Source organism: Euphorbia lathyris, chromosome 4, assembly GCF_963576675.1.
Source record: "Euphorbia lathyris chromosome 4, ddEupLath1.1, whole genome shotgun sequence".
Lineage (NCBI taxonomy): Eukaryota > Viridiplantae > Streptophyta > Magnoliopsida > Malpighiales > Euphorbiaceae > Euphorbia > Euphorbia lathyris.
Window position 1 is genome coordinate 97,328,146 of NC_088913.1, and position 72,089 is coordinate 97,400,234.

Here is a 72,089-nt window from a genome sequence, read left to right on the forward strand (position 1 = left end):
ATCTCTCTCCTCCATTTTCTTTTTATAATCATCACTTCTCTCTCTAACTCTTCCATCTCTCTCTAATTCTCCATTTCTCTCTCTAACTCTTCCATCTCTCTAATTCTCCATTTCTCCCAAAATTGCTCCACATTTGAAGTAGTAGCTGCTACATTTTGGAGAAACCGAACCATATCAATAAACTTAACACACGACACAGAAATCAATGACAACTATTTCTTCCATGACAACTGTTACCAAAAAATATTACCATATTTTGTTTCTACGTAATCTTCTTCCCTGGTATCTTCTTTGCGGTAATAAAACAAACACGTAGTCGACAGACTTGAACCCTAAACCCACCATTAACCTGGATTATCTTCCTCTCTCTTACTTTTCTTCCACTTTGCTTTTATTCTCAGTTTTAAAAAAGATGGGTGATTAATTAATTAATTAATTAATTAATTATTGTATGAATGATCTGAATTTGTGAATTGCAGGTGGGTTCAAATTAATGACATAAAGAACTTTTGGAAATTTAGTTTGAAGAAGAAACTTATGAAACAAAACTATGAACCTTTTGTCCTACTTCGAATTTCCATCCAGTGCAGCAAAATTCAACTGCAACTTGTAGGCCTGGGAGCAATTTCCCATGGCTTCCCATCAATCAAGGCTCTTTTTTTGCAGCTTTTGATCATCTCTATATAAAAAATAACAAAACATTATCTGAACCTTAAGAGGTGAGCAGAAAATCTCCCAAAGTGTTTTAGAGAGAGAGAGCAAGAGCAGATTAGAGATAAGCTAGAGAAATAGAGGAGAGAGAGAGAGGTTTTAGAGAGAGAGAATGGATTTAAAAAAAATTTAGAAAGAGAAAATATGAAAAAATTAGAAAGATAGAATTAGGGAATTCTTTTTATTAAGGGTATAAAAGTAATTTAATAATATGTGGAGACCACTTTTAATTTGTAAGGATTGAAAATTGATGAGGTGTCACGTTGACCAAGTCGTTAACAGAGTTGACCGGTCATTTTTACCTGTTGTACACTTTAGTGAGAGGTCACTATAAGGTTCTACACTTTAGTGTGTAAAATTGAAGGTTGTACACCAAAGTGTGAAAATAAGTAAAGATTGTACACCACGTATGTAATTTACCCTAATAAAAGATATTGAAGTTTAGAAGAAACCGTAATGACGATTGTCGAACGAACTTCTTCAGTAACTTAAAACTTACTTTTATTGGATGAACACTTGCACAAACAAAACTTTAAGAACAATAACAACAATTACAACAATACAAACAACTGATTCTTAAAGAGAAGAGTCAGCAAAATAACATTATAGAGGGAGGAATTTAGCCGAAGCTTGATGTGTCTTCAAATGGCTCCCAAGGTTTCTTTTTTATAGTAAAATGGCACACATAATTCCAAAGACCGAGTCTCCATATGGCCTTCCACTCCCTAATCTTCTGAATTCAGCTTTTAAAAAAGGTGGTGGAAGACTTTGACAATTTAGGAGTTGAAATGTGTAAAGGTGGGAAAGGAATCATATGCTTCAACATGTTCATCAACTTAGGAATTTTTTTTGAGCCTCTCACACTTCGAATTTGGAGATGATTATTATTATCCAGTTGTACATCTTTCTCTTATCTTTCCAACGCATTTTGAATCACCTCAATCTGAGTTTGTATGAGCGAGATACGATGAAAATACGAAAACGTGTCAAATCTGTCCTAGTGTGAACAATTGGACTTCTACCTTACAGCACCCACCTCGATGAGGTGCTATTTTACCTCAACGAGGTGCTTGCTGGATGTCACTAAAACTCCTTTTTTTATCCCTTTTACTTCCAAGTTTTCGCCTTAAGTCCCAGCTTGGTTATTTGTACCGAAAACCTTGTGAAAGTGCCCGAAAAACACACGAAAGTGACTTAGATACAAAAATTGATGAAAATACAAGAAACTATCATTAAAATTTATTAAAATGGTGCAAAATAATTAGTAATTAAATACGAAAAATGCTTAAATTACGACGATACCAATAGATAAATCAACTTCAAACGTTCAAATGAGACCAAATTATAATACTCAGTTCAATGAATTCTTCAAGCGTCATCGGCAGATCGAAGATAAAAAAGCACATTTCGAACTTCATAATGCACTAATAGAGCATCTTTGGGAGGAACATTCTAATTCAGCCAATTAGGTAAAAATTGGCTTAACTTTGTGAACGATGATCCATGTCTTATTTTTATGTTGGTTTGTATTTTTATTTCCGTTAATGTGATTATTTTGATTTTAAGATATTTACAACCGTAGGGACGAATTCCCTAATGATGGCCTTGGGATTGGGCTTGAATTTAATCTAATTAAAATCAACATTTTAACCTGAGTCCAACAACACCATTTAATTTGGAATATATATAATCATTATGTTTATCTCCAAATACTATTTATATATTTATTCTAGCTAAAACATTATTTGCGTGTGAACTTGTAGGTCCATCTAACGCCGATAATGGGCCTTCTGAAGGCACCATAAGGCCCATAGATTATAAACAGACTCTAACAAGTCTTTATAACCATTTAGACTTATAGATGGGTATTTTGTATGAAAGAACAATAATCTAATGGTAACATTATACGACCCATTGTTGTGATATCAGTGCTTAACATGAGGAATGGATTCGTCATCCTCATATGATGTTAAGTCTTTCTTTGATCTTCTAGTGAACTAATTAGTTTCAAATGATCAATAGTATCTATTGCATCATCTGGGTAGGTCGTATAGTTCTTAGTCTCACTAATCAAATGACCGGTGATATCCTCTATCCTATAAGAGAGTAGCAATCTCCTCACTCTGTTCATGGTTTATAATCATAATTTAGAGTAACACCTAACTAAACCTATTGAATTGCCACCGAGTCACGGGCATGTTAGGTAGATAATCAAAGTGCACCTTTTCTGATCTAGGCCCTATAGTAAACTTGGTCTAAGATGCCAATATAAATGATACTAAGTCACACCCATGCCATATGAGACCATGTGGTTATCTCATAAGCGCATCGATCCGGTGTCTACTATTTCATAAGCCATATGTCCCTAGTCTAACATGCAATACATATGACCAGTGAAACACCATCACAACTAAGACATACAATATTTTTTAGTTCGTTAACGTTTCCACGATAAGAAGAAACCATGGATGCTTTAGTATAGTATCTTGTTGCCTTATTGCTTCACCTACTCAAGTCCTCAACCCGAAAAACATAAGAAGATCATTATATGTGGATATTGTATTTTAAAGTTTTACTTGCACAAGATAAATAAACTGAAATAGATTAATGACTTTTCTTTATTAATTGATATCCCACTTGCACTAGTTCCAACTAGGCATGGGTCTAATCCATATGGATCTAACATGCCTATCATGCGACTGATGTGCTAAAGGGTTTGTCAAAGGATCCACACCATTTGACTCTAATGCAACCCAAATGATGTTCACATCTCCTCTCTCAATGATCTCTCGAATGAAATGGTACTTCTTGAGTATGTGTTTGGTCTTTTGATGTGACCGAGGCTTAATTGCTTATGCCATAGTCTCTTAGTTGTCGAGAACATGTCAACTGGGTCTAAATGGATGGAATGACTCCTAACTTAGTTACAAACTTCTTGGGCAAACATCTTCATTTGTTCTACCGAGTAAGCCATTTATATCTTTTATGAGTTCTTTTATGGTTTTGATAATTTTGTTTTCATATCGCGTTTTAATTTCTTTTATTTTCATCAATAAAAGATGAGATTTTTTGTTAATTTCTACCAACAATTTGTCAACATTAATATTGAAATTATTAACTGCAATATATTTTACTCTTTACTCTGTTTTATCCTGTTTCTCTTTCTTACTTTACCTTTGCTTTGCAACTGCTAGCTTCTATATAAAGCATCCTTGTTGTTCTTTTCAGTTAATGATAAATTATCCAATTCTCCCAAACACTCTCGAAATGCATTGTGTTCTTATCATAGTATCAGAGCTTCACAGTGTTGATCGTTTTGTGTTTGCTTGATGGTCAAAGCGTCTTATAAGCATGCATTATAGAAACACATTGAGAGTGCGAGATTAGAAGAGGAAGGATTTTCTCAATCTGATTATTTTGAATCGGATTCAGATCAGGAATTAACAAAAACATCGCATTATACACCAATTAAATATTTAATAATGAATCAAAACTCAAAAGCGTATGTATTTGTTCAACATAGCAACTAATTGGGATACACGGAACAGTGATCCGAGGTCTCTTCGGGGGATGCTTGAGTTCCTCGAGGGTCGTCTCTGTGCGGGGAACGGTCCCTGGGAACACTCCGACGATCAAGATAGTTAGTTGCTCGAGAGTATTGATAATCTATTCAAAATGAGTTAGAGAGTATGTTACCCGATCCCCTTGCCTTGGTTGCCTCCTTCCTCTTTATAGTGAGTTCTCTTGGTCCTTTGAGGCCTCTCGCCCTTTAGCCTTTGGGCCCGCTGGGCCCATGGGCCTATTGGGCCCCAAAAGAGATTCCGAATCAGGTAGTACCCCCCATGGTCATGCATACCGAGTATTGCATGCGAGGTTTAGTTGGGAATCTGGGAGCCTTCTGTCCGCCTAGTGAGTGGGGGGTAAGTTTTGAAAACGCTTCTCGCTTCGTGAGAGAGAAAAAGACCCTTCCAATTTTAGCATGCGCTTCTAGTTTTTAACGCAGAATTAATTTCTTGTACATTAATGCTTCTGCACGCCCCGTAAAGTATCATTGGATACCGTGTTCTGCCGGCGCCCCCGTTTGAGATATAAATATAGAAAAGAAGGCATTATTTCCTTTTACAAATTCTCACTTGGTGTGTGTTCTTAGTCTACTTCTTTCTTTGGATTCCTTGCTTCCTTGCCGGCATTGCGGTCTGCGTTCCGTTGCTTGTCGGAATTTGCTGAGTACCGGGTTTGTCTGCGTGCGGCGGTCGTTTGAGGGCAGTTTCTCCTTATTGTCGTGACGTCGTTTGAGGTCAGTCGTGCCTCTTTTTCATGTTTTCTCTTTCGTTGTTATTTCGTTTGTTTATCTTAGGAGGGAGAGTATGTCAGAGGGTTCTTCGCGGGGAGCCTTAAAACGACTGCCGCTAGTGACACCGGGTGACTTTACGCTTTATGACGCTTCTCGAACGCGATCCGCGAAACGAAAAAGGCGAGTAGGGATGGAAGAGGAGAGTGTTGTCGCTGTTGGAAAGAAAAAGAAAACCGTCGTAGTGCGTGCGGCGCCTAGCGTTGAGCGGCCGTTAAGAGGAGTTACCGCCGACGTTCTTGAAGTGACTGTGGTTGTACCGGAGGGTGTGATTACCGAAGATCGACCCTTAGCCTTGATTTACGAAGAGATGCGTGAGAGAGTGTGGACGCGGTCATCGGGTGTAACTAGTGTTGATGGTAAACGTTATGAGGGGAGGCAACGTCCAAAGAGACCAGAGTCCTTTTCGGTGGATGATGCGTATAGTATCATAGTGGCCGCAGACTTAGTCGCCATCTCTGCAGTGTACCGATTAGGGCAGCCATATGAGTTGGTTGCGCTTGAAGAAGATGATCGTGCTTATTATACGGGTGGAGCGAATGAGCTAGTGGTGTACGAGGAGCAGTTGGAGTCAGGGATGCGGCTACCTCTTCTTCCCTTTTTTGTGGAGGTATTGAAGGAGTACGACTTGTGTCCTGGTCAGATCCATCCAAACGGGTGGAGGATGATGGTGGCGTTCTACTCGCTATGCCGATCGGCTGGATATCGAGCTATTGGGCTGGTGTTTCGTGAGTTATTTCGTCCGAACAAGGGACCCCGATCACAACATGTAACCTTCTCGCACCAAAAGTTCAAGGTTCTTGGCGGGTTGAAGGATAAGGTTCCCGAGTATAGGCATCGCTACTTCCTGGTGCGGAAGCTGGATGGCGATTTCCCTTTTCGGGTGTCATGGAATGGGGATCCCATGGATTCTGTGGCTAAAACCGCGCCAGATGTTGCCATCTGAGGAGCATCTCGTGAAGTACTTAAAGGGACTGCCTTCGGATAAAGAACGTAAGAAGGATGTGGATGAGCTCGTTGGTCATTTTCTTCCCGCAGGGTATTACATCTGGAACCAGTGGCGAATGGCTCAGCTATCTGGCTGGTCGCCAGCAGATTTCGAGAAGTGGAAACGTGGGTACAACTTTTCAGCCGGAGAGCTAGCGGAGCTGGAGGCGATAACCGTGAATATCGCTGTCGTAGGTGAGGGGTCCAGGTTGTGGGTTTTATTTTGCATATGTTTCGTGTGTTTGCTTGAAATATACTGATCGTGTTGTTCCTTATGTAGGTCCAGGTGATCCTCGTGTGAGTATGGATTTTGACCCGAATGAGTTTGGTGTTGGCCTGGAGACTGCGGAGGAAGCATTTACTGGTGCATCAGGTTCCTTGGCCTTTTTTTCTTCGCTTGAGGATGCGAACCAAGTGGTTCAGAGCATGGGCGGGGTGCTTGCTACACACGAGGATACTGATGTGACTGGTAACATACCGCAAGGTATGCCCATGCTGGAAAGTGAGGCAAAGGAAACTGCGGAGGTGACAGCTGCTGAACCGGAAAAGGTCGAGAACCAGATTCAGGGGGTGCTTATTCGGAAGCTTAAGAAAGAGAAAGGCAAGTCAGTTGCTGGAATTGAAGGTGAAAAAATTTGCGCTGGGGATGATACTGTTGGGGCAAGCGATGGCTCTAAGCAAGCGTGTACTGATGGCGGGGCCGAGCTTTCAATGGATATAATGGATCGGGTAGGTGATCACCCATAGATGGTGAAAAGAATGGACACAAAGATTGCCAAGTTTCGGGAATACGTTATGGGTTTGTCGGTGCACTCTGATATGGCAACGTCGGACCTTGCGCGGACGATGGCTCATGTTGCTAAGGTGTCCGGAGAAGTTCACCGAATGGACGGCGTGTCCAAAATGAACCTTGGTGTGGAAACTTTGTCGACGCTCGGTGTGGTAAGTTCTCTTGATATGCTCGTTCAGATTTGTTTCTAATGACCGTATCCTGACTTGTGCAACTTTATGCAGGCCATCCAAAATGCTAACACGGTATTTGACATGTGTGTGAATGATAAGAATTTGTTTCGGGATATGGAGCAAAGTTTACGGAATGCTGTGAAGGAACTGGAAGCGGCGAATGAGAAGTTAGCTACCGCTGGAGAGTTGTTGGAGCGCCGTGAGGGAGAGATCGCAGTGTTGACCGAGTAGCTTAAAGTGGAGACAGGAGGCCGAGTGGAGCTCTCGAAGAGGTTGGCACATGATGCTGAGGAGCTCCGCTCCTACAAGGTTTTGCTTAAGGTGGCCATTTTATGGACTCGTCGAGTGAAGGAGAAGGTCGAGGAGAGAGCTAGGCGAGCCGTTTCGTTGTTCGATGAGAATGAGAGACTCAAGCGAGAACTTGAGGTGGCTCAGAAAGAGGCCAATGATCTGCGTGCCTTCACGGGACAGCGCGAGGGGAAGCTGGTCAAAATGGATCGAATGATGCTTATTGCCGCTGCTCACTCTGCCGGGTATGAGGTTCCTCCGGAGGTCATATTCTCGCTGAATGTGTATGATAAAGCTACCCAGGTGAAAGCCGTAGAGTTTTGTGGCCGTTTTAAGAAGAAATAGTGGTAGATGAAGACAACCTGCTCCTTTTGTTTCTTTGATTCAAAGATGTAATAATTTTTCGTACGGGTTGAATCTTTTGTGATCTTTTGGCAGCTAAGTTTAAACATCATCTTGCATGTTGATTTGATTTGAGGTTTTGTGATGTGTTTGTCATGTCTTGTCCACTTTTGCTATAAATAGGAGTTGGTTTTTGTTTGTGTTCTTCGTTCATGGGGTGTCCTTCTTGCTTCGTTCGTTTGTATTCTTAGGCGTTTGTTTATCCCTATTTTCGTGCGATGTCACTTCGGGATATTGTGGATTCCGCTAAGGTGCTTGAGGTGCAGAAAGCGATCTCGGCGATGCCTCACCCTTACGTGTATTGTCCGCCAAGGGATGATCATGATCTGGACAGAAAAAGTGCGATATGCCTCCCCGGTGTGGATGAGGCGGAGTGCAAGTTCTCAAAAAAGGACTATGGAAAGTGAGAGTTCCATGCCGTATACTGGGTCGGTGACGGATTCCTGTGAGGTGCCGATAAGTGCGTTTTCTTCAACTGAGAAGAAAATCTGGTCGCAGGAAGGGTTCGGCTACCTTAACCCTAATGAGGCGATTTCTCCTATTTTGAATCCTCATCCGTCCTGGATTAAGAGGCTGCTTGCCGACGAGCTGGAGAGGGTAACTAATCTTCCTTATGAAACAGAGTATCGTCGAGTGGAGCGTCATGCTTCACCGACTCGCCCATATGGTCCGACGTTTGTCGATCCTTTGAAGCCTCGGAGCGTGCTGTTTCTCGAGTTTGCTAGGGAAGGCTGTCTTGGACCGGTTCCAATGAACCCTAACCACCGCGTGACCCATGTTGGGAAGGCGTGTTTGTATCATAGGCAGAACGGGCTTAAAATTCTGAGTGTGTTGACTGGCGAGCGATGTATCAAGACTTGATGGATAACGAAGCTATCCCTAATCCAGACCGTGCAAACGTGCAACTCGCATGAATGTTTTAAATTTCTGAATTTATGCTTTTGATATGTTGTATCTACTTATGACGAATTAAATGATGCTTCTTGCCTGTGTGTCCCAATGTGTATTCCTTTATCAAGTCTTATTTGGAAAGAACATCGGGTTGACCCCGTGTTTTCATGGGGCGGTCGAGATGCTTGTGAAAATTTGAAATAATGTTTTGGGTTATTGGTAGCGAGGACCTCATTGGGTGGCTCGCGCTCTGGTTAATCGGTAACAACATGGGGTTGTCTACGCGATTTGTAAAGAGGCGTTTCGAGATGATCGAGAAGCCTAGGAATAACTTTTTGAGTTATTCGTGGCGAGGACCTCATTGGGTGACTCGCGTTTTGGTTAATCGGTAACAACATGGGGTTGTCTACACGATTTGCGAAGAGGCGTTTCGAGATGATCGAGAAGCCTAGGAATAACTTTTTGAGTTATTCGTGGCGAGGACCTCATTGGGTGGCTCGCGTTTTGGTTAATCGGTAACAACATGGGGTTGTCTACGCGATTTGCGAAGAGGCGTTTTGAGATGATCGAGAAGCCTAGGAATAACTTTTTGAGTTATTCGTGGCGAGGACCTCATTGGGTGGCTCGCGTTTTGGTTAATCGGTAACAACATGGGGTTGTCTACGCGATTTGCGAAGAGGCGTTTCGAGATGATCGAGAAGCCTAGGAATAACTTTTTGGCGCAATCGGAGAGACGTTCGTAATCTGGGAATAACGCAGTGTTTTGTAAACATGTACTTTCATTCATGATTCAGGTTACAGGAGTTTATTGATAATATTTCTTTAGTGTCTGGATGTTCCAGCTATTGTCAAAGATCGTCCCATCTAATGAGGCGATTCTATAGGCCCCGTTGTGTAGGACCGTGTCGATTGTGTAGGGCCCTTCCCATGTCTGCCCTAGCTTTCCTTTGGCGAGTGGGGATTGAGCGGCAGCCGCATCTCGGAGCACTAGGTCCCCTACTTGGAAAGTGCAGGGTCACACTCGCTTGTTGTGATATCGTGCTAAGTTTTGCTTGTGTTTCGTGATGTGGAGTAGTGCGTTAAGGCGCTCTTCCTCCAATCGCTCTCCGGCCTCCGCAAGCTCTGCGTCGTTGCTAGTTTGTTCGAAAGTTATTTGTCGAGGAGATCGAAGGATGACCTCGGATGGTGCCATTGCCTCCGCTCCATAGGTTAAGAAAAAAGGGGTTCGCCCTGTGCCGGAGTGCGGGGTTGTGCGATATGACCATAGTACTGCTAAGATGTGGTCGGGCCATGATTGCCCTTTGTCGAAAAGGTGTGCTTTTATACCGCGCAGGATCGTGCGGTTGCTTACTTCAGTGAGCCCGTTGCTTTGAGGATGCGCGACTGAGGTGTATCGACCTCTTATGCCCCACTCGTCGTAGAAATTGCGAAACTGGGTGCAGTCAAATTGTCACCCGTTGTCTGTGATGAATGAATGAGGGACTCCGAATCGGTATATTATTATTCGTTTTAGGAAGCTTATAACATTGTCGGCGGTTATCTTGGCGATAGCCTCCGCCTCAATCCATTTTGTGAAATGATCGACCGCGACCACTATAAAGCGTTTTTGTGCCAAGGCAATTGGAAAAGGGCCAAGTAGATCAACTCCCCATACTGCGAAGGGCCAGGGTGTGATGATGCCCTTGAGGGAAGCCGCCGGCGCATGATGAGTATTAGCGTGGACTTGACATGCTTGGCAGCTGCGCACTAGACTGATTGCATCGGAGTCCATGGTCTGCCAGTAAAGTCCTTGTAGTTGGGCCTTCTTTGCAATGGATCGAGCGCCCTGATGCGAGCTGCAGACGCCCTGGTGTATCTCTTTTAGACAGTGATCTCCTTCCTCCTCGGATATGCAGCGCAACTAAGGTTGTTTGGAGGACTTCCGATAGAGTAGGCCGTCATGCATCGTATACCGCCAGGAACGCCGAACCACGAGGGATGCCTGTGTCCGATCCTCCGGTAGTGTTCCATCTTCTAGATATCTGATTATCGGGCTCCTCCAGCCGCTTATTACTGCATCTGTTGTGTCGATCTGCAATGAACATTTTATGCTAATGGCTGGGGCCATAACGGTTTCTATGAGGGTATGCGGGTCACAAGACTGCTCGCCTGCTGCGAGAGCGGCAATGGCATCTGCCTCTTCATTCTCTTCTCGCGGTACGAGTGTAAGGATAAAGGTTACTCCTTTGTTCTTGAGATCCTCGAGCAGGGATTTGGCGAGCGCCAGATATTGATAGATCGTTGGGTCTTTTGCTCTATAAGTGTCACTGATGTGGCTGACGACGAGTTTGGAGTCTGAGTACATTGTCAGGTGCCCGGTTACCATTGTTTTGGCTAATCGAAGAGCTGCGATCACGGCCTTATACTCTGCCTGATTGTTCGTGGTTGGAAAGTCGAGTCGGACGGCGTACTGTAGCCGGAGGTTGTTAGGTCCCTGAATGGCAATGCCTGCACCTGCCCATCCTGGGTCGCAGGATCCGTCCACACTCATGGTCCAGAGGTCACTATTGTGAGCTTTTTCCAGCATGAGGTCGCTAGTCCATGACCCGATGAATTCGACAATGAAATCGGATAGCACTTGAGCTTTGATTGCCGTGCGGGGTTCAAAACGTATGTCAAACTGCGACAGTCGAACCGACCAGTTGGTGATCCGTTCGGAGACTTCTGGTTTCTAAACCGCCTTCTTGAGAGGATAACTAGTCTTGACCATAACCGTATGCGCTTGGAAGTATGGTCGGAGATGCTCAGATGCCTGCGTTATGGCAAACAGAGTCTTCTCAACCTCCGAGTATCGCGCTTCCGCACCCTTCAGGACCCTGCTCAAAAAGTAAATCGGATAGAGCTCCGTACCCTCTTTCTAAGTCAAGACCACTGCCACAGTTTCATCGCCAATAGTGAAGTATAGTTGGATGTCCCGTCCTTACTTTGGTACTGATAGTAGTGGCGGTGTGGCGAGGAAAGTTTTAATGGCGTTGAATGCCGCCTGGAAGTCCGTTGACCATTTGAAGGGATGCTCCTTCTTGATTGCTTTGTAAAAAGGCAAGCAACGTTGTGTCGAGCAGGAGATGAATCGTCCTAAGGCGATAATCCTCCCGTTGAGCCTCTAAACTCCCTGTAAGTTGTGTGGTGCTTCCATTTCTAAGATTGCCTCGATCTTTGTGGGATTAGGCTCGATACCCTTTTCCGAAACCACACAACCAAGGAACTTACCGCTTCGAATACCGAAGAAACATTTCTCCGGGTTTAGTTTGAGGTTGTAATCCCTGAAAATTTTAAACACCTCCGCCAAGTCCCGTGGGTGGTCGCTCTCTTCAGTGCTTAGGACGACCATGTCGTCGATGTATACTTGTACCGTCTTGCCGATGAGGTGAGTGAACATCTTGTCTATTAGTCGCTGGTATATGGCTCCCGCATTCTTCAAACCGAAAGGCATCACGTTGTAGCAATATATGCCTTCATGTGTTATGAAGGAGGTCTTCTCGGCATCGGCCGGGTCCAGAGGGATTTGCTGAAAACCAGTGATGGCATCAAACTGGGATAAGATTTTGCGACCAGCTGTCTGGTCGAGAAGCTGATCTATATTAGGCAGCGGGTAGGAATCCTTGGGGCATGCTTTATTAACATTCGTAAAATCTACACACATGCGGTACTTTCCGCTGGCTTTCTTTACAAGTACAACGTTAGAAAGCCAATCCGGATAGTGGACCTCGCGAATAAATTTTACAGCTAATAGCTTTTCGATCTCTGCCTTGACTGCAGCTTGCTTGTCCTTCACCTGCACCCGCTTCTTCTGCTTTAGGGGTTCAACGGAGGGTTCGATGTTCAATCTGTGAGTTGCTTATTCGGGTGAGACTCCTATGATGTCTTTGGTGCACCATGCGAATACGTCCGAATGCTCCATTAGGACGGCCTTTATCTCACTGGCCAGAGGAGGCGGGAGCTTGGTCCCGATCTTTAGTGTCTTGTTCTCCCCGATGGCACAGTCGCTGACCGGCTCAATCGGCGTGGGATTGTACCCCCTCATATCCATCAGACCGTCCTCCAGGTAAAGCGCTGTCTGAGGTTGAGTCGCCTCCCATTGCAGCTTCTTGGCCAGGATGCGATCTCCTTGGATGGTGATTTTGTCGTGTCGAAGCGGTAAAGTCAAGCATAAGTCGGAGATATCAATTGTAGCTTTGAGGCTAGCCAGCAGAGGTCTCCCGATAATGGCGTTGTAGGCCAAGGGGATATCCACTACCACCCATTCTGCGGTGTCCTCTACTTCTTGGTCGCTTTCGGCAAAGATTGTTGATAGAGAGATGACTCCCTTCACGGGGACTTCAATTTCTGATAGGCCAACTAGGGGAAAAGTTCCGGCATGGAGGGCCGTGTGAGTATTTTTCATAGCGCGGAGCGCTCTCCAGGTGAGCAAGTTCACCGAGCTTCCTGTGTCCACCATCACCCGATGCGTTTTAAAGCCGGCGATGTTGATGGTGACTACGAGGGCCTCCGAATGGTTGGTCCGGAGTGGTGGCTGCAACGTCAGGGTCTGATCAGTTGATTTTCTATTTCGGGAGCTCTCCGGATGCGGACAGAGTGCCGGCGCTCCCTCCCTTATGACATGGATTTCTCCATGGTACCTTGGTCGCTTCGCTTCATCTGCTCGGCCGGTGTCTCGTTGCTTCGGGCTCTGCTCCCTTTGTCTAATGGTTTTCGGTGGCACACCTTGCTCCGTGATCCGCTGAATTTCTTTCTGCAGTTGATAGCAGTTCTCCGTGGAGTGTCCGGAGGATTTGTGGTACTTATAGTACTCCTTCTCGACACGGGTCTTGCCTTTGTCTGCCGACGGAGTCAGGTGTGCGAATCGGCGGGCTGGCTCTGAGCAGCATAATGTACCTCCTTTCCACGGGATCGATCCCTCTTGCGTTCAAGGTTTGCTCGCTCGATCCGCGCTGGAAAGGGCATTGGGGCCTCCTTGCGTGCCCGGCCTTCGTCTCGTGTGTCTGCGGTTGGTCTGCTCTTCTCCTGTTTGCGCGCATCTCCTCTGGCCTTGTCCCTTTCTGTTTCCTCGTACCCTGCCGGTCGGTCGCAGTCATCATACCGGACGAAGGTCTGTGCCATGGTCATGAGCTCCTCGAAGGATCGTGACATCTTTCTGAAGCACTTCTGCTTTAGGGGCTCATACGAGGTTCCTTTTGCTAGGGCATCATGAGCTACCTCTAGGTTGAGGCCCTTGACCTGAGAGGCCATGTGGTGGAACCTGGAAAGAAAGTTGCGCAGTGGCTCGGTCGCTCGCTGCTTGAGCCCGTTGAGGTCCGAGCTGATCTTCCTCACCTTCGCTGCCGTGGCGAAACGGGAGAGGAAAAGGTCCTTTAGTAGATCGAATGAGTCAATTGATTCAGGAGCTAGTCCTCGATACCACTCTTGGGCACTGGATGAGAGTGTGGTGGGAAAAACTTTGCACATGATGTCCTCGTCTTTTGAATATAAGTTGATAGTGCTCATGAAGGAGGCCACATGGTCGTTTGGGTCTTCGGTTCCCGAATATTGCGATAGGCGAGGAGCCTTCTAATCTCGTTGGAACCTTGTCTCGATGATTCTTTGTACTAGTGGCGTCTTACTGGAGGTGATACTTCCTCCCATGATGCCTCCGAGGGCTCTCTTGTCTAAAAAACGCTGGATTTTCAGTTCCAATGTGTCTTCACTGCTCGCGGCCGCCGTCTCTTCTCGTGGTGTACCGCTTCCTCCGGCCGTGGCGGCACCAGTTCCTCTCCCTACGGGTATCCCGGGTCCTAAGGACTGCCCGGGGACACGCCTTCTCTTTGTATCTCCGCTGCTCCTTTGAGGTATTGCCAGATTTTGGCATTTTCCTCCTGCAAGCTTCTCTATTGTTCTATGATCTTCATCTGAGCCGTCGTATGAACAGCTTGAGTGGTCTGAAAACCTTGTATCGCACTGAGGAGCTATGTGGTATTGTAAGTTTCTTCTTCTTCCGGGCTCACCTCCTCTATTAGTGGCCCCAGGTTTCTAGGGGAAATAGGAATGACCGGTGCGGACCGTTCGATGTTCATCATGGAGCTAGTTGCTCCTACTTCCGGCGCTTCCGTTGGAGCGAACTCAGTAGGCGTTTACATCTTGCTGGAAGCTCCGAAGTCACTTGTAGTCCACGTTCACCGCACCAAATAATTGGGATACGCGGAACAGTGATCCGAGGTCTCTTCGGGGGATGCTTGAGTTCCTCGAGGGTCGTCTCTGTGCGGGGAGCGGTCCCTGGAAACACTCCGACGATCAAGATAGTTAGTTGCTCGAGAGTATTGATAATCTATTCAAAATGAGTTAGAGAGTATGTTACCCGATCCCCTTGCCTTGGTTGCCTCCTTCCTCTTTATAGTGAGTTCTCTTGGTCCTTTGAGACCTCTCGCCCTTTAGCATTTGGGCCTGCTAGGCCCATGGGCCTATTGGGCCCTAAAAGAGATTCTGAATCAGCAACAATCCAGGTTTGGTTCTTGTTTTAGTGTTATTGAATAGGAATAACTTCTTATCGTGGAGTCATGCCATGATTCGAGCATTGTGTGCAAAGCACATGCTTGATTATATTTTTAAAGAAGATTTGGAACTAGAGAAAACAACGGAAGGATATGCTCGCTGGGAGGAGGTGGACATCTAGTGTTCTTCAACGATACAATTCGATTCGGTTCTAAAGAAAAAAGTCAACTGTTTAATTCAATTATAATTTTTTTTATTTGGGTATTTGGCCCTCAAGCATAGAAAGAATTACTGCCTTCATCGGAACATTATCATCCGGATTCAATCTTGTCACCAACAATGTCAAACACATATTTTTCTTTAATAAAATAAGTACTAGTATATTTCTTTACATGTAAATACATAAAAATCACATCATTTTTGTTATAATTTGACTCCTTAAATCAACAGTTTTTAATAAATTAATTTAAAATAAACTTCTAAATATAAATTGAACAACTTTACAACTCAAATCAATATCTTTAAAAGCCTTCAAACTTTAGCAAATCCTATCTAACGAATGCTGACGTGGAAAATAACCACATAGGCCGTCCACCTATTGTCCGTCCTTTACCTGTATCTGGTTGCAGGCGTGACCACCACCTGAAATAACAGAAATCTAAACAATTCAGTATATGCAGAAAACGACATCGTCTTTGGACCGACAAAAACGACACCGTTTCTGACATTGTCGTCCTCTTTTCGCCTCTGTGAATTTCCTTCCCCACTCTCAAACTCGAATTCTCAGCTGAAGAACACTTCGAAGCTCAATTCATCGAAATTAGGGTTCCAATTTCATGTAATTTCACCTCTAAAATCATGTCTGCAGAAGAAATATCCATAGTTCCTCCCCAAAATGGCCTCAATTCACAGCTTGTCTTCCAAGACGACTCCTTACGCTTCAACTGTGGCCCTCCCCAGCGCCGTGTCGGAGGCGATCCACCTTCCAAAATCACTACTCGGGAACTCACTGGTTTCATCGACGAAAAGCTTTTCTCCTCTTCTTCCAATTCTGCCGCCAACGACCGTTTCTTCTCCCCTCACCAGGCCGCCCCTCAATTCTCGCGCAATATGTACCGGGATAATCGTAATTGGAACGTCAACGGAAACGGAAACGGTTCCAGCGATGATGAATCTGACGGCGATGACGACGACGACGAAGATGTCGATGATGATGATGTGGATTGTGGCAATGGTGACCATGATGTACAGACACTGGTCGGTGTTGATAATACTACAAGTAAAAGTAACAATAACGGCAAAATCAATACAAATAACAGTACCACTTGTACTGGTACTGGTACTTCCATGGACGCAAGGAATTCGGGTAATATAGATAAATTAGGAAACGGAAAGCTCAAACAACATTCTTCTTTTGGTAAGTATAATTCATGTAGTCAATTTCTTTCCATTTCTGAATTTCTATTTTCTCTTGCTTTTCGGGCATTAAAAGTTTTGATTCGTAGGGAGCAGTAGAGAGGCGATGGTACTAAAAGATGGAGGTGGGAATAATGGAGTGACCATAGCCGTACCAGATGGTGATGTGTATTATTCTCAGTATTTGCAGGCGACTGATGGGTCTGGTAGTGGGGGAAAGGATATTAGTTTGGATAATAGTTGTGGTTTTAGCGGAAGAAAAGAAGGTTCTTCACTTTCAAGTGAATCTGGAGAATCTTTGAGAGCTATTCTATCAGATCCTGCAACGTAAGTGTTATTGATTTTATGTTCAGATTTCATTTCTTTGTCAAACTATGTAATGTGCATGAAACTAAGACGTATTCTTTACATTCATAGGGAGTGTTGTTACTGAAATTTTGCTTAAGGGTGCGCCATAGTTGTCAAATCGACTCGTGAATCAAAAGTTCAAATTCATGATAAAAAATAAAATATTATCGAATATTAGTCTGGAAATGCAATTTTAATGTGAAAAGGGTAATCATATGAAGCAAGTACTCAGAATTCAAATCTAATGCAAATGTAATCCTAATAAAACTAATTCACAAATCGGACTCTGTTTATAACTTAGTGGAGATGGACAGTTTGAGTTTCCGACTCTTTTGTTTTTGCCTTGTTGCCAACTTGATAATGGAACTAGTTTGAGTTGATAACTTGATAAATAACAATCGGACTAGAGGAGAGTGAGTTTAGTAGTTAGTGTTGTTGAAGTTTTTGATGAACGTTGATGAAGATCCGGCTTGAAATAGAGCTGAATTGAATCGAATTGTATGATTCGAATCCCGAATTATAAGATTCTGTTGTAATTTAGATTTGCCCTATAGATCCGGCTCGAAATCGAGCCGAATCGAATCGTATGATTGGCTGTGAATTGTAAGATTCTAATAACAGTGCATATGAGCGTTGTTACTGAAGTTTTGCTTGAGTTAAGGGTGCGTTGTCTTTGCCTTGTTTAGGTTTTCTATGTCGTTCTGTTGCTCTCATTTCGGATATCCTACTTGCTAGTGTTTTTACTTCTGTTACATATTTATGTTAGCTTTTGGATTCAGGGGAGCTCTAATGGATGATGCAATGATATTGCCTTGTGGACATTCATTTGGAGCAGGTGGAATACAACATATTATCAGAATGGTTAGTTCTTAGTTGTTTTAGAAATTATTCTCTTTCTATTAACTGTTGTGTGGAAAAAGTTAATGTAGTACCTGTGTTATGAACACGGGTTTGGAATCTGGTTATGGTACCCTGTACCCTAAAATCCTCTAGGAAAGAATGCTTAAAAGTCTTCCTTCTCGTACCTATCTTGTTGAAAACTAAGAGAGAACCCCACGATCTCAAAATTGTTAGGAGCTCGTTAAGAGAGAACTCCGCGATCTCTTAAGGTTTTAATTGGATTTTCAACTGATGACTATTTTATTAATTATCTTCCCTTTAAATAGAAGAGACACAGTTACAACCTAACAAGGACCGCGTCGGCAGCAGCAACAAAATAGGAAAGCTTAGAAAATCAGCAACTAATTAGGAATAGAAAATGACCACTAATTGCGGAAATCAAGACCTATCCTAAATGGTAACTATTAAAGAGATAAACTAAAATAATAGACTAGTAATTAGGACTCTAAAACATAATACTAATTAGGACTCTAAATCAGTAACAGCTCGTTCATAACAATCTGGTAGCGGTTAAATTTTTGGTTTGTGCCACTGCATCCATTAGGAGAAGCAGCTTATTGGGCCACAAGTATCCTATTTTTTGTGCCACTGCATCCATTAGGAGAAGCAGCTTATTGGATTCAGTATCATTTTCTCACGACCCGTAATGAATTTTTAGCAAATAGTCTATATAAATGTCCATATTAAGCGTCGAATATGTTTATAAGCTATTCCTTTAACTGTTTTTCTTTTAATGTATCAGAAATTAAGTGGCTTTTTCTTCCCCTTATCAACCCCGTTATTCACTATATGATTTTCACCGACATCTTTAATTTAAGGATGAGGTGTATGAGATGTGCTTTCATGTTAGCCTTCTGTCCAGTTTCTTGGCAGTATGCTCCTTTCGAAATTCTGCTCAATATCTATGCATATTTTTGTGTCTATCATTTTACGAACATGATTTTTATTTTAGTTTCTGCTACCTTTTTTCAGAAAGCTTGCTACACGTGTTCACAATCGGTATCTGAGGACTCAATTGCTCCTAATCTCTGTAAGTAGTGATTTCTTGGCATAGTTGTTCCACTTCAAATATAATGTCGTCCTCAGAACAAAAAGGTTGTTGCCTATTGAGAGATAAAAAGGGCGGCCCGGTGCACTACGCATCCTCGCTAAGCGAGGGTCCGGGAAAGGGTCCCACCACAAGAGTGTATTCCCCTGCCAATATTTTTAGCAAGAGGCTGCTCCTAAGACTCGAACCCGTGACCTCTTGGTCACACGACAACAATGTTTACCGTTGCTTCAAGGCTTGCCCTCTTGCCTATTGAGAGATATGGCTAAAAAAATAAAAGAGGGCGAGGGACTATGATAAGTCAAGTATAAAAGACGACTTGGTGTATCATGTCATAATTCTCATTTGTCTTATCTGTCGTCTTTTCTCATTGTACCCTGTATAGCTCTCCGAGCTGCAGTTCAGGCGTTTCGCAGGGAAGAAGAGTTACAATTTTATCGGGTTTCCAAAAGGAGGAGAGAGAGGTTTGACCAGGTTTGTCTTTTTCATACCTCGGACTTTTTAAGCATATGACTCGGTAAATAGTATAATATACAGAAAAGAACAATTGAGCTGCCTATTTATGAGAGCTGAGGTGTTTCTCATTTTTCTTCGTTTTTCAGCATTCTCACTTGGCATATATTGCTATTTTGGTTCCTAAGTTCGCTACCACTTCATTTTGTTTATTTCGGCTCATGTTGTCCGTAGAGTACATAAATATTCCAGCTACAACTGCCCTTATTAATGTTTTCAGCAGTTTATCTAAGTGTGTTATTGTTTTTCTGTCGTGTAGGACAAGGGTAGTTTTGGTGATTCAAACGGAATGGGGAGTCGAGGTGTGCAGTTCCCGTTTTCTGTAGCAGACCGTGTAATTATAAAGGTTTGTTTTCAACAGAAAAATTCCTAGTTTTGTTCTCTCTATTAGTAGTTAATTGAAACTGATCTTAAGCGATTAAATGAATCAGGGAAACAAGAGAACACCACAGCGGTTTGTTGGACGCGAGGCTATCGTGACAACACAATGTTTAAATGGATGGTTCGTCACTTTCTTTTTTTCTCTGCTAGAATTTCACCTTCGCATAGTTTAAAGGTTTAATATATACTCAGAAATAATAGAGCACTGATATGAATTTTGTTCAATATATTTACCTTAGCTGTTCAATGTTAGGACAGCTTATAGATAAGAAATCTGCTGCTTTTTTTTTTTTGTCGAATTGATTTCCTCGTAATACAGTTTGATTTGAAGATGAAATAACTTAATAAGTAGTACATAAAGCTCAATGACGTGTTAGGATCCACGTCCGATCCCTCTATTAGTTCTAATTAAAACTTTGACAATTGAGATATCCGCTATGTTGCACAGAAACGGAATCCGGAAACGTTATTTCTAAAAAAACATAGCTAGAAATGGAAACAAACTGAAAAACAGATATGAAATGAGTAAATGCTACTGAAACGGAGTTTCGATTTCATTATGTTTTTGTCTTGAAAGATTGCCTTTGCTCTTCAATTTTATAGGAAATATGAGCTTTCAAGCTTAAAAACATACTAAATGGACTCCGTTTCTGAAAAAAACATAGCTAGATACGGAAACAAACTGAAAAACGGATATGAAATGCGTAAAGGCTACCAAAGAGGAGTTTCCGTGCAACATAGTTCATTATGTTCTTGTCTTGAAAAATTGCCTTTGCTCTTCAATTTTATTGGAAGTATGAGCTTTCAAGCTTAAAAACGTAGCTAAACCGACTCCGGAAACGGTATTTCTAAACAAACATAGCTAGACATGGAAACAAACTGAAAAACGGATATGAAATGCGTAAACGCTAATGAAAAGGAGTTTTGCAACATAGTTCATTATATTTTTGTCTTGAAAGATTGCCTTTGCTCTTCAATTTTATCGGAAGTATGAGCTTTCAAGCTTAAAAACATAGCTAAACGGACTCCAGAAACGTTATTTCTGAAAAAACACGCTAGAAATGGAAACAAACTGAAAAACGGATATGAAATGCGTTACCGAACAGGAGTTATTGTGCAACATAGTTCATTATGTTTTTGTTTTGAAAGATTGCCTTTGCTCTTCAATTTTATAGGAAGTATGAGCTTTCAAGCTTTAGCTAAACAGACTCCGGAAACGTTATTTCTAAAAAGAACATAAACAAACTGAAAAGCGGATATGAAATGCATAAACGCTACTAAAGAGGAGTTTCCTTGTAACATAGTATATCCGACCTTAGTTTGATAAACTAAAATTGTTCTTATTTACAGGTACGTCGTGAAGACATTAGACAACGCGGAAAGTGTAAAATTGCAGTACCGATCGTTGGCGAAAGTTTCCGATGACCCGTCATCTAAGGTGATGTCAAGCAAAATGGCACCAAATTGGCTCTGAAGATGATTTTATACACAAAATGAGGAAGCAATATTATTAGGGAAGTGTATATTCACAGACTTAAACTAACTTACAGGTTTTCTTGCTTGCACTCTTTTTGTTTAAGTGTATTCCTTAAAATAGGCAAAATATCAAAGGCTTTTTGTAAATTATAGTAAGCCCTGTTACAGTGTCATCTAAGGAACTCTGAAATGGTGATTTGAGATTTTGCCTATATTGTTGCCACTGTGTTTATATTCAAGTGATGTTTATGTCCCTCAAAATTTGGGCTAGGCGTGAGTACGGTTCGGTATAATTCGGAAAATCTCCAAAATTTTATATGTCAGGTATATATTAGGAAACTATTTGAATTAAAAGTGTAAGCTGATAGTTAAAGCCAGTAATATTTTTTATATTAATCTTTGACTATACAATTCAGTTCGGTCCTAATGAAAAAATTAACGGTTTAATCCGGTTCTGGATCTTTTCGGATATTCGGTCCAGCTTCAGAATCTCCAACATTTTTATTCAGTAATATTAGGAATTCGAAAATTTCCAGAATTGTACTAATTTAAGTCAATGATATGATTCGGTTTGATTCGATTCTAAAGTCAATCCAATTTTAGATTTTTTTTACTTGAGTATTCGGTTCGGTTCATGGATCTCCAAGATCCATGCTTAGCCCAAATTAGGATTGTAAATGAGTCGAGTCGTTCATGATGTTTGACTCGATAAAAGCTCGGCCGTGTTCGACTCAATTTACAAATGAGCCGAGTTTGAGCATGATGAAACCCGGCTCGAAAGCTCACGAGCAAGCTCGGTTACAGGTTCATGAAAAAGCTTGATTATAATGTTCGTAAACACGTTTGTGAGCAACTTTGGTTTGATAAAGGAGGAAATTTAAAACAATATAATTGTGTAAATTTTAGTTTTGTAGGTTTCAAAACTTATATAATTTTGTATTATAAAAAATTAAATAAATATAATTAATGAGTTGTTCGCAAGCGAAGTTCATGAATAGAATTAACGAGATCGGGAGCAGCTCAAGAATAAGATGTTGAGCTCAAGCTTGTCAATTTTTTTAATGAGCCGAGCATAAGCAGGTCAAAGTTAGGCCCGACTTGATTTGAGTAGAACGTAATTAATTAACGAGCTCATGAGCAGCTCAGGAATAAGATGTTGAACTCGAGTTTGTTAACTTTTTAACGAACCAAGCATTAGTAAGTCAAAGATTGGTTTCTGATCCGCTCTATTAGAGTCATACTCAAAATAATTGTTATGCTGCATATAAAAAACAAACACCTGAGAAACAATATTTTCTAATAAATATTAAATTTTAAGAAACAGAGATGTGTTAAAGAATATTTTCTAAATAATATAAGAGCTTAATACATCATTTGCCTCTTGAACTTGTTCAAAAAATTGATTAGTCCCTTGAACTTTTAAAGTGTCCTGATAGGCCCTCAATTTACATAAAATGTTCAGCTAGTCCCATGAATTTGCACAAAATGTAATCAATTAATCACTTAGTTGCAAAAAAGTAAGTTAAATGCGGAAAATGTATTGCACGCGTCTTAAAAAAAGTAAAACGACCAAGATCGGGAGTATACGGTTTTAATATCAGCAAAGATAAGTTTTATAGTTGAACAATTAATAACTCCCTTTTTAATCTATTTTTGAATTATGTAATAACATTCTAAGATGCGTGGAATACATCTTCCGTATTTATTTATTTTTTTTGCAACCGAGTAGTCAATTGATTACATTTTATATAAGTTTAAGGGATTAGCTGAATATTTTATGCAAATTGATGAAGCTATTAGGAACTTTGAAAATTCAGAGGGTCAATCAAGCTTTTTGGACAAGTTAAACATTGTATTAAGCCTTAATTATATCTTTATATTTTCTAAAAAAATATAAAAAACGGATTAATTTTATCCTTATAATATAAAAATAGTCTAATTTTAAAGGCTTAATACATCAATTGCCTTCTGAACTTGTCCAAAAAATTTATTTGCTTCTTGGATTTACATAGTGTCTCATTAGCTTCTTAAACTTGTTTAAAATATCATGATTAAGTCCTTAAATCTGTAAAAACGTCATAAAGATGTACAAAACCGAAAGTTAATTTGTTTTAAAAACTTAGAATCACAAATTAGGCTTTTATTTTTTAAGTTTTGATTTTTTTTACAGATTTAGACAAATTGAAATGTTTTATCACTTTAAACAAGTTCAGTGGACAAATGGATCACTATAATCAAGTTCAGATGGCTAATAGGTCACTTTAAATAAATCAATGTGACCATAAGTTATTCTAAGCAAGTTGAGGGGGTTAACGAGACATTTTATAAGTTTAAGAGGTCAATCAAGTTTTTGGGACAAGTTCAAGAGACTCTCGATGTATTGAGCCAATTTTAAATTACTTAGAACTTGGGTAAATTACATCCATGGTTCCCAAATTTTGCACTTATTTTAATTATGATATTTGAACTTCAAAACAGAATATTAAGACTCCTTTTAATGTTAGATCAATATTATACATCCAATAGTATCACTCTCCATTATAGAACTCGTACAAATGTTATTTTGGACTAGACCAGTTGATGGGTTGGGCTCGGGCCGGGTCCAACGAGCTTTTGTTTAAAAATGCTCAGTTCAAGCACAACTCAGTCCGCTGTTAATTCAAACGGGCTCAGACCGGGCTAGACTCGAGTTCAAAAATCAAATCGCAAGCTCAGCCCATATAAGCCCACCTAAATATATATGTATAGATTTTAGTAATAAAAAATTAAATTTATACTTAAAAGTAAATATTTATATATAAATTTATTAATTAATATTAATATCGGCTCGTGCTATTTTTATAAATCCCTAACCCGTCCAAGAAAGAGACAGGCTTTAGTGAACCTAGGCCGGATTGGGCCTAGAGATAAATTTTCATGTCCAAGTCAAGCCCAGATGACACGGGTCTGGGCGGGTACCTAGGCCCGTGAACATGTCTATTTTGGATGACTTTAATTCTTGAATTTTGGAGTTTTCAAACCATTTACGCGTTGTTTGATTAGGGGAGAAAAAATGATTATTTAGATCATTTAAAAATTATGATTTGAAAAATTAAAAATTATGGTTCTATGGAGAAATATGATTCTAAACAATTTTAGATTTTAGATTTTTTTTTTTCAAAATTTTGAGATCATTTCAATTTGACGTGGTCAAAATTAAAATGAGTCATTACGTTGGTAAAAGGTAAAATTCAAAGCCACAATGTTCAATTTTTGAAGTTCAATAGCACAATTAAAGTTAGTGCAAAGTTTAGAGACTATGAATGTAATATACCCTAAAAACTTCAGGGTAACTTTTTACTCTAAGAAAATATAGTTTAATTTTAGGCTTAATACATTTTGCGCCCCTGAATTTGTCTCAAAATATCAACTGACCCTTAAACTTTAAAAATATTCTATTAACTCCTATATTTATCTAAAATGAACAGTTAACTCCTTAAAATCCATGTAAGGAGAGATTTTGAAAACGTTGAAATGTGTAAACTTTAAACAAGTTTATGAGGGTAATAGATCACTTTAAAAAAGTTCAGGAGGTTAATAAGTATTTTTTTAAAGAGTTAATTGATCATTTTAAACAAGTTTAAGGAGTTAATAGAGCTTTTTCAAAGCATAAGGGAGCAATTGATTTTTTTACAAGTACAAAAATATGTATTAAGCTTTAATTTTACCTAAGTAAATGATGACTTTTACAATGACAGCAAAATTGAAGTGTTTTGTATGAAGATAGCAAAATTGATTTTTTTAATAATTTTAGAATCAAAATTCGCCATTATCCCTTTTATTTATAGTAGACTTGTTCGCAGGTTTGGGTACCTACCTGATCCGCCCAGACCTGTGTCCCGTGGATCGGACTTGGACATGATAATTTGCTCTAGATCCAGTTTGGTCTAGGTCCGCTAAAGCCCACCTCTTTTTTGGACAGATTTGGAATTTATAAAAATAGTACGGACCGGTCCAGCGATATTAATTAATAAATTTTATATATTTATATATTACTATTTATTTTTAAGTATAAATTTAATTTTTCATTATTAAAAGCTATACATATATATTTAGACGGACTTCTATGGACTGGTATTGAGATTTGATTTTTGAAATTATAACAATACTTATAATATCGTCAGTTAAGAGCAATTTTATCTCTTAAACGTAATATCTGCTTTTTCTTATTTTGAGGTTATTAATGTTTAAATTGACAATGTCAACCTAAAAGTCCTTGATTTTACAAACATCCAAGAACCTCAATCATTTTTCACAAAAAAAAAAAAAAGAGACTCTTGTAAATCAGCGAAAATACAAGGGTTATTTTTGAAATTATCCCTAATAAATATCAGCAACAGTAACTAGGACTAAGTGTAGATCTTGGAGATCTTGAACCAAACCGAATAAGAAGATCTAGAATTATATTGCACCATTGACTTTTTCTTTACGACCAAACCAAATTATATCATTAATTTAAATTAAGTACAATTTTGGAGATTTTCAAATTCCTAATATTATTAGAATTGGACCAAATATTTGGGAAAAAAAATTCCAAAACTAAATTGAACCGTTGACAATTTCTTTAAGACCGAATTGTATCATTGACTTATTATATACAATTTTAGAGATTTTCAAATCACCATATTTTACCGAACCGTACCCACCCCTAGTAGCAACCTGATTTGACACTTTTACAGTGAACTCTGGACATAAATACTATAAAGTCCGACAAAGCTGGCAGATTTTGCTTGTTATCTGTTAAAAGCTTTGACTTGGATTCTGCATCAGAAAGATCTATGTTTCACGGAAACGGAAATGGATATCACACTAGTTTCCAGATGTTTCCGTTGCCAAACGTTATTGAAGATGAGTTTCTGTGCAACATAACCAAATACCCATCTCCAAAATCAAAGAAGGAAAGATCATGATCAAACAACAAAAATAATCGAAAACGAATCTGCATTCCGAGCAAACCACAGAACGAAAAAATACATCGGAAAAACCGAGCAAGTCATCAGTCAATGTGTCATTATGCAACTAAGAGTTCAAATAATCAGATTCTATGACTATTCTGATATAGCTAAATCAGAAGAGAAACAATGTTGAAATGTAAATTTCTAATGTTGTAGCATTCTAATCACGAGTTTGGTAAATGGAAAAGCCGAAAAGGGGCAGTTTCCATGTCCGAAATCAGGTAAAAAACATCAGCAGCACGACACATTCTCCTTCGACATCAAAAAACTGCAGGTTGAATAGATAGAAGCTGCAGCCGCTCTAACTGCTAAGTCCCTCTCCGAGCTATCTGGTTGTCGGATTCTGCACCACAGAAAAAGCGTAAATGAAAAACATGTTTATAGAATGTTCCTTTCACGATTGGATTGTTCGTGAGCAGGGTGTCAAATTGGTGAAAAGATAATCGAATCTTCAATTAAACATTCTCAGTGATGAATGTTCGTATTATGAAGTAAAGAAGCATAGTTTAACTCATTTAAACCAAGCTATGTTGCACGGACACTCCTCTTTAGTAGAGTTTCTGCATTTCGTGTTCATGTCCATGTTTTGAAGGCTATTTTACAAAGGTTATGTTTTAGAATTAAGTTTTCCGAGTCCGTGCAACATAGAAACCAAGCATTAGTATAATTAGCAAATCTTTCCTGCTATATTTACGTGTTCTTTACGGCCCTACAAGAGACATAAAACACGCAATCGTTGTTTGGCATGAACATGATTTCTTAATGTCAAATTGGCGAAAAGATAATCGAATCTTCGCTTAATTATTCTCGGGGATGAATGTTCCGCATTATGAAGTAAAGAAGCATAGTTTGACATTATGAATGCAGAAATCCGCCCAACCAATGGCCAGGCGGAGGATGCTGCATCCACCTGGCCATTGGCTGGGTGGATGCTGCATCCTCCTGGCCATTGGCTGGGCGGATCCGGCATCCGTCTAGGCCAAAATTTGGCCGATTCTCCCAAAAATCCAAATTTTCAGTTTTCAATTTTTTTATGAAAAGGGTAAAATTGTCCACATGGAGGCGGTAAATAGCAATACCATTTCTTAATGTAGTAACTCATTTAAACCAAGCTATGTTGCACGGACACTTCTCTTTAGTAAAGTTTCTGCATTTCGTGTCATGTCCGCTTTTGTTTGAAGGCTATTTTATGAAGGTTATGTTTTAGAAATAACTTTTTCCGTATCCGTGCAACATAGAAACCAAACATTAGTTTAATTAGCAATTCTTTCCTGCTATATTTACGTGTTCTTTACGCCCCTACAAATAAAGCTACAGAGCACATAAAACACGGCATTCACTGTTTACGGCAACGCAGATGATTCAAAATAAGAGTCGCATATGCCATTAATAGATAGTGAACACCAGCAGCAAGCAAAAAAAGAATTTTCGGTACATAAAAACTTCACCTGGTGCAATTTTCCGACGTTTGTTGCTGTAGGAAACTGAAACCCGTGCTCCATTGCAGACTTTGCAGCCCCTGATCACAGTGCAGTTGCATTTCTTTTACTTTGCTGAACCAACTTTCCTGCAATTTAGACCGAAAATATCAAAATACGATTTTCTCAGTTCATATGAAACTGAATAATCTTCTCATTCTTACAAGTTGTTTCTCTTCATCAGAAAGCGCTTTATCCATCTGATCGAACAACGTTCTCCATCTCGTTTGATGCATAGCAGCTACCGTATTACTAGACTGTCCGTCGGACAAATTTTTCAATACGCAAGGATCATTCTCTTGATTGGAAGTGAATTCTTTCGATATTAAGAAAGGTAACTCGGTAGAAATTACAGCTCGGACTCTCTTCTTACTACGCCGCAATGCTGCAAAACAAAACGCACATTTCATTCACAGAATATTCTACGATCTAGTGCATACGCTACAAACGTTACCTGAAAGGCGTCCTTTGATGTCTTGATGAAGAAGCTCAAGCCATTGCGAAGCAACGCTTGCAGCTGAAAAGTTCAGAAAGAGCGTTAAAATAGGCTGATCCGAAACTACTGTTAAGTGAATGAACATATTAAATTACAGATTCTCTTCACCTCGTACGGAAAGCGAAGAAACGCTATTGGCATTTATCGATTCCTCGTTCGAGCAAGTCCTTGAATCGTCTCTCATTGACGAAAGTCTCAAGCCTAATGCTGCTTCGTTGCCTAAAACTGCAGTAGAGTGCGAGACCAAATTCTTGTCGGAACCATAGTCGATGGTGCTGCATAGATTCCCTCTACTAAGCACATTGCATCCTCCGATTTCCTTGTACCCCGAAACCATAAGCGAAACTCCACTCGGTTGAGAACAACTGAATTGATGAGCACCTGAATGAGTAACATTACAGGTTTGTTTAGTTTCGGTTATTTGATGCTTATCTTGATCGGGTTTTTCAGACCGGACTAAAGCTTCTATAATGGAATGAACTTGTTTTTTGTTCCTCACATGATTGATAATACCCGGGTTTAGTCCGTTTAATAGTCCACTCGGAGCAGCAATCTTCGTGAACCTATCGACTTGTTCCTTCTTCGCAAGCTCCATGTTTTTCTTAAGAACTTCACTCTTGCTTTTTCGACCACGTTGTTTCGGCATTGGAATCCCTCCGTGTATAGATGAGATTAGACTCGTTTGAGCAGAACCGCCGCTGCCTACTAGAGAAGAAGATGAGAGAAAACCATTTTCCTTCATCTCTTTCCAAAGTCTCAATGAATCTTTCTGCTCTACCGGACCAGAAGTACTACCGCACTCAGAAGCATCCCTTCTCGACTTCAAATGATCATCGGTTTTTGATGAATAGAACGAATCATGATGCTCGGAGCTAGTATCATCTTCTGCATTTAGATCCAACCCAATCCCTGCGGCGGATACACACTTATCACCATAATGTTCTGTGTCATACTTCTTTGCACATCCCGAGCCGCTAGCAGAAAAAGTAACGCGAACATCGGTGTTGAGATCGAGCGGTCTATTGAGTTCAATTGCACTTCCGTCTCTTCGCATTTGGGAAATTTCTCCACCCAACTGAAGTTTATCAGTAGCTTCTCCGATTTTGAAATCACCCGTGCTGTTTTCTGTGGCATTAAACAATAAAAACATAAGTTAGAATTTACGCATTTCATATCCGTTTTTCAGTTTCTTTCCGTTTCTAGCTAGGTTCTTTTAGAAATAATGTTTCCGGAGTCCGTTTAGCTATGTTTTTAAGCTCATAAAATTGAAGAGCAAAGGCAATCTTTCAAGACAAAAACATGATGAAATATGTTGCATGAAAACTCCTCTTTAGTAGGAGTTTAAGCAATTCATATCCGTTTTTCAGTTCGTTTCCATTTCTAGCTATGTTTTTTAAGAAATAACGTTTCCGGAGTCAGTTTAGCTATGTTTTTAAGCTTGAAAGCTCGTACTACCTATAAAATTGAAGAGCAAAGGCAATCTTTCAAGACAAAAACATAATGAACCATGTTGCACGGAAACTCCTTTTCGCTAGGGTTTACACATTTCATATCCGTTTTTCAGTTTGTTTCCGCTTCTAGCTATGTCTAACGTTCCGGAGTCCGTTTAGCTATGTTTTTAAGCTTGAAAGCTCATACTTCCTATAAAATTGAAGAGCAAAGGCAATCTTTTAAGACAAAAACATAATGAACTATGTTGAAACTCCTTTTCGCTAGGGTTTACACGTTTTCAGTTTGTTCCCGTTTCTAGCTATATTTTTCTAGAAATAACGTTTCCCAACTCCATTTTCGTGCAACATAGATAACGAAAGCTACCCTTTTGGAAATTAAAAACAATGAAGAATTGGCAGACAAATTAACCCAATAGAATGAATAAAGTACGCATCTTTAAACCAGGGACAGATCTAGGGGGCTAAACACCTCATAGCAATGAATCCTAAATCCGTCATTGCTTTAAAGTAAAATGAACTAGGTTGCACGGAAACTCCTTTTCATTAGGGTTTACACATTTCATATCCGTTTTCAGTTTGTCTCCGTTTCTACCTATATTTTTCTAGAAATAACGTTTCCCAACTCCGTTTTCATGCAACATAGATAACGAAACCTACCCTTTTGGAAATTAAAAACAAGGAAGAATTGGTAAACAAATTAACCCAATAGAATGAATAAAGTAAGCATCTTTAAACCACGGACGGATCCACGAGAAGCTAGAGGGGCTTGAGCACCCACTAGTCGCCCGAAAACCCAGAAAATTACATGGAAACTGTTTACAGGACTTCAATTTTTATGTAAAAACACCCAAAAACATCAATTTAGCGCCTATAAATCACGAGAGACAACCATAAACACCTCATGTCAAGGAAGAATCGGCAGACAAATTAACCCAATAGAATGAATAAAGTACGCATCTTTAAACCAGGGACGGATCCACAGGGAGCTAGGGGGCTTAAGCGCCCACTAGTCACCCGAAAACGCCAAAAATTCCATAGAATCCTTGTACCCGACTTCAATTTTTTTATATAAAAACAACCAAAAACATCAATTTAGCATCCATAAATCGAGAGACAACCATAAACACCTCACTAGAGGAGCTTGAGCACATACTAGTCACCCGAAAACGCAGAAAATCCCATAGAAATCTTGTACCGGACTTTAATTTTTCATATAAAAACAACCAAAAACATCAATTTAGCACAAATAAATCGAGAGACAACCATAACCACCTCACTAGAGGAGCTTGAGCACCCACTAGCCACCCGAAAACGCCGAAAATTCCATAGAAACCTTGTACTGGACTTTAATTTTTTACATAAAAACAACCAAAAACATCAATTTAGCATCCATAAATCACGAGAAATAACCATAAACACCTCATATAAATGAATCCTAAATCCATCACTGCTTTAAAGGAAAATGAATTACCTTCAGACCTCAATACAGGTTGAAGATCTCTCAATTTACTCCGTTTACGAACAATTTCCTGTTTCTCCCCCAATGCATCACTGCATCGTTTATCTCCAGTGACCTAAAAAAACAGAACAAACAATTAGAGAAACATAAAACATGAATTTCCCCAAAACCACTAAACAAACATAATCACCGACCGCTCGATCAGATCTGAGGAACCCTAAATTGATTGGTTTCTTCATTATCAACCAAACACCCAGTTCAAAGTGCACGACTTTCTCCTCACCCAGATGACCAAATTTGAAAAAAACTTAAACCCCACTTCAAATTCAAGGGTTTAATCAGAAACCCTCTAATGAAACTCAGAAAAGATCAATCAAAGTAGATTGATTTTTCAAATGGGTATGAGCAAAAAGAGATCTGTAATGGAAAGAAAGGGGATAATTTTGAATTGAAGAAGGAGGCGCGCATGAAGTAAGAAATGGAAATATGATTTGGTAATAATAAGAAAGAAGGTAAACAACGTGAGAGAGAGCTGAGTTTCAAATTCAAAAACGAGGTTGGAGGGACATTGTTTTCGGCTATACTTCCCGGCAATTGGTGTCTTTCTTTTTTTTTGTTTTGGTAAATTACACCCATGGCCACTGAACTTTATCTATTTTAATATTATGACCATTAAACTTTAATTATTAAAGGTATGATTCCTAAATTTTACGCTTTTTAACACGAGTGGCCACTCAACGCTTCAAAATGATCGTTAACGGCCTCAAAATAGAAAATTCCAAGAGTTAATAATATTTTAATGAACTTTAATTCTTAATGGTATAGCCACTAAACGTTACACTTTTTTAACACTAGTGGTCACTCAACTTTAACTAACTCCTCAAAATTACCGTTAACAAACTCAAAATGAAAATATTCAAGAATTAAAGTTGTTCAGAACGACATTTAACATGAAACCATATTTTGAATATTAAAAAACGTAAAATGTCCATTATATAATTTATTGTTTTGATTTAGGGAGTTGTTTTTTGGGGTTGTGTTTATCGATATATAAGAATAAGTTTTTTTTATTTGTAATGAAAACATAACTGTACAAGTGTAATACTTTTTTTTTTGTAAATAAAATATACCACATACCTCTATTTGTAAACTTTTAAACCACATGCCTTTAATTGCAAATTGGACAAACCACAAATATTTTTTTTCGTAATTTTCACTACATTATTTATTAGTGAAATATGCAAGATATTAATTAAAAAAATTGAAAGTATAAATTTGATCAAGGCATAACATTCATTTTGCTGCCCAAATTTAAGCTTTAAAGTCAATTAGGATCTTAAACTATACAAGATATACAAGAAATTAATTAAATCTCGGTGATTTAACCATATAATAGTTGTGTCCTAGTGGACCTGGAGCTACCAACCTAGACGCTAGGGTGGATTAGAACGTCACCGTCACAGGTTCCAATTTCACCGACCATCGGCTCCGACGTAGTCTTAACTCGTACCGCTATTTTTAACCCGTCTCACATGGACAAGGAAATCGAAACCCTGCTAAGTAAAGTAACGATCAATTACGGGGAACAAGAAATCTTAGATAATATGGAAACCGAACATCAAATTGAAAGATGGTGTGTGACTGGTATAATCCTAGCACAGAAACCCTTGAACATCCGTAGTTTTTTTCTGCACTGAGTGGGGCAATGGAGGATGAATGGATTCACAATTGAGGAAGGGGAAGATGGACATTTTGTGTGTGAATTTCAGAATAGAAGAGACAGAGACAGAATACTTCGGGATGGTCCTTGGCTGTTTAAGCAAAATATGGTGATACTAGCTGGGGTTCATGGACACAAGAAACCATCTAAAATACCACTGCATCAATGTCCATTATGGGTCTGAATCTATGATCTACCACTAGATCAGCGCAACTCGTGGATGACTCAGGTTATTGGGTCCTGAGTTGGGAAAGTAATGGAGTTTGTAGAGTACGCAACAGTCGAGGAGAACCATGATGGATTCCATTTCGATACGAACGTTTGTCGAACTATTGCTACTAGTGCGGTCTGCTGGACAATAATCATGACGACTATGAAAGCATGTTGGAGGACATCTCAATCGATGAATGGCCATATGGATCACTTCGGGCCTCCCCGATGAAAATACAAAGTCCAAGCTTCAATAAGCCTCGGGACGGAAATAGTGCCACTAAGACCTTGTTCTTTTTTACTAAATTAAGTATAAGTAAGTTAAGTTCAGTAGCATTCAGTTCAGTTTTAAGTTAAGTTAAGTTAATTTCAGTTCAGTAATTTAGAATTATTTATATATAATTTAATATTATTTATTATAATTATAACTATTTATATATAATTTATAATTTAGTATTATTTATATATAATTATCATTATTTATTATAATCATAATTATTTATATATAATTTATTATTACTTATTATTATTTATGTATAATTTATAATTTAGTATTATTTATATATAATTCATTATTATTATTATAATTATAATTATTTATATATAATTTATTATTATTTATTATAATTTATAAATAATACTATTATTAATTATAATTATAATTACTTATATATAATTTACCATTATTTATTATAATTATAATTATTTATATATATGTATCTAATTTATCATTGTATATATAATTATCATTATTTATTATAATTATAATCATTTATATATAATTTATTATTACTTATTATTATTTATATATAATTTATAATTTAGTATTATTTATATATAATTCATCATTATTATAATTATAATTATTTATATATAATTTATTATTATTCATTACAATTTATCATTATTTATTATAATTTATAATTTAGTATTATTTATATATAATTCATCATTATTTATTATAATTATAATTACTTATATATAATTTATCATTATTTATTATAATTATAATTATTTGGTGTAGTTAAGTTAAGTTAAGTTAAGTTCAGTAGCATTCAGTTTAATTCAGTTCAGTTCAATTGAGTTCAGTTAATCTAATTTCAATTCAGTTAATTTAATTTAATTTCAATCAAAAAGAACAGGGCCTAAATCGACTTCAGAAGGAATGTCGAGTTCAGCCAAGCAGGCGGAAAGCAGCTCTAAAGTGGGAGAAGGGGTGCAGCAACACCTACCATTAGCTAATGACCATGAGGCACTGGCTGATAGTGGAATGTCCCAAACCCACGGTCCTCATTTGGAAACAATGAACACTGATACAGAGATTGTTGGAGCCAGTAATAATGGTACAAGGTAGATGGTCAACAAATTGAGAGCTGTGAAGATTGTCAGAAAATGACTGCAGGTAACTGAACCTCTGAGATCCCCAATAACAGAACATAAATGGAGTATGAAAGACGTGGATATGACTGATACATAAGAGGCAAAAAAAGAAATGTCAAGTTGATACTCAGGACAATAGGGTGCGGGCCCTAGATGCCCCCCATCCTCAATTATGAAAATATTAAGCTGGAATGTTCAAGGAATGGGTAATCCTTGGACATTCCGAACCCTCAAGAAGATAATGAGGGAATAAAACCCAGAGACACTTTTTCTAATGGAGGCTCAGATAAGGGAAAGGGAATGAAGCAATCTGAGTCAATGTTTTACCAATTTCAATTTCTTTTTTTTTACGGATGATGTGGAAAGAAGTGGTGGCCTCATTCTGGGCTGGAAGAAAGAAATGAATCTTGCTATCAGTTGCTTTTCTTCACATCGTGTGTATTTTATGATTAGTCGGGCCGATGGTATCTAATGGAGGGGACTTAGGATATATGGATGGCTTGAAAAACCGCAGAAGTACATGTTGTCCTCACAATAGACTCTAGCAAGTGCACTAGATACAAGTAATAAAATGATAAGTCCAGTATCGTATCCACAGGGATTGAGGATCAAAGTTTACAAGAAATACTTTGTAGAACAGGGTGTGTGGTGTGTGTCAATTCTTTAATTTGAGAGGTGTTGTTCAAACATAAACAAGATCAAAGCTTTAGTTGATTTCAAAGAGTATTTAATGCTAAAAAGGCAGAACAGGTCAAGCACAGTAGAACAGGTTACTTTCAGTCTCTAAACACCCTATTTATTCATGAATGACGTAAAGTGAAGTCAAGGTCTCTACTTTAATGCTCACTTAAGTCAACTCTCGTGTGTTCTTAAGATTCTAAGACGTACTACAACTTCAAGTGTCCCTAAAGTTGGTTCTTTCTTGCATTACGATCGAAACAGCATTTCTATGTAAGAAAACCCTTGATACAACCTCCTGACATCTCTGTTTCAGGGTTGAATGCTTGATAAATAGTTCCGTGAAGATGAAAGCAGTTTCCTATCATGCATCTAACACTAACATACATGCCTTAAGCAATGGAGTTACAAGTTTATCAAGCACAACATAATATATCACCATTCATTCATAAATAAGATAATAGAAGACTTACATAACCGGCCCTAAACTGGCCAAACCCGTTCAAAACGACTACTCACTCATAGTGAAGAGTGAATAGCCACCATTAACTCCACAGACCTCCATTGGAGGCGTCATCGTCCTAAGAGAGCTTCGCCTCTCTTCAAAAGTTCTAACTAAAACTGATTGTCTCAAAAGTAAAAAGGTGTGTTTTTCCTTCCCTCGACTACGTCTATATAAAGGAAGAAAAACGAACCATGCACCAAAATATTACAAAATAAGATTGTTTTCCTACAGTTACTAATACTAGGGAATGATTAATTTAAGTTGACCCTTGAACACTCAAGGGGTGATCCATCTTTTCATCATGTTGCTTTCCTGCCTCCCTGCGTACTCTACACCTACAACTGCTGCCATGCCGCACCTGTCACTTGTCTAGTCGCTATCCTTCATCGGGTACACAGCGAAAATCCGCTGGATCAAAAGGGCGCTCAACTCCTTACGGTTTGTTGCAAAACAGGCTGTGTTATTGCCCATTTTGACTTGATCAATACAATCTGCATAAAACACTTATAAGCCCATGTGTTTCGGAATATTTTGCCTGAAATGCACATAAAATGTTATTAAAATGCTGTTTAATTATAGTCATATTCATGCCCAACAAATACCCCCAAATAAAATCCTTGCTTGTCCTCAAGTAAGCAAAAAGATAACAATAACACAAGAGAATAATTTTAGGCAAGAATAATCGAAGGAGTATTTACAGAAAGAATTTATGCAGAAACAAGGGAAACAGATTTATAGGAGAGTGATTTAAACAGAAAGACTTAACGAAGAAAAACTTTTTGAACAATTTGTGACTACTAATGAGGCTTTTGCTAGAATCAAAATTTTAAAACCCTTTCTTATGAAATTCCTCAAAGCTTCAAATTGAACCTCAATCCTCATTTGAACCACCTGCTATGCTCCAAGTGCCTCACTAAGTTCAGGAGGATTCACACACTCTCAAATGGCCTTTGTTGCCATAAGGGAAAGTATCATCGCTCCTCAGTTTAGTACTATGATTGCTAGGTTATGACATTGCTTATTGGCCCTATCTCGATGGATCAAAAAATTTCCGATCATAGTCAAAAGGTCTTGACATGGGTTGTATTGTTAGGCTAGGGCTAAGGTATGGACGTGAATTGACAATTTTAAGTGTATGAATTTTGTCTACATGCAATGCAATTCACCATACTTGGCATTTAGCACAGATCATTACGCACAGCCTGTTTCACAACATAGACCAAACTATCCCTTGAATACACAAACATAATTATCCAAACATTTGACTTTAGTCTCAAGATGTAAGCAGTTGCCAAAAATTTGAGAGACTAATTCAAACACTTTCCTGTTATCTTTTAAAATTTCTATTCATTCCTCAAATGTCATCCTTTCACCGTTTGATTATTATAAACACAGATTTTCTCAAAAAAAATTCATTTTTCTTTCTCTCGAGCAGCTTGTTCTGAGCATGAGACAAATTCAAGGTGTTTTTGGGATTACAGTGAAGGGAATTGGTTCCTTAAATTTGTGTTTGCGAAAGAATAGGTTAAGGCTCAAGTTGGATATCCTAAAAATGTGAGTGCAAAGCACATGTAGGCTTTTTATGGAGTGAACTTGGGATCTAACTGCCTTTTTCCTCCTATGACCATCCAAAATTTTACCATTTTGATTTGGCAGCCAAAGCAATACCTACCTAAAGACAATATGCACTAGCCATCTCATGAAGAATCATCGCATTTTCATGCTAATGTAGGCTCAAGTTCTCACATTTCAGGGCTTTTGCATTGGAGCAGGAGATTCTTTAAGTGAAGATTGAGTTAAAACTTGAAAATTTTCAGAACTTCACGATTCAAAAGGGAGCTCAAATAATAAAACAAAGCTATCACCTCAAATTTGCAATCACAAAAGCACAATCAATTGCGAAAAGGAACAGAAAGTGAAATGACTATATAAAAACATTATGCGATTTGCTTAACGAGGACGTCAAGATTTTATTAGAGGGAAATTTGCTTAAACTTATCATACTACAACAACAGCATGCTTCATCTTTTTTATCATGTTATGCTCAAGTAGATTTGCAGTAGATTAAACGCATGCACTCCACCCCCAAATAAAAATTAACATTGTCCTTAATGTTACTCTAACAACAGGGTAGAAGAAATCATAACATGATAACATGGGAGTGTAACAATAAAAACAAAGAAGGGTTATAAGTGTTACCGGATGCTTGGATAGCGATAAGTTTGAGGTTTTAGACAAGCGGGGAACGAGAGGAATCAACCTCTCAATCCTTAATAGGAGTAGCACCATCCCCTTTCGAGGAGGTAGCGGCATTTGTTTCAAGGACAGCAGATTTCGCTCTTACCGGACTTTTAATCGAGGCACCCGAAGGACTTTCCCGCCCATGCTCTTCTACACAAAGGTGCTTCAACATATCCACCTCACTTTGTAGAATAGCAGTTTTATGCTCCAGGGCATGGATTTGGTCACGGTTAGCCACATTCTGTGCAAACATGGCATCGAACTTACAAATAATATCATCATTGGTGAACTTTGCACATTTCTTGTAAAAAGCGAGGTCTTTTTCGGGCGCAATCTGCTCGGACTCAGAGGAAACAGACACAGTAGGCTCACTCTTTCTCTTGCGGCTTTCAACTCTCCTTGATTCAACAAAGTCTGCCATCCAGACCCAGTTCCCATTCACCATTTTCCCAAAACACATGCTCTGCAAACTCCTTAAATCAATCTGGTCAGGGTGGTTTACAACAGTGAGCCGGGTGCGGTCCTCTGGCTTAAAGACTCTAATTTCTGCTGCAATCTGAGTCACGATGCTCCCACAGCAGATGACCGAGGAATTCTTCTTCCCGAAGTTGGCAATGTACTCCCCAAACCAATAGCCTAGATTCATTCTGGGCCTAGTTGTCATACTCCACAAAGCCGTAAGGTCATGGGGAATAGTGGCCTGGTTTTCGCGGGCAAAGATGGTACCAGAGACCAGTTTATGGAGGTACCGGATGGCATAGTCATCAATATTTGAAGCCTTGGAAACACTACCGTCATACCTTGGCTGGTTCGAAATAGATTGCCAGAAGGCCTATGGGTCAAATACATCTGGGGTTTGCGTGAACGCCTCCTTGTAACTTTCCGACTCAAGGTCATCGTCATCCGTGGCACCCAATAGACTGTTGAACATGTTCAATGAAGGCCGCTGAGTGTGAGTCATTAGCCTGAAACTAAACTTGCCTTCCTCGTCCGGGTCAGTAATCTCGGAATGGTGCTTAAACGTAGCTAGGAATTCCAGCGTGAGTTCTTTGTAGGCCGGCTTAGTCATTTCAAAGAAGCAGCCGAAATGGCCTGCCTCCATGAGGTTCCGCACCTGCTGATCAAGTTTGATCCTTTTTAAGGTGTCCCAGCAAACTGTCCTCATAGGCCCGAATTCTAGTTGCGCAAGTTCCTCGTAGTATTTCTGCATGGCCGCATCCTTAAACTGAGCAAGCTTTTTCACCAATTTTTCGTCCAGAACGAAAGCAACTGAGCCTGCCCCCGTCATTTTTCCCTTAGCTTTTTCTTTCTTCGATGAGCCCTCGATTTTCACCTGCTTACCAGAGCCACGAGTTCTCATGTTGTGCTCAAGTTTAAATAGGGTTTCCCAATGGTAAAGAGCACAGAGCATGTGGTGACTAGTGAAAAGAAATATATAAAAAAGAAAACAAATCGAGCAAGGGACCGTAATGAGGTAGGTCTCCTTAAGTAGGGAGAGATGGAACGGTCTGTTGCCAACCCGTCTTTATGAGGGCGGTCCAAAGGACGCCACCTGAACAAATTGGCAAAAGGCACGTACCTTGGAATAGACCCCTGGGTAACAAACGGTCACGTTTCAAATTTTTTATTTACTGCTCCCCTATCCGTTCGATTGCATCGAGAAAGAGAGAGCAAATGAAATAAGAGCCTAGTGATATAGGATTAGACATTTTTAATTTTTCAGGCTTTTATTTCGCCGCCCATCTTCCAACGATTGCCCTGTTTGAAGGGTAAATCAACTCCCTATTTGAACAAGTAAAATCGTAAAACTTGACCCTTATGAAAAGGTGTAAGTTTTACAACTGTGCTTATTCCGGAGATACTCATTACGGACCACTGATCGACACAAAATGGATGTAAACTACTTTCGACACTACTTAACAAAATTTGAAATTGAAACTATTTTAAATGCAATGTTACTTGTGCTACAATTGGTGTTTGTAGCGAACACCCTGTTTGTGCTTCTACTGGCTTGGGGGGTCTTGAAAGTGAACTGTATCGATCTTCCTTGTGTGATCGTTCTCTAAATAGGGTTTCAATCTTTGCCCATTCACCTTAAAAGGTTCCTAACCCTCCTTGCCAATTTCAACTGCACCATGACCAAACACCTTGTTTACCAGATAAGGCCCTGTCCATCTTGATTTAAGCTTCCCAGGAAACAATCTGAGTCTTGAATTGTACAAGTGAACTCTTTGTCCTTCGTGAAATGTCTTTATCTGGATTTTTCTATCGTGCCACATCTTGTTATTGTCTTTGTAATTCACTGCATTCTCATATGAAAACAACCTAAACTCCTCCATGTCATAGAGTTGCAGTCTTCGTTGGTCTCCCACAACCTGTTGCTCAAAATTTAAAAATGTTAATGCCCAAAAAGCCATGTGTTCCATTTCAACCGGCAAGTGATAAGACTTTCCGTATAACAATCTAAACGGAGACATTCTGATTGGTGTTTTATAGGCCATCCTATATGCCCAAAGAGCATCGTCAAGCTTGTTTGCCCAGTCTCTCCTAGAACTGCCAACAGTTTTTTCTAAAATTCTTTTGATTTCACGATTGGAAATCTCCACCTGTCCACTTGTTTGTGGATGGTAAGGTGTGGCAATTCTGTAAGAGACTCCAAGCTTGCCCATCAGCTTCTCAAATTTGGCATTGCAAAAGTGGGTTTCTTGATCACTAATGATCGCTCGTGGGACACCGAATCGGGTAAATAGCCTTTTCAGGAATTGTACAACCACACGGGCGTCATTGCACTACAAGAAATCTGTTTATATGTGACAATAATTTGATTGTCACCAAAATAGTTGTAACAAAAAATTTATTATTCGTTACAATAAATTTTTAATTATCACACAAAGTAATTTTGTGACTATTTTTTAAAATTATCACAAATAAATAAATGATTTTGTAACAATAATTTATTAGTTGTAACTAATTTTTTTATGTGATAATTAAAATTGTAACTATATATATATAATATGTTACAACACATTTATAATGGTCACAAAAACTAATTTTGTGACCGTTGAAAAGAAAATGTCACAAATTTTTTATTTTAGTTGCGACAATAAAAAAATTCTGTAACCGAAATATTTTTATTACAATTAATAGTTGTAGCTAAAAATTTAAAATACATGACATTATATTTAAAGTTGTCACGAAATTTAATTGTGACGTTTAGCTTAAATTGGATATATTTTGTAAACGTTAAGCTTAAATTCGTATTATTTTATAAACGTTGAGCCTATATTGGTGTTATTTTGTACGTGAGGCCTAAATTGATGCTATATTGTAAACGTTAAGCCTAAATTGATATTATGTTGTAAACATTAAGCCTATATTGGTACTATTTTGAACGTTGAGTCTAAATTGGTACTTCCCCAAAAACCTTAAACCTATTTTGGTACCTTATCCCCTATACAAATAAACAAAATTATCCATAAAATTCCAATCTTTTAATTTTAATTTAATTTTAGATCACACTTTTGTTTCATGCATTTTTTACCTTTGTGAATGATCAAGATGTTTTTTCAATAATCTTAATGTTCATTTTATCTGCTAGATTTTTATGATATTATTGACATTCCTTGGATATACTCTTCATACCAGAGTTTGTAATACTTTTTTTTGTAGTCCAAATCTCTAAGAGATCGGATGTGTAATGTGTATATGATTTCAGTTTCATGTAATTAGTTTAAGTTGAAGATGTAATGAACTTGGATTTTCTGCAGGTGAGAACTTTGGAAGGTTTACGGGAATCACAATTGGAGGAATGAAAGTAGAAAATGTACAAATCTTTTATCAACAACATCATAACTGTAGCATCCTTTTAATTTCTAGGAATAAAGTTCTCTTTAAAATTTCTATTTTTAGTTTTCCATTGTATCCTGTATCAACCAAATATTTTTAATAATTCCCTTCTAGCCAAACATTAAAATGTAGTGCATTATTTATTCATTTAATGTTTTAAACTTAATTTTTGTCAATATTATATTGCAATTCCTATCTGAAAACGTCTCCAAATGGTTTTGTCAGCATGTGAAAGGAAATTACATGAAAACATCTCCGTCAAAATTCTTTGTGAATATGATGAACTGGTTATCAACGAATTCAATCTATATTTCTATATTTCCACTGATTACAGCCGAATAATTCCATCAGTAATCAGCTAATTTGTAGTAGTGCAAAATATATTGTGATAACACAAAAAAAAGTACCTAATATATAATTGTTACAAGCAAAATATTGTTCCAAATTTAAATATGTGTTAATAATAATTGTCACAAAGAATTATTTCAGTGACAATAAATAAAAGTTGTCACGTGATTTTAGTTTAATTTAAAAGAAAATATGTGACAACATACTATATTTATGACAATTTTTTTATTTTTCGATTACAATAAAACTTGTAACAAATAAAATTAGTGTGACAATATTTTATTATCACAAATAATAATAATTTTTGTGACAAGATTTTATTGTCACATTTGTCAAAAACTTTTAGCAACGGAGTTTTACGTGACAACTCTCGTAACAACTAATTATTGTCACATAAAATTTTATGTGACAACTTTTAATGATTTTGTGACAATATATATTGTCACAAACAACTTGATTTCTTGTAGTGTTGGTGGGACTAGCCATTGCTTCAACCCACTTGCTCACATAATCTACAGCCACTAAGATATATTTATGCCCAACAGATGTAGGGAATGGACCCATAAAATCTATTCCCCATATATCAAAATTTTTACAAACAACTATGTTGTTGAGGGGCATGGCATTTCTAGCTGAGATATTGTCTGTTCGTTGGCACTCATTGCAAGTGCGAACGAACAGATTGGCATCCTTAAAGAGTGTTGGCCAGAAAAAACCTGATTGAAGTACTTTTGCTGCAGTTCTGCTGGCGCTATGGTGCCCTCCAGCTTCTCGGTCATGACAATGGCTTAAAACATCCTGTCCCTCCTCCTGAGATATACATCTTCGAATAATTTGGTCGGCGCACAACCTGAAAAGAAAGGGTTCTTCCCAAAAATAATATTTAATTTCAGCAAAAAACTTCCTCCTCTGATTAGTGGACAGGTTGTGAGGCTTAAGCGAACTGGCTAGGTAATTAGCAATATCGGCAAACCATGGCGCAGGCTGTGCGGCGTATAGTCGCTCGTCTGGAAATCTTTCCAAAATCTCTGGTTGTTCCTGGCTGCTTTGGTGAGAAATTCTTGACAAATGATCAGCCGCGACATTTTCCGTTCCCTTTTTATCCTTAATTTCGAGATCAAACTCTTGAAGCAATAATAACCAGCAGATTAACCTAGGCTTAGCATCCTTTTTCGCGAACAAGTAGCGTAGCGCAGCGTGGTCTGTGTGCACAACAACTTTGGACAGCACCAAGTAGGTCGAAATTTGTCGAAGGCATACACAACTGCAAGAAGCTCCTTCTCGGTAGTGTTGTAGTTCTGCTGGGCCTCGTTTAATGTTTTGCTTGCATAATAAATTGGTCTAAACTTCTTCTCTATCCTTTGTCCAAGAACAGCTCCCACACAAGTATCGCTAGCGTCGCACATCATCTCAAAAGGTTGTTCCCAGTCTGGTCCTGCCAGTATAGGCGAGTTGATCAGCTTGCTCTTTAATAGTTCGAACACCTTTAAACAGCTTGCATTAAAAGAAAATTCCGCTTCCTTATGAAGTAATGCTGACAAGGGTAGCGCGATCTTTGAAAAATCTTTGATAAACCTACGGTAAAACCCTGCGTGCCCCAGAAAACTTCGCACATCTTTTACATTGGCCGGAACAGCCAGCTTTTCTATCACTTCCACCTTCGCTTTGTCCACTTCCATCCCTTTTTCTGAAATTTTATGCCCGAGAACAATACCTCCCGTAACCATGAAGTGGCATTTCTCCCAATTCAAAACCAAGTGGGTCTCCTTGCATCGCACAAGCACTGCTTCGAGGTTGTTTAAACAGCTCTCAAAAGAGTTTCCATAAACAGAGAAGTCGTCCATGAATATTTCTACGGTCCGCTCCACCATGTCATGAAAAATGGACATCATACATCTTTGGAAAGTGGCTGGAGCGTTGCACAGTCCGAACGGCATTCGTCTGTAGGCATAGGTCCCATAAGGACACGTGAATATTGTCTTCTCTTGATCCTCACTGTGAATTGCAATCTGGTTGTATCCTGAATAACCGTCAAGAAAACAATAGAAGGCATATCCCGCTAACCGCTCCAACATCTGATCAATGAAGGGCAAGGGAAAATGATCCTTCCTTGTGGCTTCGTTGAGCTTTCTGTAATCCACACAAACTCGCCATCCTGTTATTGTTCTCGTGGGCACCAACTCGTCTTTCTTATTGCGGAGTACGGTTGTTCCTCCCTTCTTTGGTACAACATGAACAAGGCTGGTCCACACACTATCAAAGATTGGGTAAATAATGCCGGCATCAAGAAGCTTGATCACCTCTTTTCGCACAACCTCCTTCATGTGGGGATTCAGTCTATATTGCGGCTGGACAAATGGCTTGTGCTCCTTCTCCATCAAGATTCTGTGGACATAGACTGCCGGACTGATACCTTTGATATCATCAATTTTCCATGCGATTGCATCCTTGTTTCTTCGCAAAACTTCCATGAGCTGCGCCTTCTGATCAGGAGTTAACTTTGAGGATATAATAATTGGACTTCCGCTGGGTGGTTCCAGGAAGGCATACTCGAGGTGTGCAGGTAGTGGTTTCAATTCTGGTTTAGACACTGGCACAGTTGGTATCTCCGGTGGTTCTTGATGAGTAGGAATAGTAGGATCGAAAGGAGGTGTCGGTAAGTTGGATTCAATGGAACAGCCTGTTCCTTCACATAAGTTCACTTCTTCTCCCAATAGAGTCTCCAGAGTGTCTTGTTCATGCAATGTAGAAAGACTTCGAAACTCATCCAAGAAACAACATGTGTCATCATTATTGTTTGCTCGTCTCATTGCCTCGTTCATTTTGAAAATGACTTCCTCCCTATTAATCCTCAAGAATAATTGTCCCTCTCCCACGTCTATCAACGCTCTACCCGTGGCTAAAAATGGTCGACCTAGGATAATAGGAACGTCCAGGTCTTCATCTATGTCCATTATGATAAAATCAACAGGTAAGATGAATTTTCCTACTTTTACCAACACATCTTCTACCACTCCCCTAGGGTAACATACTGATCGATCGGCCAACTGAATTGACATACGAGTAGGTTGGGGTTCTCCTAATCCAAGTTTAGCATATACATAATAAGGCATCAGGTTTATCTTAGCTCCTATGTCACATAGTGCATTTTCAATATTTAGCTTTCCAATTGAGCAAGGAATAGAAAAAATCCCTGGATCTTTTAGCTTTTTAGGTAGCTGCTGCTTGTTTTGGAGTATCGACGAACAATCTCTGTTGAGTTGGATCATGGAAATGTTTTCCAGCTTCTTTTTGTTTGACAGGATATCTTTGAGGAACTTTACGTATGTCGACATCTGTGCCAGCGCTTCTACGAAAGGAATGTTGATGTGCAACTTCCTTAAGGTGTCCAACACCTTAGAATTCTGTTCTTCCAGCTTTTTATTGATCAACCGCCTTGGATATGACACAGGTGGAACATACGTCGGAGGTGGCTCATACATTCTTTCGCTTTCCCCCCTGATCCTGTTTACTGGTAATGGTTGTCTTCCTGGTTTCTTCTTCACTGGGAACAGCTTGTTCCTGCTCCCCTTCAGCTTCCTTGGATGTTCCTGCGCATTCAGCATTTTCATCAGTCGATATAATGGGTTGAGTGTGCTTACTAGATCTCAGAGTTATCGCCATGACATCACCCTTTGGATTCGGCTCTGTGTTGTTTGGCATAATTTCCTTCCCTTTTGACGTAGATGCCGCTAACTGGTGGACTTGTGTTTCCAGATTTTTAATTGATGCTTGTGTCTGTTTCATGAACTGCATCATCATCGTCTTCATATCTGGCTCTATATCTTCCTTTGGTGGAACAGGTTGTTTGTAATGCTGCTGAGGTTGTCTTTGGTAATGTCCTCCTTGCTGTTGTTGATATCTCGGTTGTTCCTGCTGGTTCGGCTGGCCTGTCCATCCAAAATTCGAATGGATTCTTATGGCAGGGTTATATGTGTTAGAGTATGGGTTAGGCGGATTCCTCTGATTATACCCTGCATAATCACATTCTGCCTGCGGACCCTTTCCCTGCTTAACTCCTGGACAGTTGATGCTAAAATGAAGGCCTCCACAAAAATCACAGATGTCATTGAATGGTGGTTCGTTGTGGATCGAGGATACATTTTATCTTGTCGAGCTGTCTAGCAAGCTGTTCTACCTGACTTGTCAATTTTGACACAACATCTTCATTTCCCGCTCTTTTTCCCTCACTTCTGGCAGAGTGCCAGTTATAACTTGTGCTTACTACCCTCTCAATAAGGTCGTACAAGGCATGAGGTTCCAGATCTTCAGGATTTCCATTGGCAATAGATTCGATCTGGATCTTATAAATGTTGGTTACCCCATTGTAAAAGTTCTGCATCTGCATCCACATAGGAATGCCATGATTGGGTACTCTCCTTAGTAGTTCCTTGTACCTTTCCCATGCTTCGGCTAGTGATTCATCTTCTTCTTGCACGAAATGGGAAACCTTATTTCTGAGCTTAATGGCTTATCGTGGTGGGAAATATTTCATTAAGAACGCACCAGCCATTTCTTCCCAAGTGGTGATCGTTCCTGGTTGCAAGCAGTTTAACCAAGTCTTCGCTTTGTCCCTTAGGGAAAAAGGAAACAACTTCAGTCTGATTACGTCGTAAAAAATGCCCCTATTTGATCTGAAAGTGTTGCACAACGTGATAAACTCAAGAATATGCCCATTTGGATCTTCCGACTAGTATCCATTGAACTGTACGGCAGCCTGCAACATTTGTATCATAGATGCTTTCACCTCGAACATGTTGTTCCCTTTGTTGGGCAACACGATGCATGACGAATGTCCTTCAGTGGTTGGTCTCGAATAATCTCTGATTCGCATGATAGGAGGGTTGTTATTCTCCCCTTCTTCTTCTTGGTTTGGTTGAACTGGTTGTTCGGGTGGTACCCTTCCAGCCATTCTTCTCTCTCTTTCTCGTTCTCTCTGTCTTGCACGTCGAGTTCCCGCTCTGTTTCGTCTACACGTTCTCTCTAACTCGAGATCGATAGGAAAAACAGGAGGTCCAACTCTGCGCATAAACTGATAAAGATTCCTTCTGACTGCACTATATAGCAGACAGATTAAAAACACCCTGTTTCACAGAAAAGTTCGTACAAACTTTGTTGCTTTCAATCCCCGGCAACGGCGCCAAAAACTTGTTGTCCTCACAATAGACTCTAGCAAGTGCACTAGATACAAGTAATAAAATGATAAGTCCAGTATCGTATCCACAGGGATTGAGGATCAAAGTTTACAAGAAATACTTTGTAGAACAGGGTGTGTGGTGTGTGTCAATTCTTTAATTTGAGAGGTGTTGTTCAAACATAAACAAGATCAAAGCTTTAGTTGATTTCAAAGAGTATTTAATGCTAAAAAGGCAGCACAGGTCAAGCACAGCAGAACAGGTTACTTTCAGTCTCTAAACACCCTATTTATTCATGAATGACGTAAAGTGAAGTCAAGGTCTCTGCTTTAATGCTCACTTAAGTCAACTCTCATGTGTTCTTAAGATTCTAAGACGTACTACAGCTTCAAGCATCCCTAAAGTTGGTTCTTTCTTGCATTACGATCAAAACAGCATTTCTATGTAAGAAAACCCTTGATACAACCTCCTGACATCTCTGTTTCGGGGTTGAATGCTTGATAAATAGTTCCGTGAAGATGAAAGCAGTTTCCTATCATGCATCTAACACTAACATACATGCCTTAAGCAATGGAGTTACAAGTTTATCAAGCACAACATAATATATCACCATTCATTCATAAATGAGATAATAGAAGACTTACATAACCGGCCCTAACTGGCCAAACCCGTTCAAAATGACTACTCACTCATAGTGAATAGCCACCATTAACTCCACAGACCTCCATTGGAGGCGTCATCGTCCTAAGAGAGCTTCGCCTCTCTTCAAAAGTTCTAACTAAAACTGATTGTCTCAAAAGTAAAAAGGTGTGTTTTTCCTTCCCTCGACTACGTCTATATAAAGGAAGAAAAACGAACCATGCACCAAAATATTACAAAATAAGATTGTTTTCCTACAGCTACTAATACTAGGGAATGATTAATTTAAGTTGACCCTTGAACACTCAAGGGGTGATCCATCTTTTCATCATGTTGCTTTCCTGCCTCCCTGCGTACTCTGCACCTGCAACTGCTGCCACGTTGCACCTGTCACTTGTCTAGTCGCTATCCTTCATCGGGTACACAACGAAAATCCGCTGGATCAAAAGGGCGCTCAACTCCTTACGGTTTGTTGCAAAACAGGTTGTGTTATTGCCCATTTTGACTTGATCAATACAATCTGCATAAAACACTTATAAGCCCATATGTTTCGGAATATTTTGCCTGAAATGCACATAAAATATTATTAAAATGCTGTTTAATTATATTCATATTCATGCCCAACAGTACCTGACATGGGAAGTGATGAAGTTCTTGAACCATGCAGACCCACAACCTATGTTATGATTTAGAGACTTCAACGAGATCATGTGGCAGTCAGAGAAACAAGGCGGAAGAACTCGAAATGACAAGGAAATGGAAGCCTTGTAGGGATGTCTGGAGGAATGCAATATTAAGGATTTAGGGGCAAATGGTAATTGTTTCACGTGGTATAATCGACGTGCGGGTGTGGAGGCCATATGGGAACGACTTGACCGCTTCCTCGCTGATCCTGACTGGGTGGAACTATTCCATGAGCATCGAATCTCTCACCTCCCTCAGATATCTTCCAATCATAACCCAATTCTAAAAAATTTACACGACACAGTCACTGATAAGGGATTCCGTACTCGTTTGTTCCGGTTTGAAAACTTCTAGACCCGATGCACGGACTGCTGAGAATTAATCAGTAAAGGGTGGACGGATAACAGCAGGGCCGGTCCTGACCTTTTAGGGGCCACAGGCAAAATAAGTGATAATGGACCTTTAATAAAAAAAAATGTACTAAAAAATCTAAAAATAGAAATTTGGGTCCATTTTAGACCTAAAACATCATATTATTTGATCAATTTTTAGACCTAATGGATATTATAACTAAATTTATAACAAAAAATATATATATTCAATAAAATTAAAATTTTTGGGCCCCTTTTAGCATTGGGCTCTGGGCGGCCGCACCTCAGGCTATGCCCAGGGTCGGCCCTGGATAACAGTAATGTCAGCACTCTTCAGAAGCGAATTGAGAGAGTTGCTTAGGCTTTATCGGGCTGGAATCATGTTTCCTTTGGTCACCTTCCGAGTAGATTTAAGGAATTGAACCGAGAACTGGAGATCCACTAGAATCGGTGCGACTTCGAGGGTAAAGCCAAAGAGGCTCTAATCACGAAACAAGATTTCAGAAAGTACATTATATGGAGGGGATGATGTGGAAACAGCGATCATGGATTGAATGGCTGAAATCGGGCGACAGGAATATCGCATTCTTTCATGCAAAATGAAGCGTTAGAAGACGGACCAATAAATTGCAGAATTTTAAAAACCCGCTGAGGGGGTGGGTGGAAGGAATGGAGCAGATTGGTAACGTAGCTACCGCCTATTTTGCGGAGTTATTCAAGAATTCGAATCCGACGGGGCTTGAGGACTTCACATCGGGTCTTGAAGGAATATCTAATGTGACAGTTAAATAAAATGTTACGATTAAATACTAAATTATACTTCCCGCAATTATTATGCTTTTTTTAAAATACATTATTTGTTAGTAAAATATGCAAGAAATTAATTAAAAGAATTGAAACTATAAATTTGATCAAAATTTTTACCCTAGTTAGTGAAGTGTAAATTTGACTCTAACATGAATGGTCTAAATTTAATTATAATGTTTCCAAGCAACATTAATTTTAGTTCTAAGTTACCGAAAATTTGAAATAAACTTATTTGAAAAGTCTGATGTGACAGTTAAATAAGAGTCAAACCAATTTTTTAAATTATCGGCAACATATAGCTAAAATTGATCTTACTTGAGATATTAGGATTACGTTTAGACAATTTCATACTTTAGAACTAAATATGCATTTATAGAAAACGTTACAATCAAGTATTGGGTTATACCTGATGCAATTGCTATATTCTTTTAAATACATTATTTGTTAGTAAGATATACAAGAAATTAATTAAAAAAATTGAAACTTTTTCATCAACGCTTTGACCCTAATTAGTGAAGTGTAAATTTGATTCTGACATATGAAATGGTCCAAATTTAACTCGGACGTATGAAATGGTCCAAATTTCCAAGACCTATTTTAGTTTTAAGCTACCAAAGATTTGAAATAAACTTGTTTGAAAGGTCCGGTGTAATAAATAAATAAAAGTCAAACCAGTTTTTTCATATTTTTTTATAACACATGGCTAAAATTGATCTTACTTAAGATTTTAGGATTAAATTTATACAATTTCATACGTTAGAATATGCATTTCTTAAAAAAATGTTACGATCAAGTATTAGGCTATACTTCCCGCAATTGCTATGTTTTTTTAAATACATTATTTATTAGTAAAATATACAATAAATTAATTAAAAAAATTGAAATTATAAATTTGATCAACGCTTTGACCTTAATTACTAAAGTGCAAATTTGGCTCTAACGTATGAAATAATCCAAACTTAAACATCACGTTTCCAAATAAGATTAATTTTAGTTTTAAGTTACCGAAAATTTGAAATAAATTTGTTTGGAAGGTCCGATGTGACTAGGACTGGGCGCAATCTTAAAAATATTATATTAGATCGAATATCTGATGAAAAAAATCCAAAATCGAACGAAACTGCTGATTTTTTTTTATCAAACTGGTCGAATTTGGTCAAAATTAGTTAAAATTTCATTCTAATTCTGAATCTTTTTCCTTAGGTATTTGGTCCAATATATTATCTTTAGGATCTGTGCTCAGTCTTAGATGTGACAGTTAAATAAAAGTTAAAGTAGTTTTTTTTCAAATTTTTTATAACACGTGTGTTAGACGAGGTGCCGCGGCCTAATCTCCCGGGCGGACCGGGGGGTGGACAACCTCATGGCGACGTAAGCGGTGATTGACGCTGAAAGCAACCAATCGTGGAATCAAGCTGCTCGGCAGGACCGGAGCTCGGAGATATGGAAGAGTCGCCACCCACGAATGGAAAAATGAACACCGATCCCTTGCGGGAGACCGGTGTGGGTTCGGGAAACTTAGGTACGAGCCGAGAAGGCTAGCTCCTTTCCGGAGAAAGGCTACTAGGCACCCCGACATCGCCCGGTTACGAACCACCGGCCTCCTACTCAGCATGTTAGGCGATAACGGACTAATCGTATACTTCTTTAAGTTTAAAATTCATTTGAAACCCTTTTCTTTCTCTTTTTGGAAACCATTTTGAGCATATGATATTGAAAAGCCACATCAGTAAAGAATCACCCATTTATGTTTATACATACACAGAGAGGGGGAAGAAAGAAGTGATTTATTTACAACCGTATTTAAATGTTATGTTGTGTGTCTATTCTACATTAACTTATTTCCCCAAAATGATGTTTACATGGTTCGCACCTTAATCGCCGTTGGAATGATTTAGGTGCGTTTTAAAATCCCGTTTGATAAAGCTTACCCGAATCGCCGTTGGAACGACTCGAGTAATTGAAAACGTTAAAGTAAAAGCCTTTTAATAAGAAAACGTGGTTAAACATACAAGTCAATTTTATTTTGTACAAATTCATTAAGAAAGCGATTCAAAATCTCCATTATTAAAAAAAAAACGATTTTGATTACAATGTTCGCTTAATCCGTCGTTGGAACGGACTAAGGTTTTAAAACGTGGTGTTTTGAAGACGATTTGAAATATCAACCAAAATGACTCTATTTATCTACATTAGAGATCTAAGAAAGCTCATTAGCTTAAATAATTTTAATTGAAAACTCTCTTTTTGTGACTTATTTTCCCCACTTATTTAATGGACTCTCTAACTATTATAATTACATCAATAAACACATTTAGGCCCAAAAATTAATTTTTCCAAGTGAAGCCCATTTGAAACATGGACTCATAAATGGCCAAAAGAGATAAAGAAAATAATATAGATATATATTTACACATTTTAGCCCAAAAGACATAAAATAAGAGTAAAAGAAAGTATACTATCCAATACATATATAAGAAAGAGTAATGAAAGTAATATATTTATACTTTAAATATATGAAAATAGTAGATGAAATTCATAAATAAGAGAATAGCATTTATCACTCAAAATAACTCTATTTGTCAATAATTAACATAACCCAAATATACTCCAAAACTATATATATATACATAACTAATATAATCTTAATGTCAAAAAGACTATATGTTTATTCCCTAATATCTATTAATTGTCTCACAAAATACCCAAGTAAATAACATTTAAAATAGATTTTAATGTGACTTAAATAAATAATGATAAAAAAAGAGAAAGTAATACATACATTTATAAAAATAAAATGGAACACCACTCTTCTAAAATAATTATATATGTTAAAATTCTAAAACAATTTGAAAATCATATATTACATAATTATATATATATATATACTAAGGATTAAAAGTCTAAAAGTTAAGAAAAGGGGACCAAAATGACATTTTTTACATTTTGGCAGATTTACCGACGGAAAATCCGTCGGTAAACAGCCTTTAGTGACAGAATTGGCAAATTACAGCAGCACTCCAACATTTTTCAGATTTGTTCAAAAGCATTAAATTAAATCTAATTCAAACGTTTTGGACTTCCGAACTACCAAAGATGGATCATAGTCGAAAACGGAAGTTCCTAAAACGATGTTTTTATTTTAAAACGTTATTTGGAAACCTCTTTTAAAAAAACTTATAATTACAACATTTTCGATACCCGAACTACCTTTTTATCGGATCACGGTTCGTATTGGGATATCCAAAATGAGGTTTTTATTTTAAGACAAAACCGAATTTTATTTAACACGAAACGAAAATTAAATAAATACGCTAACTAAATAAAACGTGACAAAATAAATAAATGACTAAAGGAATAAAAACTATAGCATAAAAAAATAAATAGAAGGAGAGAAATAAATTAAATAAAACAAAGAGTCTAGTCCTCGGATAATACCTTTGATTCGGTATCTGACAGTCGAAGCCGATTGATTCCACGAACCGCGAGCTCCCGATTTTAATAAAAATTTAGTAAAAATTAAACTTAGAAAATTTGGAATTTTTGAGAAAAAAATATTTTTCTCAAAAAAATCCACTCTCTCTCTAAAAATGTTTAGAGTGAGAAAGTTTTTCCCCCCAAAAAGGCCCTTCTTCACCTTGGGATCCGTGCCCTTATATAGGGAAACGGATCCCGGAACAATGGGCGACGCCCAAAAAAAATTGGGCGTCGCCCATTGTGGTTGGGCGGCCGCCCAACCTAGTGTTGGGCTACCGCCCAACCTTGTTGGGCGCCCGCCCAACATGAGTTGGGCGGCTGCCCAACATGAGTTGGGCGGCCGCCCAACAATAGTTGGGCGACCGCCCAACGGCGTTGGGCGAGCGCCCAACGCGAGGTTGGGCGCCCGCGCCCAACCCTCGTCGGGCGTCCGCCCGACGTGTTGGGCGTTCGCCCGACGTGGTTGGGTGCCGGCCGGCGACCCTCGGGGCGTGCCCCGCGCCATCGGACGCGTGCACTCCGTGGCCGCCGAGCGCGCGTCCCGCGCAGCTAGACGCTCGCACGTCGCGGCCGCCGAACGCGCGCCTCGCGCTGCCAGGCACGTGTGCTCAACGGCCCACAAGGGCGCGCACCGCCAGCGGTCCCAGGCATTGCCCGGGCGTCGAGAGCATGCCACTCGCGGTGCGTCCGACGGACGCCGCGCGCACATCTCGAGCCGTCAAGCGGGCGTTCGACCATCGTCGTCCGCGTGCGGGATGCCGTTGCGTGCCCGCGCCGTGCCGTTAATTTTCCTCAGCTTATTATTCTTTATATATTTTTCAAAACTTCCAGAATCAATCGCTTCGACCGTCTTGTTTCAGGTTTTCGTCACAGGTCCTCCGACTCGGTGTCTACAGTTGCCCCTACTTTTCTATTTTGACAGTGATGTGTGTGGTTCGAAAACGTTTTTGCTAACGTAACACATGCAATGTAAAACATATAAAAGTAAAAGACACGTAACGAGTAGGAGGAAACATACCTGACCTTTGCGCTGCGCGCTCCGGCGTTGCTCTCTGACTGCATCAGACTCTGCTTCGGGCTGCACCCTAGTTCACGACCGCGGGGATAATGGCTAAATAGCTACCCTAGTTTATGACCGCGGGGATAATGGCTAAACCGCTACCCTATTTCAAGATTGCGGGGATAATGGCTAAATAGCTACCCTGATTTACGACTGCGGGGATAATGGCTAAATAGCTACCCCATTTCAAGGTTCCGGGGATAATGGCTAAACAGCTATCCTATTTTAAGATCACGGGGATAATGGCTAAACAGCTACCCTGATTTACGACTGTGGGGATAATGGCTAAACAGCTACCCTATTTCAAGATTGCGGGGATAATGGCTAAACAGCTACCCTATTTCAAGATCACGGGGATAATGGCTAAACAGCTACCCTATTTCAAGATCGCGGGGATAATGGCTAAACAGCTACCCTGATTTACGACTGTGGGGATAATGGCTAAACAGCTACCCTATTTCAAGATTGCGGGGATAATGGCTAAACAGCTACCCTATTTCAAGATTGCGGGGATAATGGCTAAACAGCTACCCTATTTCAAGATTGCGGGGATAATGGCTAAACAGCTACCCTATTTCAAGATTACGGGGATAATGGCTAAAAAGCTACCCTATTTCAAGATTGCGGGGATAATGGCTAAACAGCTACCCTATTTCAAGATTGCGGGGATAATGGCTAAACAGCTACCCTATTTCAAGATTGCGGGGATAATGGCTAAACAGCTACCCTATTTCAAGATTACGAGGATAATGGCTAAAAAGCTACCCTATTTCAAGATTACGGGGATAATGGCTAAACAGCTACCTTATTTCAAGATTACGGGGAAGATGGCTAAAAAGCAACTCCGGTCAACGACCGTGAGTCAGATGGCTCAAAAGCAACTTCGGTCCACGACCGAGAGTCAAATGGCTCAAAAGCAACTTCGGTCCGCGACCGAGAGTCAAATGGCTCAAAAGCAACTCCGGTCTGCGACCGTGCGTCAAATGGCTAAAAAGCAACTCCGGTCTGCGACCGTGAGTCAAATGGCTAAAAGGCAACTCCGGTCTGCGACCGTGAGTCAAATGGCTAAAAAGCAACTTCGGTCTGCGACCGAGAGTCAAATGGCTCAAAAGCAACTCCGGTCTGCGACCGTGAGTCAAATGGCTAAAAAGCGGGGGCTGTTTCTGGATTTTCTTATCACACTGTTGTCTGTATTTTCTCACTGGAGCTATCATCTCGAAGATTCGATGGGCCCATGTCTTAGTCTGAAATGACATAGACTACTGATTGTTTTTCTGTTGACTGTCGTCTGTATTTTGACTGGTGTCACTGTTTTGTAAAAATTAGCTGTTGTCTGGAATTGATGTTTTGACGATGTTGGTTACTGTCTGGGAGAAACGCAGGCTGAAACGGACTGCAAATCGGAGGTCTGTGCACCTGGTAATTAATTATTTACTTTTTACCTTTATGTCAAATCGTACTTTTTTCACTATTTACGGGAATGCCATTCCCTTTTCCTATATAAGGTGGTGGGGTTTCATTCCAACCCCACACCTTCTCTCTCCTCTTTCTCTCACTAGACTTCAATTTGGATTATTCTCGGGATGGATTTAGATGAATGGGATGGCACCAGAGGCATGGACGAGGTTTACGTAAACCTGGATAGAGTGGATACCTTCCACGACCCTACGACACACTTGAGCAGGACACGCTGCAACGAGGTAAGTGGTTTCTCACTTTTATTTGATTTGAACTCTAGGCTTTAGCATTCCTATACGAACATGATTTGCATGCTAACTCTTAGGCTGCCTTAGAGGACTTTAGCTAGAAAACGTGAATTCCTTTATTTACACGTAACACCTGTTTGTTTTTGTAAGAATGCGCGCTATATGCATGTGAATAGTACACTACGAATTTATGCATGTTAACAGTAAAAACGATGTGAATAGTAAAAACGTGAATAGTGCACGTGAATAGTAAAAACGTGAATAGTGACAAACGTGAATAGTAAAACTTAGCTAATGCACGTGAATAGTACACGTGAATAGTGACAACGTGAATAGTAAAAACTTAGCTAATGCACGTGAATAGTGCACGTGAATAGTAAAAACTTAGCTAATGCACGTGAATAGTAGAACCTAATCTATGCTCCTCGTCACCGCAGACGAGGGTGGATTAAAGAATTGACTAAACCTTACGTGAATGACCCTACAAGAGAGATTTTTACAGAAAATTGGTCCTAACTGACCGGATGTCTCTAGGTTAGATAATGAAAGAATACCCGTTCTTGACACGTTCTTATCAAATGCATGCTTTAGGAGCCGTATTTAAATTTTCTTGTCTTGTTCTTTTTAGTTCATTGAGATTTCGGGGACCACCGCCGAGATACACTCATGGTACGACAGGCTAGGCGCCGCGGCGAGAGCCCGTGTGCGCGAGTTGGGCTTCGAGCCCTTTATTGCAGTGCTGCCCCGCACCAACGGGGTATGCGATCCTTTTGGCCTACGGGCCTTATGCGAGCGGTGGGTTGACTCGACCCACACCTTCCACCTTTCCTTTGGGGAGATGACCATCTCGCCTCGAGATTTTTCGCTGTTGACAGGCTTTAGCATTCCTATACGAACATGATTGGGCAGGGGCAGGCTTAGCCTTTCTTTACAAGTTCTTGGATCTGACTTGCCGGAAGCGCAAGGACTTCGGCGATTATACATTTGCCCTGCTGGTACGTGACGCCTTCTTGACTTATCCGTCTTGTCTTTTTCGCATTTTTCACACTCCTAGTCCTCATTTTTACCGCAGGTGTGGGCGTACGAGAGACACATCCTTCCCAGCCGGTCTCGATCTCGACCGAGAGTACCGAGGCCGCCCTTCATGACCGATGGAGGGATTTTGACTTGAGCGCCGAGAGGAGTCGGACAGTGTCGCGGCTTCTGGATTGGATCGACTCGCTGACCCTGGGACAGGTAGATTTTGCCTAATCATGCTAGATTTTTGTTTGAGTCCTTCTGACTTTCTCTTTGTGCATTTTTCTTTAGATTAAGTTCAGGTGGGATGATCTTGACTTCGGCCCTGATTATGCATACGCATCGATGATCCAGGAGCAGCAGTGCGTGCTCACCGGCCCTTGTGTGCGGGCGTGGTATTTGGGAGATCGAGGCATCACCGGAGTGAGTGATGTTCACTGGACGCCGGGGGAGATTCCCGTTTCCATGTTTGCTGTGCGGACTCTGCCCTTATCGACCATTCGTCGAGATCTGACCCGTCGTTTTATCGGTAGAGTGGTCTGGATTCATGCCGGGGGCCGCGAGCCTTATTTGTCTACTTTACTGAGCGCGAGGGATGCCCCGGCGGCAGCGATGGAGGTAGATCCGGTAGCGGACGTGTTTTCGAGAGAGGCGGTCGAGGCCGTCTTTGGTCAGGCGGAGGTTCCGGTAAGTGATTCCGCCCTCTTTTCATTTTATTCATGATATGCTCGGAGGTTTTATTGTGTGTTGTTTTTTTTTTACTTTTTTGCAGGAGGGATCCTGGCGGAGTGCCCACCTATCTGATTTTTTCGATGATACTCGGGCCCAAACCCCGGTGTGCGAGCATCCCTATTTTGTCGGCGAGTCCTCCAGTGCAGCTCGACCGGAGAGGTCGTCCATAGGTGTGCCTATACCAGACTATGGGAGAGATTATGCTAGGATCTGCTATGACGAGTCCGGGGCACCTTACGCGGGATTTGAGGCGGCCCCTCCTATCTTCTCCTCGAGGGTCCCGTTTGATCCCTCGGACGCTTCTCTGACCACGAGAGAGACTTGTACTGATTACGTAGGGCTGTCTGGTTATCTCCGAGACCGCCTCAGCTTGCGCTGCACCGATCACCTAGTATGTATCATTACTGTACTTTAGTGTAGTGAAATGTATGCATGTATATATGATTTATGCTTTTGCCTATGCCGCCTTTTATCTGTTTTTTTTTTCTTTTTCTGTAGAGTGATCTGCATGCCTATGAGCGGAGACAGAGCGAGCTAGTGCGGGAGGCTGATGCCCGAGTTGGTCACGTGTATCAAGAGAGGAACGACCACTGGTCGAGGATGATGCGATGGGAGACTGAGGGTCGCCTTGCCGTCGAGGAGAGGGCACGTGATGAATCGATCAGCCGCCTTGCTGCAGAGGAGAGAGCACGAGCTGCTGATGAGAGAGCACGGGTTTTCGATGAGAGAGCGCGAGTTTCTAATGAGAGAGCGCGTGCTGCCGAGGAGGCACTATCTGCGGAGCGGGCATCTCACCTGAGAGATTTTGAGAACTATTGGGACTTCCCTCCGTATTAGGCTCGTTATGTATTGCTTTGTAGCTTTCATTGTTGCTTTGTAGCTTTTATTAGAGTTTCCCCGATGTATAGCTGATGTATAGGGAGTGGGGTGGATAGTAGGTAGGCTTTTTGTGGAAAGTAGGATAGGAAATGTATAACCCGTGATTCATATTACCATGCATTCGGTAGATTATAATGATTCCAATCATTCTCGTCAAATATATTCATGCCTTTATTTATTTACAAACAACAGAAATACTTAGTCTCTTATACATTGTTTTTGTAATTGCTCAAGTTATAACTATTGTTACCAGGACCCGCCTTTCGGTTTTCGGATCCCGGCGATTTTTCTCCTCTCCTTTTACTATCCCGGAATTTTTAAATGAGTGCCCTTTCGGGTTTTCACCCATTGGGATTTCCCTTATTGTTGCATAGGTCGCCCTTTGCGGGTTTTCAACCTATCGGGAATTTTCTTTATTTTTCTTTTTTTTTTTTTACGAAAAGTATTTCTTAAGCCTATCCAGATTGGTAGGTTCGGAGAATTCCATGCCGTCCATTGTGGTTAACTTCACCGCTCCTTTGCTTAGTATCTTTTTTACGACGAATGGTCCTTCCCAGTTAGGCCTGAACTTCCCCCTCGGGTCGGTGTGCGTCACACGGATCTGTTTCAGCACCAAATCTCCTTCTTTGATAGGGCTGGTCTTGACTTTTTTATTGAAAGCCCGAGCCATCCTTCTTTGATATAACTGTACATGGTAAAGGGCTTCCATCCTTTTCTCATCAACTAAAGCCAACTGCTCACATCGCCTCTTCACCCATTCCGTTTCGGGAATTTCTGCTTCCACTGCGATTCTCAATGATCGCTTTTCGATCTCAATCGGCAGGACTGCTTCTGTTCCGTATACCAAGGAGAATGGCGTTGCCCCAGTCGAGGTTCTGACTGTCGTGCGATAAGCCCACAATGCGAGTGGGAGGTGCTCATGCCAATTCCGATGTGATTCCACCGTCTTTACGAGGATCCTTTTAAGGTTCTTATTAGCTGCTTCTACTGCCCCATTAGCCCGTGGATGGTACGGAGAAGACCTGTGATGTTCAATGCCATATTCTCGAAAAAGATTCCTTACTTCTCCCTGAAACTGGACCCCGTTATCCGTGATCATGTGATGAGGCACTCCGAACCTGGTGATCAAGTGTTTTTCAATGAACTTTCTCATCTGCTTGGATCCCAGTTTACTAAACGACTCTGCTTCTACCCATTTGGTGAAATAATCGATGGCGACTGCAATAAACTTATGTCCATTTGAAGCATTAGGCCTTACTTCGCCGACGATGTCAATGCCCCAGGCAGCGAATGGCCAAATAGGTGTTAGCACATGTAGTTCCATGGCCGGAAGATGACTGCAATCGCCGTGGATTTGACAATCGTGACATTTCTTCGCATACTCGTTACAATCTCTTTCCATGGTGAGCCAATAAAAGCCTTGCCTAATAATTTTCTTAGCTAGTACTGCTCCTCCCATATGGGCTCCACAAATTCCCGAATGTACTGATTCCATCGCCTCGCGGGCTTCTCCAGCATCCAAGCATCTTAGTTGTAATCCGTCAATGTGCCTTTTGTAAAGCAAGTCGTTATGGATGACGAACTGACGAGCTAGCCTTCTAATCACAGCTTGATCCCTAGGTTCTGACTCTGCTGGATATGTTCCATCTTTCATGAAGTTCACGATATCGAAATACCACGGTTTTTCATCTGCCCCTAACAGCATTACATCTTCGTAGCACGGTTTATGAGATCTTCTCAATACCAATGGTTTCGAAGCAAGGTTCCGGGGGTTGTCCCAAAGTGGCCAAGGCATCCGCGGCCTGATTCTGAGCTCGAGGAATGTGATAGAAGCGACATTCTTGGAATCTCAATGCCAACCCTTCTAGCTGATCTAGATACGGACGTAGCCTTTCTTCTCTCACTTCCCAGTTTCCTTGTGCCTGTTCGATGATCAACTTGGAGTCACCCCAAATTTCGACATATGACGCTCCCAGTGCTGCTAATGACTCCAAACCATAAATGCATGCTTCGTATTCGGCCATATGGTTGGTAAGGGGGAAGGATAACTTCTTCGCCATCGGGATTCTTTCTCCTTCCGGGGAGATAAGTAGTACTCCTACTCCGGCTCCATTCGAATTAACTGCTCCGTCGAAGAACATTTTCCACGGTATAACTTCGATTGCATTCAAATGTTCATCGGGGAAATCATAGCTTATCTCTTCTTCTTCTGTATTCAGGGGTTGATTAGCCAAAAATTCTGCCACGGCTCTTCCTTTGATAACCTTCTTCGTCACATATTCAATGTCAAACTCGGACAAAAGCAACAACCATCTGGCTAACTTCCCCGTCAAGGATGGAGTTCGGTATAGATACTTCACGGGGTCCATCCGAGAAATAATGATCACTTTATACGATTGGAAATAGTGCCGCAGTTTCTTCGTCAACCACACCACTGCCACACATGTCTTTTCGATCATGTTGTATTTGAGCTCATACTCTAGGAACTTCTTACTCAAATAATACACCGCGTGTTCCACACCGGTGTCTCCCTCTTGAGCTAATATTGCTCCGATAGATCGCTCCTCAATTGCTACATAGAGGAGAAGTGGCTTTCCCAGTTTAGGCGGTCTCAACACTGGCGGATTAGACAAGTAACTTCGGACACTCTCCAACGCCTGTTGACACTTATCATTCCAAACGACGGGTTGGTCTTTCCTTAACAACTTAAAGATTGGCTCGCAGATTGTGGTGAGTCTTGCTATGAACCGACTGATATACTGAACTTGCCCCAGAAACCCCCTCACTTCCTTCTCATTTCTCGGCGCTGGCATTTCCTTTATAGCCTTCACTTTATCGGGATCCACCTCAATTCCCTTATTTCCGATTACATAGCCTAAGATTTTCCCCAATGAAACGCCGAAAAAGCACTTCTTCGGGTTTAACCTTAGCTTGAATTCTGCAATTCGGGCCAAAAACTTCTCGAGTGCGGCAAAATGCCCTTCTCTTGTCTCTGATTTGACCATCATGTCATCCACGTAGACTTCTACCTCCTTGTGTATCATGTCATGGAACAGGGCTATGGCCATTCGCTGGTAGGTTGCCCCGGCATTTTTCAAACCAAATGGCATCACTCTGTAACAGTATGTTCCCCACTCCGTTGTGAACGAGGTTTTCGCTTTGTGCTTTTCGGCCATCTGAACTTGCATGTAGCCCATGAAACCATCCACATTTGTGTGTAAGACGCTTGATGCTGCACTGTCGATCAATACATCGATATGAGGCAAGGCGAACTCATCCTTGGGGCATGCCTTGTTAAGATCTCTGTAATCCACGCACATCCTCACTTTGCCATCCTTTTTCGCAATGGGCACTACATTTGCGACCCAAGGGGGATAGTCGATCACTTCGATAAATCCTGCTTCTAACTGCTTCTTCACCTCCTCTCTGATCTTATCTGCCCATTCGGGTCTCATACGTCGGAGCTTCTGCTTTACAGGCCTCGCCTCGGGATATGTTGGAATACGGTGAGTTACGATTGATTGATCGATTCCAGGCATGTCTTCGTATGTCCACGCGAATACAATTTTGTATTTTTTAATTATTCTCTCAAATTCTTTTCTCTCTTCAATAGTTAATTCTTGAGCAATTTGTATAAGTTTAGGATTTTCATCCGTACCAAGATTGAAAGTTGACATTTCTATTGTATTGATTTCAAATGTAGGCATGTTATATGAATGAGAATGCATGGAATGATCATGATCAACATCAAGCAAGTAAGCAAAATCAGAATTCATTTCATTGATAGCGTGGGTGATTACATCATCGGACTCAAACAAAGCAGTAATACAATTTTTATCCTCAATATCTTCGGACTTCTCATATACTCTCGAGGTACTAGGCTCAATTTCAGCTCCTGTAGCCGCTTCAATGGTAATGACCTACTCCTCGGCATTTGAATCCAGCATCATGATCTCCTCGACAAAGCAGCTTGCCTTTCCTTTGCCCCAGTCGGCGACATCATTGAAGATTTCAAACCCTGGCAGAATCTTTCCTTCCGTGCTAGTCCACGACTAGGAGGTTCCCGAATATGGCCTTCCATGCCCCTCGCTTACAAAATGCTTCCTCAAGCCTGTTTTTCTTTCGGTGCTCGCATTGGACGGACCTCCTCGCTCATATCCTAAACCCCTCCGGGTTTTCTGACTTTTAAAATCCGGAATCTCCGACAACCCTTGATGGTGTGCTCCTAATCCCATTCCCGGGATGAAACCTCCCTTCATCATCTTCACCACATCGGTGGTCATGCTTGACTCATAAATCCTAGAGACTTGGAATCCGGAGAAAAGTTGAGGCTCAATTCCCAAGGCTGCCACCGAGCTCAGTTTTTCAGCTCTAATTGTTACTATCTCCCAGTTTGTGGAACCAAGGGCGTCCCAACAACACAGCAAAAGTTACCGGGATGTCCAATACTGTGAACTCAGTCTCTTCTTCATGCAGCCCTACTTTCAATATGGCCTTGAAGACTCCTTCAATATGCCTACGGCTGTCATCGTATGCTTTGATCACTGTTTCAGAAGCTGTCAAGTTTCCTCTCTCCACTCCCAACTTCGACAAGAGTTTCAACGGACAAACATTAATGGCCGATCCATCATCGACCATCACACAGCTAGTCTTCTTCCCGTTAATTTCCGCTCGGATATACAATGGCTTGTTGTGAGCCTTCCCCTCTTCTGGGAGATCCTCATCGGTAAATGTGATCTCAGTCCTCTTTCGGGCCATAATTGCCCCTACTAGCGCTGTCGGCTCGGTATCGGTGGAAATAACCAAATTCTGCAACTCTTTCATCAGATTTTCCCGATGGTACCTAGAATGGCATAAAACTTCCCAGACCGTAGACTTAGCTTGCGTCTTCTTCAACTGTTCAAGAACTTGGTCGTCGGGCTTAGGAGCCGAACCTTCTCCAATCTCAGTCTCTACCATTGGTGCCTTTCCCTCGGCCACACGACCTGATCTCGTCATCACCGCAACTTCCGGCTCGTCCCAAATGTTGATAGGGACCCTTCGATTGGCATCCTCCTCGTCAGAGGAACTCGCCCAGATGTCTACGACCATTAAATCCATGACGTGAGGAACACTCGGATTCAGGAAAAAGGGATCCGCCGATCCATACAAGGCCCAACCTATCAACTCATCATAGTCACGGAGGGACACTCTACTCATCCTTCTTGCGGCCAACGGAATAGCGCCTCGTTGTATGCACATAAGCTGCACCTTATCGCTCATTGTCTCATTACACCGCTCATAACGGTGCCTCCACCTCCTAGCATAATCCACAAAATGTTCCTCGGGGAATTGCCTAATCCTGTCCAAATCATCCAGGGATCCCGTCCACGGAATGTACATTTCGTATCTCGCCACAAAGGCATTTCTGAGTGGTACCCAATGACACATCTCTTCCTCCGACAGACCCTGATGCCACAATAAGGCTTCACCCATCAAGGTTTCCGGAAAATGTTCATGCAACTCACACTGTGGAAATCCAGCGCTATACATATGATCGCGGAATATCCTTGCATGCTCCACAGGATCCTGGTATCCACCATACCTAGGCATCGCTAACTCCGCATCAGGTGTTTGGTAAGACGGGGAATCAGGGGTTTGCTCTGCTAACATCCATACCGTATATTCCTTGATAAATCTCTTCGTCATAGCTGCCCAATCGGTCTTAACATACATCGACAGTGACATGTACCACATCAGCGGTTCACCCATCAATGAATTACAAAACAAGCTAGTGATCTCTTCCTCTTTGAAACTCAAGGTTGTCATAGCCGACAAATAGAAGTGAAGATGCTCCATAGGGTCCTTATTGCCGTTATAATTGCTCACCCTTGGCAATGGATGCTTGATGGGTCCAATCTGCATTGCAAAGTGCTCCGCGGTTCTATCCTCTGCTCTCTGATACTTTTCAAGAAACAAATCCGACAACCGGTCCCAATCGTGCTTGCAAGAGTCGGGCAATGAATGGAACCATTGCAAAGGCTCACCTACTAGCGAATGGTGGAACCACTGAGCAATTTCATCTACCCCGAAGGATTCAATAAACATGTCGTGCATATACTCACGCAAGTGCACTTCGGGATCCCTTCCTCCACTGAACAAACCCAAATTTGGCACGATAGTCCGAGACGCCCCTTCACCGGTCTCTTCGGCACTATCCTCGTCATATGGTGCTCCACCATCTGATCCCTCCTCCATTGGTTCTTCCTCTTGTTCCTCACCCAAGAAGGACACATACAAACCATTTCCCACATTGCTTCTTTCGACGGAGTCCAACAACTCCTCTACATCTTCCTCAAAAGATTCCATCACTACAGTTTCCATCAAACCAACTCCGATCACGCTCACCCTATGATTAGGTAATGGATTGCGCCTAACGGAAGGGTTTGCTGACGAAGGATCAGCTATCTTCTTCTCCTCAATCAAATCTTGGATTTCGTGTTTCAGCCTCTCGCAATTCTCAATCGTATGTCCATAACCGCTGTGGAATTCACAATACCCTCTAGCCTGAATCTGTGGAGTAGGTTGAGCTTTGTTATACGGGGTAAGGGCTTTCAATAACCCCTTCTTCTGCAGACATTCAAAAACTTTCGCATAGGTCTGATCGAACTTGGCGAACCGCCTCTTTTCGATAGCATTAAGATCAACCACTTTCACCGTCGCAGATTCCGTACTCGCGCTAGGCCCTCCGGCACTATATCCAGACTTCATCCACTTGGTATAAGCTTTCTTCGGCTCCCCATCGCCTTCGACAGTCAAGGCACAACTATACATCCGATTGAAATCTGTGAACGGCATATATCTCAACTCATTCTTAATATACGGCAACATATTGCCAATCACCATTCGGATCTGATCTTGCTCAAGTGGCTTCTGTTTCATGACCGCGGCCTTAGCCCTCCATCTCTTCACGAAGTCTGAAAAGGATTCCCCAGTCTGCTGCTTAGTGCTCTCTAACTCTTTCAAAGTGACTTCCAACATGGTGTTAAAACTATACTGAGCGATGAATGACTTCGCTAACTCCTTCCAATCCTTCTTTGTCACCATTAGCAGCGCATGGAACCATGTGAGGGCAGCCCCCTCCAGGTAAGTGTTAAACAGCCCCAAGACTTGATCCTCGCTCAGGATCGTGTGCTTCATTACCGCAACGTACTGATTCATATGAGCGGTGGGATCTCCAGTTCCATCGAACTTTTTCATGTCAGGGAGCCGGAATTTCAGAGGCAAAGCTGTTGCTGTCAAGCAATTCTTCAAGTTATAGAAATCCTGACTTCCGGAGCTTCCTCTGCGCAAGTCCTGCACTTCCTGTGTGATGTGTTGCCTCCACTCCTCTTCCTTAGCTTTCTCCTTCTCTAACTATTTTCGGACATAATCCTGATAATCCTCCTCATTCCCGAAGCGAGGGCCATCGTTCACCTCATTCTCAGCACGCTTACTACCACTCTTGTTGTCCTTCAGTGCTAACTCAGCTAGCTGGGCCAAGATTGCGGCCAGCTGGTCGTTGATATTGTTCACAGAATTCTCCAATTCAGCCACCTTCTCGTCGGTTGCAGACATACTGACGGAAGACTGAGTATACTCGGATGAAGATGATTCAGAAGCCACAACTACTGATTCGGGACTGTCTACTCGCGACTGATCAAACTGTCTGACAAGCCGATTACTCTCGTGAAACCACAACCGCTTAATGATGACGTCTGCGCGAACGGTATTCATTAGTATGTATGCATGATTTCATATGCATGATTCGTGGTGTGTGCGTTTATTTATTTACGATTATAAGATAAGAAGAACAGACGTTAGTTCTATTTACACGTATCACAACATCTCTCTTCCACCCTTATTCCTCCACACACTCGTTGGTCCAGGTCTCTTTCCTAGGATTTTGGTTTGGGGCTCACATTGCGGTCCAGGGGACGTGTGATGCCGTCGATTATTGCGGGAAAATAAATCATTCATCAGACAATACAGTTCGTTTTGACGTATCAACGTTCAGTGACTCAGAAATCGACCAAGTTGGATTGTCCTTTCGGAATAACTCGTCTTTTGTCCTTTCGCGAGATGCGTTAATTCGGGTTTTGACTCCCTTTGAGCGCATCTCGGTTTTTAGACATGGTTCGAGTTATTCTTCTAGTCCAATCGTTCGTTATTGTCAATGACTCGTTCCCTTTTATTCGCGTGGGTTCATGTCTCGATTTTTGGATTACAACGGGATCTTTTGGATCTATCGAGAGACGTAACCACGTGTTTATTTAGTGATGGAATCACTTTTGGATTTTATTTTAGGGAACGGACTCATCGCGTAACGTGTTTGTTCTTAGCGTCGAGAATTCGTTTGCTCATTTTGCTACGTGAAAAGACGGCGAGTCTTATTTTGAGTGCACGATAATCTTTCGGCTAATTACAACTCTTTGTTCCTCCCAATCTATGGGATATATCATCTCAGTGTGGTTATAGAAAATAAACGTTTCGTTGAATCGCGTGTTTGTTCGAAGCGAGGATATCACCGTTTTCCTTTAGGCGCGAATTTAAGCAAACACGTATATCGGGCCATTTTCTTGCAGTTTTGGTAACGGTCGAAATGATCGAGCCGTTAGTCAAAACCCGCAGTCTCGTCCATATGGAGCAATTATATGGTTTGGCTTAATTCGGTTTTGAGATTTTAAACGGGGTGTACCCTCGTCCGAGGCACGTATTCAACGATATTGGTTTATTTTCTTTAACTACTCGCGGGATTAACATATATCGTAGATTCAGAATGATTTTGGTCGATTAGTTCCTTTTTTTCTTTTTATTTTCTTAGTCACCCTTTGCGGACACGTCCATTTCTCTTAAGAATGACACAAGGCATAACGTAAAAGCTCGTCTTTTATTCGGAAGGGACGGGCTACTTGTGCGAAACTTTTCACGTTACAACAAGGTCGTTCGAAACAGAAATGTTCTTCGTTTTTGTTTCGTCGTGATCTCGTTTTATCCCAATTTATTTAAAGAATGTGAATAACGGCTACCGTTAATATAGTCTTTTGTATCGAAATGTAACTATCCTTAACACCGAACCGATTAATACTAATACGTGCTTACGTCATAACGTATTTCCTGAACACGTGCCTTCGTCGGGACACCGAAAGGGACAAGGCGGGTCGCACATGTTCATTCATATGAGATGACTAAGTCGTCTTTAGTTCAAATCGTTTCGATGTTTTAGGGTAATTAGTATGTCGATTCATGAGTATATATTAACGCATCGTCTCATTTTCTTTACATAATTTAGGATTAGACACGTATCATGGCGGTTTGAAAACACGAACTGATTCATTTATCACATCAAAAATAGTAACGGGTAATCCTATGGAAACTTCTAAGGCTACTATATGCTGACACGGCTGACCGCGGGACCTCACAGGACCGCACAGATTCGCCCCTAACGAATGGATGGGGACCCTCTGGCGCCTTACTGTAAGGGGGAACTTACGCTATCCTCTTTCGAGCGACGAATGGACTCTCGCTAGAGGTTTCGCGGAAATTACCCAAAGGGTTTGCAATAATGCTCGTGAATGCATACGAAAAGAAGTAAAACGATCCGTCCCCGTTAAGGGCTTAGTGCATGCCTTCCGGAATCAAATTTCTCGCTTCCCCAGCAGAGTCGCCACTTGTTAGACGAGGTGCCGCGGCCTAATCTCCCGGGCGGACCGGGGGGTGGACAACCTCATGGCGACATAAGCGTTGATTGGCGCCGAAAGCAACCAATCGTGGAATCAAGCTGCTCGGCAGGACCGGAGCTCGGAGATATGGAAGAGTCGCCACCCACGAATGGGAAAATGAACACCGATCCCTTGCGGGAGACCGGTGTGGGTTCGGGAAACTTAGGTACGAACCGAGAAGGCTAGCTCCTTTCCGGAAAAAGGCTACTAGGCACCCCGACATCGCCCGGTTACGAACCACCGGCCTCCTACTCAGCATGTTAGGCGATAACGGACTAATCGTATACTTCTTTAAGTTTAAAATTCATTTGAAACCCTTTTCTTTCTCTTTTTGGAAACCATTTTGAGCATATGATATTGAAAAGCCACATCAGTAAAGAATCACCCATTTATGTTTATACATACACAGAGAGGGGGAAGAAAGAAGTGATTTATTTACAACCGTATTTAAATGTTATGTTGTGTGTCTATTCTACATTAACTTATTTCCCCAAAATGATGTTTACATGGTTCGCACCTTAATCGCCGTTGGAATGATTTAGGTGCGTTTTAAAATCCCGTTTGATAAAGCTTACCCGAATCGCCGTTGGAACGACTCGAGTAATTGAAAACGTTAAAGTAAAAGCCTTTTAATAAGAAAACGTGGTTAAACATACAAGTCAATTTTATTTTGTACAAATTCATTAAGAAAGCGATTCAAAATCTCCATTATTAAAAAAAAAACGATTTTGATTACAATGTTCGCTTAATCCGTCGTTGGAACGGACTAAGGTTTTAAAACGTGGTGTTTTGAAGACGATTTGAAATATCAACCAAAATGACTCTATTTATCTACATTAGAGATCTAAGAAAGCTCATTAGCTTAAATAATTTTAATTGAAAACTCTCTTTTTGTGACTTATTTTCCCCACTTATTTAATGGACTCTCTAACTATTATAATTACATCAATAAACACATTTAGGCCCAAAAATTAATTTTTCCAAGTGAAGCCCATTTGAAACATGGACTCATAAATGGCCAAAAGAGATAAAGAAAATAATATAGATATATATTTACACATTTTAGCCCAAAAGACATAAAATAAGAGTAAAAGAAAGTATACTATCCAATACATATATAAGAAAGAGGAATGAAAGTAATATATTTATACTTTAAATATATGAAAATAGTAGATGAAATTCATAAATAAGAGAATAGCATTTATCACTCAAAATAACTCTATTTGTCAATAATTAACATAACCCAAATATACTCCAAAACTATATATATATACATAACTAATATAATCTTAATGTCAAAAAGACTATATGTTTATTCCCTAATATCTATTAATTGTCTCACAAAATACCCAAGTAAATAACATTTAAAATAGATTTTAATGTGACTTAAATAAATAATGATAAAAAAAGAGAAAGTAATACATACATTTATAAAAATAAAATGGAACACCACTCTTCTAAAATAATTATATATGTTAAAATTCTAAAACAATTTGAAAATCATATATTACATAATTATATATATATATATACTAAGGATTAAAAGTCTAAAAGTTAAGAAAAGGGGACCAAAATGGCATTTTTTACATTTTGGCAGATTTACCGACGGAAAATCCGTCGGTAAACAGCCTTTAGTGACAGAATTGGCAAATTACAGCAGCACTCCAACATTTTCCAGATTTGTTCAAAAGCATTAAATTAAATCTAATTCAAACGTTTTGGACTTCCGAACTACCAAAGATGGATCATAGTCGAAAACGGAAGTTCCTAAAACGATGTTTTTATTTTAAAACGTTATTTGGAAACCTCTTTTAAAAAAACTTATAATTACAACATTTTCGATACCCGAACTACCTTTTTATCGGATCACGGTTCGTATTGGGATATCCAAAATGAGGTTTTTATTTTAAGACAAAACCGAATTTTATTTAACACGAAACGAAAATTAAATAAATACGCTAACTAAATAAAACGTGACAAAATAAATAAATGACTAAAGGAATAAAAACTATAGCATAAAAAAATAAATAGAAGGAGAGAAATAAATTAAATAAAACAAAGAGTCTAGTCCTCGGATAATACCTTTGATTCGGTATCTGACAGTCGAAGCCGATTGATTCCACGAACCGCGAGCTCCCGATTTTAATAAAAATTTAGTAAAAATTAAACTTAGAAAATTTGGAATTTTTGAGAAAAAAATATTTTTCTCAAAAAAATCCACTCTCTCTCTAAAAATGTTTAGAGTGAGAAAGTTTTTCCCCCCAAAAAGGCCCTTCTTCACCTTGGGATCCGTGCCCTTATATAGGGAAACGGATCCCGGAACAATGGGCGACGCCCAAAAAAAATTGGGCGTCGCCCATTGTGGTTGGGTGCCCGCCCGGCGACCCTCGGGGCGTGCCCCGCGCCGTCGGACGCGTGCACTCCGTGGCCGCCGAGCGCGCGTCCCGCGCAGCTAGACGCTCGCACGTCGCGGCCGCCGAACGCGCGCCTCGCGCTGCCAGGCACGTGTGCTCAACGGCCCACGAGGGCGCGCACCGCCAGCGGTCCCAGGCATTGCCCGGGCATCGAGAGCGTGCCACTCGCGGTGCGTCCGACGGACGCCGTGCGCACGTCTCGAGCCGTCAAGCGGGCGTTCGACCATCGTCGTCCGCGTGCGGGATGCCGTTGTGTGCCCGCGCCGTGCCGTTAATTTTCCTCAGCTTATTATTCTTTATATATTTTTCAAAACTTCCGGAATCAATCGCTTCGACCGTCTTGTTTCAGGTTTTCGTCACAGGTCCTCCGACTCGGTGTCTACAGTTGCCCCTACTTTTCTATTTTGACAGTGATGTGTGTGGTTCGAAAACGTTTTTGCTAACGTAACACATGCAATGTAAAACATATGAAAGTAAAAGACACGTAACGAGTAGGAGGAAACATACCTGACCTTTGCGCTGCGCGCTCCGGCGTTGCTCTCTGACTGCATCAGACTCTGCTTCGGGCTGCACCCTAGCTCACGACCGCGGGGATAATGGCTAAATAGCTACCCTAGTTTATGACCGCGGGGATAATGGCTAAACCGCTACCCTATTTCAAGATTGCGGGGATAATGGCTAAATAGCTACCCTGATTTACGACTGCGGGGATAATGGCTAAATAGCTACCCCATTTCAAGGTTGCGGGGATAATGGCTAAACAGCTATCCTATTTTAAGATCACGGGGATAATGGCTAAACAGCTACCCTGATTTACGACTGTGGGGATAATGGCTAAACAGCTACCCTATTTCAAGATTGCGGGGATAATGGCTAAACAGCTACCCTATTTCAAGATCACGGGGATAATGGCTAAACAGCTACCCTATTTCAAGATCGCGGGGATAATGGCTAAACAGCTACCCTGATTTACGACTGTGGGGATAATGGCTAAACAGCTACCCTATTTCAAGATTGCGGGGATAATGGCTAAACAGCTACCCTATTTCAAGATTGCGGGGATAATGGCTAAACAGCTACCCTATTTCAAGATTGCGGGGATAATGGCTAAACAGCTACCCTATTTCAAGATTACGGGGATAATGGCTAAAAAGCTACCCTATTTCAAGATTGCGGGGATAATGGCTAAACAGCTACCCTATTTCAAGATTGCGGGGATAATGGCTAAACAGCTACCCTATTTCAAGATTACGAGGATAATGGCTAAAAAGCTACCATATTTCAAGATTACGGGGATAATGGCTAAACAGCTACCCTATTTCAAGATTACGGGGAAGATGGCTAAAAAGCAACTCCGGTCAACGACCGTGAGTCAGATGGCTCAAAAGCAACTTCGGTCCACGA

General features: G+C 40.4%; 2 protein-coding genes and 1 non-coding gene across 3 annotated transcripts; 2 read left to right on the forward strand and 1 right to left on the reverse strand.

Moving 5' to 3' along the window:
* Positions 1-15,777: 15,777 nt before the first annotated feature.
* LOC136227908 (U-box domain-containing protein 62) lies at positions 15,778-21,432 on the forward strand. The gene is made up of 8 exons (XM_066016703.1): positions 15,778-16,514; positions 16,603-16,840; positions 17,641-17,722; positions 18,734-18,791; positions 19,195-19,283; positions 19,582-19,668; positions 19,754-19,824; positions 21,054-21,432. Exons 1-8 carry the CDS (start codon positions 15,956-15,958, stop codon positions 21,175-21,177), a joined length of 1,308 nt encoding a protein of 435 aa, XP_065872775.1. The 5' UTR covers positions 15,778-15,955; the 3' UTR covers positions 21,178-21,432.
* A 4,716-nt stretch (positions 21,433-26,148) lies between these two features.
* LOC136228031 (uncharacterized) lies at positions 26,149-31,621 on the reverse strand. Its single transcript, XM_066016858.1, has 7 exons — positions 31,252-31,621; positions 31,070-31,172; positions 28,256-29,272; positions 28,106-28,168; positions 27,816-28,036; positions 27,622-27,740; positions 26,149-26,516 (listed from the first exon to the last, which is right to left on the reverse strand). The coding sequence occupies exons 1-7, from the start codon at positions 31,294-31,296 to the stop codon at positions 26,405-26,407; spliced, it is 1,680 nt and encodes a 559-aa protein (XP_065872930.1). The 5' UTR covers positions 31,297-31,621; the 3' UTR covers positions 26,149-26,404.
* A 14,761-nt stretch (positions 31,622-46,382) lies between these two features.
* On the forward strand, positions 46,383-46,489 carry LOC136228244 (small nucleolar RNA R71). The gene has a single exon (XR_010688573.1). It is a non-coding gene; the product is annotated as a small nucleolar RNA R71 (small nucleolar RNA).
* Positions 46,490-72,089: the final 25,600 nt, after the last annotated feature.

What these genes read in the sequence shown, in the direction of transcription:
- LOC136228031 (XM_066016858.1), bottom strand. Translation starts at nt 31,296, where the DNA reads ATGAAGAAACCAATCAATTTAGGGTTCCTCAGATCTGATCGAGCG. An exon ending in TCCTCAGATCTGATCGAGCG is followed by an intron (nt 31,173 to 31,251) that starts GTCGGTGATTAT and finishes CTGTTTTTTTAG; the next exon opens with GTCACTGGAGATAAACGATG. An exon ending in CTGATGAAGAGAAACAACTT is followed by an intron (nt 27,741 to 27,815) that starts GTAAGAATGAGA and finishes TCTAAATTGCAG; the next exon opens with GAAAGTTGGTTCAGCAAAGT.
- LOC136227908 (XM_066016703.1), top strand. Translation starts at nt 15,956, where the DNA reads ATGTCTGCAGAAGAAATATCCATAGTTCCTCCCCAAAATGGCCTCAAT. An exon ending in CTCAATTGCTCCTAATCTCT is followed by an intron (nt 18,792 to 19,194) that starts GTAAGTAGTGAT and finishes TACCCTGTATAG; the next exon opens with CTCTCCGAGCTGCAGTTCAG. An exon ending in CAGACCGTGTAATTATAAAG is followed by an intron (nt 19,669 to 19,753) that starts GTTTGTTTTCAA and finishes TAAATGAATCAG; the next exon opens with GGAAACAAGAGAACACCACA.